At 37.1% G+C, this 72,089-nt stretch overlaps 3 protein-coding genes across 6 annotated transcripts; all 3 read left to right on the top strand.

The window, feature by feature from the left end:
* Positions 1 to 40,880: 40,880 nt before the first annotated feature.
* Positions 40,881 to 52,118, top strand: LOC132632063 (glutamate synthase 1 [NADH], chloroplastic). 3 transcript variants are annotated; one of them, XM_060347857.1, is made up of 22 exons: positions 40,881 to 41,706; positions 41,793 to 41,912; positions 42,415 to 42,528; positions 42,660 to 42,812; positions 42,914 to 43,014; positions 43,099 to 43,195; positions 43,676 to 43,785; positions 44,175 to 44,278; positions 44,401 to 44,580; positions 44,668 to 45,011; positions 45,152 to 45,222; positions 45,310 to 45,779; positions 45,900 to 46,769; positions 46,890 to 47,044; positions 47,337 to 47,498; positions 47,585 to 49,192; positions 49,494 to 49,709; positions 49,806 to 50,074; positions 50,246 to 50,551; positions 50,646 to 50,913; positions 51,139 to 51,396; positions 51,503 to 52,118. In XM_060347857.1, exons 1-22 carry the CDS (start codon positions 41,314 to 41,316, stop codon positions 51,758 to 51,760), a joined length of 6,627 nt encoding a protein of 2,208 aa, XP_060203840.1. In that variant the 5' UTR covers positions 40,881 to 41,313; the 3' UTR covers positions 51,761 to 52,118. The 3 variants fall into 3 exon arrangements, with proteins under 3 accessions (XP_060203840.1, XP_060203842.1, XP_060203843.1); XM_060347859.1 differs by lacking the exons at positions 40,881 to 41,706; positions 41,793 to 41,912; positions 42,415 to 42,528; ... (1 more) ...; positions 42,914 to 43,014; positions 43,099 to 43,195 and adding an exon at positions 43,262 to 43,401; XM_060347860.1 differs by lacking the exons at positions 40,881 to 41,706; positions 41,793 to 41,912; positions 42,415 to 42,528; ... (1 more) ...; positions 42,914 to 43,014; positions 43,099 to 43,195 and adding an exon at positions 43,369 to 43,393.
* Positions 52,119 to 53,998: 1,880 nt separating this feature from the next.
* On the top strand, positions 53,999 to 59,549 carry LOC132632062 (uncharacterized). 2 transcript variants are annotated; one of them, XM_060347855.1, is made up of 2 exons: positions 53,999 to 54,156; positions 58,902 to 59,549. In XM_060347855.1, exon 2 carries the CDS (start codon positions 58,942 to 58,944, stop codon positions 59,275 to 59,277), a length of 336 nt encoding a protein of 111 aa, XP_060203838.1. In that variant the 5' UTR covers positions 53,999 to 54,156; positions 58,902 to 58,941; the 3' UTR covers positions 59,278 to 59,549. The 2 variants fall into 2 exon arrangements, with proteins under 2 accessions (XP_060203838.1, XP_060203839.1); XM_060347856.1 differs by lacking the exon at positions 53,999 to 54,156 and adding an exon at positions 54,192 to 54,682.
* A 2,257-nt stretch (positions 59,550 to 61,806) lies between these two features.
* On the top strand, positions 61,807 to 69,544 carry LOC132632061 (putative RING-H2 finger protein ATL21A). The gene is made up of 2 exons (XM_060347854.1): positions 61,807 to 62,660; positions 68,790 to 69,544. Exons 1-2 carry the CDS (start codon positions 61,967 to 61,969, stop codon positions 69,206 to 69,208), a joined length of 1,113 nt encoding a protein of 370 aa, XP_060203837.1. The 5' UTR covers positions 61,807 to 61,966; the 3' UTR covers positions 69,209 to 69,544.
* Positions 69,545 to 72,089: the final 2,545 nt, after the last annotated feature.

Raw genomic sequence — 72,089 nt, 5'->3', positions numbered from 1 at the left:
TCTTTGTTGCTAACCGAACTCTCGGCATCGCTTCTAAATGTTAGACCTCGACTGTTCGACGGGCGCTCGGCCCGTTTATCACCTCGATCGGTCAATTGACTGGGACCAATCCTTGATTTCTCCGACTTGAAACCCGGCTTTTCTGAATGAGAGTATGGCCGGAATCTGTCCCTTGATGATCGGACCTCCGGGTCATAAGTTTTTCTCGACCTTTCAGAGTTTTTACTAATATTTACGGGTCCCGGGGGGAGCTCGAGCTGGTCATCCTCTACCCGAATCTTTGATTCGTACCTGTTATTAACATCTGCCCAGGTCACAGCCTCATATTCCAACAAGTTTTCTTTCAGCTTGAATGAGGCTGTCGAGCTTCGAGGATTAAGCCCTTTGGTAAAAGCATGTGCAGCCCGTTTCTCCGGAACTGGAGGGAGCTTCATCCATTTCCTTTGGAAACGGTTCACGAACTCTCGTAGTAATTCATCATCCCTTTGGGCTATGCGGAAGATGTCCGCCTTCTGGGCCTGCATCTTCTTAGCTCCGGCATGGGCCTTGATGAATGCATCTGCGAGCATTTCGAAGGAAGTGATTGAATGCTCGGGCAGATGGTCATACCAGGGTCAGCGCCTCCTTCGATAGTGTCTCCCCAAATTTTTTCAGCAAAACGGATTCAATTTCATCCTCTTCGACATCGTTGCCTTTTATGGCACACGTGCATGAAGTCACATGCTCCTGTGGGTCTATTGTTCCGTCGTATTTCTGGATATGAGGCATCTTGAACCTTTTCGGGATCAACTTCGGAGCCACACTTGGAGGGAAAGGCCTTTAGATGTACCTCTTCGAATCCGGCCCTTTTAGAATCGGAGGAGCCCCGAGGATCTAGTCCACCCGAGAGTTATATGTTTCCACCCTCTTCTCAGTTGAGTCTACCCGCTTTGCCAAGGTTTCGAACATTCTCAGAACTTCGGTGGATGAACCGGCTCCCGATCCATTACTCTCGACTATCCGTGTTTCGTCCCTTCTCGGTTCGGCGATGCCTTTCGACCTCTCCGGGGCTGCTTTATCATTTTTACTTTGCAGCTGGGCTATTGCGATTCCCTGTTCGGCGATGGCGGTTCTCTGTTCCTGCAACATTTCAAAAATTAAACATAAGTTAATCTCATCCTGGGTATCCGGTGCTTTCCGGCCTTGTGCTTGGGATAAAGTAATTGAATTATGAGTATTTAAAGGATCAGTGGCCGGTTGGGTGGCATTCTATGGTTCACGATATTCTGCCGGTTGAGGCCTTCCCTCGAATCAACAGAATTTGGGTCGATTGGATCTGCTGGTAGGTCCCGTAACCCACTGTTCTCGTTTTCGGCCACAATCTCGTTGTTGTTAACATGACCAAATTGTCCACTGCTTGCCATTTGGTTCGTTTTTGCAGAGATTAGCAAAAGATCTCTTAATCCAACGGGTAGGAGGTAGAAGCCAAGATTAAAAAACCACTATTATCCTGGCCCCACGGTGGGCGTCAAACTGTTTACCCCGAATTTAAGTAATCAATTGAATTTGTAAGTGAGGTATAGGATATGTGGATAATTTTAACTCTACTTTTAGTTGATATGAAGTATGTGTGGGTTCGTATGTTATAACGTGTATATGTGAATATGTATATATATATATATATATATATATATATATATATGTCAATGCCTTGAATAAATATGTTGTTAAAGATGATTAAGCCAATGATGTTGAATGAATAAGCAAAGCCACAAAATCCACTGATTCGGACTAGAGAGAGAGAGAGAGAGAGAGAGAGCTTCAATATATATTTTCTATTACAATGTTCTAGATCTCAAAAGCCAACCCCCTAAAAATAGGGTAATGTCCTCTATTTATAGTTTTGCCTCATGGGCCTTACATTCAATACAAAGCCTTTTAGAAGAAAAAAAACCCTAAAAGGATAAGGTAGGACCGTACGGTCTGACACCCGTACGGTTGACAGTACAAAATGTCAGAACGATCTTGACGCGTGGCTGTTCCGCAACTGAATAACCGGACCAACGGCCACGTTCAGTTCAGACATGAAGAAACCGGACTAACGGCCACGAGAACTTGTCTTGGAGAAACCGGACTAACGGCAACGCCGAGTTTGGTCCGGAGACACCGGACCCACAGATTTACTTATCTTTTCTCGGATCAGCCACATCTGGTGCAATCCCCCGGTTTGAAGAAAAGACTGATCATACTCGTGCTTATTTGATCTTACCCTCGGCCCCGGTGTCACCGGTCTTGCATATATCTAGTTTTTACCGTATACAAATAGATTTATGAAAGATACTTTCTTCCATCAATCATCCTACCCCTTTATTACTCTTCGATTTTAATGTTAAATTAGATTTATGTCAAGTTGATATATCATAAAAATTGTGTAGCTTTTGACCATGTATTTCTTTAGATTAATTGTTTAACATAATTTTACTCGTGAAAATCAGAATAAGGGGCGGCTACTCACGGGATGAATAAAGTTAGTAGTATTCTACAAATGAAGTCAAATGGCTCTCATTTTACACAAGGAATGGGACCCCCTTAGGCTTAAGTCTTTGGACTGCTATTTTCACATAATGCAGCCATGTGAGAGGGACGGTTTGAGTAATGAGTACTAATGGAGCGTGTCCTATATGCCCATACACTCTCTCTAACCAATATCTAAAGTCATTGATGGAACTTGAGGGTCTAATAGTCAAAGAATTAGAAAAAAATCATGGAAGATCAGACTTTAAGTATCAAATATAAAATAAAAGAGATATTTGGCAACCTTTTCTCATCTTTTTAAACTTCGGCAGCAAATTTACTCAGTATTTACGGTGAAAGATAATTGACGCCCGATGAAATACACGAAATAGGCGCAAGCAATCCAGATACCAGCATTTTAATAAAAAAGTTTGATCCCGAAATTGCCTAAGATATTATATTTTATGTAGTATAATTTAGGGGAAGAACTTAAATAACATTAGATGATTTTTTTCACTGAGGCTTTTGAACTGCAGTCCTATACTATTTGGATGATTGTTATTCGTGCGCAAGGATTTTTTATTTTTTTTTGGAAATTGGGGAAGGGTGATTGAGGGCTACGTCGCTTGGTGAGCTTGCTACATCTCACAATTGAGGTGGAGGGTTAGAACCATATCAGTACCAAAGTATTCCCTTTCCCCTCCCCCCCCCCCCCCCTCCCCCTCTCGATGTAATAAGATAGTTCAAGCTTCATTAATTTTTCCTGAAATTTGAACTGTATATTTTAATTTTTTGAAATATTTTTGAACTCTAGCACTTTGTGTTATCAATAAATTTTTTCGTATTTTAGCTAGAAATATATTTATTCAAATTTTATTTAGCGTTTAAAAGAGGCTAAACATTGTTGTTTCGGAACATTGATTAGATATTAATTAGAAGTCTGAAAGAGTTTCAATTTGCCCATTCTTCGGAAAAAGGTTACTATTTTTAATCCAAAATATGCGTTTCCATCATTGAAATAACATTTGAAAGTCCATTTGAAAAGTTTACTCCAAAAAGACATGTTTTTAGGCTACAATCCCATTTTTCTTTATCCATCCTAGAGCCCGTTTGGATTGGCTTACAGCTTAAAGCTGTTTGCAGCTTATAAGCTGAAAAAAATAAGTTGGGGTAGTCCAACTTATTTTTTTTGGCTTATAAGCTGTTTTCAGCTTATAAGCTGCTTTAGATAAACTAAGTCAAATGGGTTCAATTATTTTTTTGAGCTTATTTTAAGCATAAAATGACTTTAAGCTGGCCAGCCAAACACTCAAAAAAGCTGAAAACAGCTTATAAGCCAACTTATAAGCCAATCCAAACGGGCTCCTAGTTTCTTCATCAAAGAAAAAGCAGCAAGAGCCGACAAGCATTGGCCGCATGGACCATAAGGAGTTAAGGACCACAAAAGTGGCAAATTCAGCGGAGGTCAGGAAATATCACTCTTTTTTTTCTTCATCCGGTGTCAGATATTCGTATTAAAATTCCGATAAATCCGTTGTAACCATTAAAAGGAAATTGCTTTCTACCGGACTTATTTATATCCAGCTCCAGGTCTAAACCAAAATCTTTAATTAAAAATAAAAAAAAATTATTCATCCCACTGCAATTTTTAATGACTAAAAAGTTAAAGACAAATGTCACTACTAACTCTAGCTCGAACTTCACAATTTACATAGACTATTTTGTGACCAAAAAGTACACTGTCATTGGTGAACCCTTTAATTTTGTCCCTCACATCTCCGTCATTAACACTGAAACGCCAGGACCAGTACTTGTGGATTAGATACTTGATATCTTATGCCATACTTGTATTTTGTGCATCTCCAACTTCTGGCCTTCGGTAGCTTTGCTTTGCTAATTTGACTTTATAAAAAATAAAAAAAGGACTAGAGGAAGTAACATCTATCTTCTGAGTGAATATTTCAAAATTGTCGCATTACAACTTCTAAGGCCGTGAAGAAAATGGCTTCTGTGAACCTAAAATGACATTGATCCTGTTTGGATGGGCTTATGCCTATAAGCTGCAAACAGCTTATAAGTTAAAAAAAATAAGTTGGGATAGTCTAACTTATTTTTTTTTTGCTTATAAGCTGTTTTCAGCTTATAAGCTGATTTAGATAAGTTAAGTCAAATGGGCCCAATTATTTTTTTGAGCTTATTTTAAGCACAAAATGACTTTAAGCTGACCAGTCAAACACTCAAAAAAATAAAAAACAGCTTATAAGCAACTTATAAGTCAATCCAAACGGGCTCATTAACACTTCTCTTTAAAGCTTTAACTCTCATATATTATAATTCCACGTCATAATTTTGTTTGCAAATCTTGGTAAAGCGCCAGCAAATCAATTTTACTGTTTGTCCTCACCTAACCCAAGTTGGTTGGTGAGGGTGAGGGTGAGGGTGAGGGGCTAGGACAGATACTCGCACCCTTTTCTAGCGACCCCACTGCTTAGATTCCCAAACTCTATTCACTTTATCATTTCTTTAGAGTTGTTGTGGGATCCACTGACAACTTTGCTCCCAAACCTTTTCCCTCTTTCATAGTTCCTAATTTCCATTTCCAATTTATGTTTCCTCTCATCTCTCTTCCTCATAAAATTTATGGCATAGAGATAAAGCTTTTTCTCTCTATGGAAAATACCATTTACTCTAAAAATATCTCGTATAATTTCCTTTGATTTTTTTCATCAAAACATGAAAAAAAATTAATCGAATTTCACTAATGCATACTTCTAATGTCTTCATTTATATTGTACCCTTTCTATTTTAGTATGTTCAAACAAAAAAAAAGTTTCATTTCTATAATTAGAAATAATTTAACTTTAAAATTTTCTTTTTTTACCCTTATCGAAATAATTTATAGTCACATAAATGTCTAAAGTGTTTTAGACCGCAATTTAAAAAAATCTTCATTTATTTCTTGAACTTAATTTGTGTCAAGTCAAACGATACCACATAAATTGAGACGGAAGGAGTAATTTTTATTAAAATTCTGAACTATGCAAAATGCGACATACATGTATTTTAAGTTAATTGAGGTAATAAACCATTTGAAAGATGATGAAATATCACTGAAATATACTTAAGAATATAACTTTAATATGACCTCAAGTTATCGATTTAACTGTTAATGTAAATTTAAAAATAAAAAATCAAACCGGCAGTCAAAGAAAAAAATTACAAAATTGTTAAAAATCATTACTCAATAACTCGATATCGGTTATCCAATAATAATTTTTTTGGTTAAGTTTATCAGTTAAATCAACTTTTAATACTCCTAGATTTAGAATTTACTTTGATGACACTTAAAATTTTGGATTTCTAGGGTACATAATGTAGAAATTTTGATTTGAATATGTACCAACAAAAGTAAAAAAAAAAAATGGGAAGTCTAATAAATTTCAAGGTGTTTTACTTCAGAAGTATCCTAAGTTCATTTTTAGCTATCAATTTTTATATTTAATTTCTTTTTCAAGTGCCAATTATTTTCCTTTAAGCTTGTTTGGAGTTTAACTGAATTTTTAAGTAAAATTGAAAAACAAATAATGAAATCTAAGAATATCTTAATTTTGTTTTTGCTAATGAGTAAAATAGAAATAGTTTTGAAATTGATAATAACAAAAAATGAGAAAAAAATGAAAGAGCCGAGAGAAAGGAGAGTGAAGGAAAAAAAAAAAAAAAGAGGAAAGAGGGGAGAGAGGGAGCAAAAAGTGATGGACCCCATATTAAGATATTAATTAAAAATTTCCCACACACTATGTCATACTTGCTCCTCTACCATTGTAAAAATTTTCGAAAAGTACGGTAAGTAAACTTTCATTGTTTTGACTTTTCAACACAGCGCTTTCACTTCATACTGTTGAACGTGGAAAACAAGGCCACTAGGCCCTCCGTACTTCTCACTCTTGCCTGATAATCCTACAGTCTTATATATAAGGAGAAAATGACTAAAATAATCTTATGTGAGGTAGGTGTAAATTTGTAAAATATTCCCTCCGTCTCATAATAAATATTATCTTAATCAAAAATACGCATATTAAAAAATTAATAATGCAATGTGAAGTTTACTAAAAATAATTATTTTTTCCTCTTGATTAGAGCATGTATAAGTAGTAATACTTTTGACATTAGGAATCCAACAATACCAAGTTACTATATGCCTCTTCCAATCATTATTTAGATGTTATACTTTAACTTGTCAGTTTTTGCCTAAGGGTAGAGTTGGAAAAAACTAGTCAATTTATGTCTTGGTTTCCTAAGATAACACTTATTATGAGATAATTTTTTTTTTTTTGCTAAGGTGACACTTATTATGGGACAAATGGAGTAATCTTTTCAATAAATTTCGTTAAAATTTTATCAAATTATGACTATTAAACTTAAACGAAAATTGTTAAAAAAAAAAAATACCATAGTTAGAGGTACAATTCTTAATTTTTTTTAATCGATTTCTAATATCTAGTGTAATTTAGATTCTGTTTAATCTACTGTTGGGTTTAAGTTAAGGTGAATGAGAAATTTTTCTGAAAAGATACAACTTAACTGAAAAGTTTTCACTAAACTCTACCCAATTGCTACATAAATCTGGCTAGTCCATCAGATTTTCCTGACGAATTTTCTGATCTTCTCCTCTCTTCTTCTTCCTACACATCATTAAAATTCTCGTGTGATTTACTGTCACCGAATGAGTTCGCCGTCACCGGAGTTTGTTGTACCGCTACACCAGTGAGCAAATCATTCTATCATGGGAGGATATATTCCATAACCTCAGGTACATTGAGCGAAATAATTTCCTTAAGGACACACTGTGAATTCAGTGAACTCGATTTAATTCTTCCATATTGATTGATACTGTTTTCAGATTCCGATTTATGTTCATTTTTGAATACAGATTAACAACAACCTTAAGGAAATTAATAACTTCAAACATTTCGTATTCTGTTAATCTACTAGAACCTTACTCTTTTGACAAAGAAGAAAGTAATTTTTTTTAGAAATAAAAGTACTCTTTTTTGAGTTAAGAAAGTATTATTTTCAAATATAAAAAGTACTTATTTTGGAAACTAAAACTTTTGTGGTTTTCTACTCCACGGTTTGGAGATTAAAATCTGCGTGATTTTCTACTCTAAGTTACTGCTCGGTTTAAAGAATATAAAAACTTTACCGATTTAGTTAGTTCGTTGGTTTGAAGATATAAAATCATCGCCGCTTGTTTATTCGGTTTGAAGAAATAAAAACTTCACTGATTTGTGCCAGAAATTATTCGGTTTGAAGATATAAAAACTTCGTCGTTTATTAAGTCTGGTTAAGGAAACATGGAGATAACAATTTTAATTAATTTTTATTTGTGCGAGATGTGTTGCGCTCTTACTGTGTTGCAGTCTATGTTGTGCTCTAACGGGTGAAAGAAACTGGTGAGAACATGAGTTCGGCACTAACATCATGTTAATGACGAAAAAGGAGATTTATTAAGAAAGCAAGTCCAGATAAGTTTTAGATTCTTATGTTCTTATGTTTTGTGGATTCGCCACTATTGTCAGGGGCGGAGCTAATCCGAAAGTCCTTCGGATGTGGGTTCGGCCGAACCCAGTAGCTTTGGTCCGAACCATATATCTGTATAATTCTTTTTTACCAAATATGTACAAATTATTAATTTAGAACCCTGTAATTTAAAAGAATTAAAATTCCGAACCCATAAGTTTTAAATCCAGGCTCCGCTTCTGACTATTGTTTCATAAGTAAATGATTGGTGAGTTTTATGATAAAACTAAATTGGATCGGTATTTACTGAAGATCATTAAGATGAAGGTTACCGAAAGAAAATGTCAATTATTTTGTTTCATGGAAATTACTAAATTGGCATTGGCAAAACAAAATTAGATGGGTTATGCCATTAGTAGAAGACATGTGAAGATCTATTCACATTATCACATGAACTGCCGTTCATATAAGAAAATCACTAAAACAAAATATGTTTTTAGCGGCAATTAATTTATGGCAATAACTTAATTACCGCTAATTATATTCTAGAATCAATTATTACCGGTAATACCAAATTTTAGCCCTAACAATAAATGCCGCTAAAGGTTTTAGCGACCTTGGATCTAATGGCATTAACCAATTGCTGGTAAATGTTTTTATGGCAATAACTATTGCTTATAAGGAAAATATATTGCCACTAAAAACCTCTTTTGGTGTAGTGAGTATATGGCATATATCTTTTGAATCATGTCCAAAGCATTGGATAAATACATTATTATATTTGTCTAGCCCGTTGTTGCAAAGGAATTTGCCTTTGTGACGAAGCAAATATTTACAGCCGCCACGTTTGTGGACACAACATTTTTTTAAGTTTTGTGAAGCCAATATTGGTTGGCATCTTAACTCCAATGATTTTAATCTGCTCGTACTGAAGTATGAAAATTACTTCTAACATCTGGTGCCATAGTCAAAAACTTTGCTGGTGGAAATTTCATTTCACCAAATGAACGAGAGCCTATATGCGCGATGAAACAGAGGGAGTATCTATCAAAAGAAAAGAAACTTGGCACCGCTTCAAAATAAAATGGTTAGTGTGGCAACAGACACGATGAAATTTCTTATTTCAAATTTGAAGAAGTGTATCTGTTGGGCAACTAATTTGGTGTTATTGAAACATCTTTTTATCTAATGATTTTACCATTGTGGAATAACAGAAGTCCCAAGATTTATACCCCGCTAATCAAAGAAGCCTTGATGCGACTTGTTCTCATGCTAGTGTGACAAAAGACATCCAGAAATCAATTCGTCACATTTGACCACTTCGTTTGAGTGTGGAAGGTCCTTGGGAACAATTTCAAGGAGGAAGAAACAGCCATTAACTTTATTACAGTAGAAAGTGATCTGGTCGAAGTATTGGATCAAGAACGAAGTGGCAATATCGGGTTCTACTTTCTTAACTTTACTTATTAATTTATTTCTACCCTGTTTTGATTGTTATGAAGTTAGTTTTCATAAATGTTAGGGTAGATAATCCACTCTGTGGTGAACTTGAAATACCTGATAATAAATTTAAGAATGACTTATTTATGACATGCTTGCAGTAATTTATTGGTATTCCATGCCACTTTATACTAATTACGGAAAAGGCTCAAATATGCCATCGAACTATCAGAAATGGCTCATTTATGCCACTCGTTGAAAGTTTGGCTCAAATATGCCACTGCCGTTACCTTTTTGGCTCATCCATGCCATTATTCACTAACGGTGGTTTTAAAATACCAGATATGCCACGTGGCAAAAATTTATTGGTCCACGTCACTTAAATGAAAACCAGCCAAAATAAATCCTAATTAAACCAACGGAAAAGGCTCAAATATGCCATCGAACTATCAGAAATGGCTCATTTATGCCACTCGTTGAAAGTTTGGCTCAAATATGCCACTGCCGTTACCTTTTTGACACTCAAATAATAACAATAATAATAATAATAATAATAATAATAATAATAATAATAATACAAAATTCAGTTAGAATACTTTTTTTTTACAACCATGGTGTCCGGCCAGATGGAAAGAAATCACCTAGTATTTTTGCCTTTGCTAAAATTTGAACCTGAGATCTCATGCTTCATTGACCACTAGACTGACACGCTTGAGTACCACTTAGAATGCATTTTATCTTCAATCATTTCATCAGCCTTATTACTTCAAAATTGCTTTTTTGACAAATCAACATTGACGAGATTATAATTATGTTATATTGCTCAAATATATCTATGAACGATATATATAAGGTAATTAAAATTTTACTTGATTTTAAACTCCTAAATTTAGTACTTCATATATATAGTTAGGCCTCTCTATAATATCATCTTTATATAACAACTCACTATAAATATCAATTTATTATCGAATTCAAATTTTATGTTATATTTTTCACTCTATAATAACTTTTTACCTATGGAAAAAGGTTTAAAAAATGTTCTTAACACATTAGAAATGACTCAAAATGTCCTCCTTTTATTTATTGGATCAAATTTGCCCTATCTTCCACCAATCAAAAATGTCCTTATATGTATTCGAAATAACTCAAAAATGTCCTTCTTCGGTTATATGACATTCAAAAATGATTCAATCATATGATTTTTTTATTTTATTTTTTGAAAAAGTAAACAACCAGTATAACGTAATTTGAAAATAACAAGGCACAAAGTGGCTCTAAAAATTCGTCGTAACTGAAAAATGTAGAAGTTTGTCAACAATTATTTGTTTGAACGATTATTTTATAGTGCTTTAATTTGGACACGGTCAACAATGATGAAGGTGCAAACAGTTGAGCTATTTGAGCAGTGGCATAAATAAGCGGAGTGTCAAAAAGGTAACGGCAGTGGCATATTTGAGCCAAGCTTTCAACGAGTGGCATAAATGAGCCATTTCTGATAGTTCGATGGCATATTTGAGCCTTTTCCGTTGGTTTAATTAGGATTTATTTTGGCTGGTTTTCATTTAAGTGACGTGGACCAATAAATTTTTGCCACGTGGCATATCTGGTATTTTAAAACCACCGTTAGTGAATAATGGCATGGATGAGCCAAAAAGGTAACGGCAGTGGCATATTTGAGCCAAACTTTCAACGAGTGGCATAAATGAGCCATTTCTGATAGTTCGATGACATATTTGAGCCTTTTCCGTACTAATTATGTATGTATTGTTGGAATATCTATGTTGCATGATAATCTTAGTACGCTCTCAAGCTTGTAACATGATATGAGTTGTTTCATTTAGACGAATCATATTTATACTTGAAATTCGTTATACTAAATTGATGGTTAATCATGTGATTTGTCATGATATATTTCATTGACTCGTGAAAGAGTGGTACCTGAATTATTTAAAATGTGGGGGTTTTCTCATGTCGTGAAATTTTTAAAAATTCCATATTAGACTTAGTATCTAATTTAATATGGAAATACAGGAAATATGACTTCTAATTACATTTTTGTATTATGTCAACCTCACAAAACCTTGGTGGATATTTGATATTGTAGCTAATGGTTGTATAACTTGCCGTTCTTGGTGAAGATTATTATTATTAGCTAAATAAAAGTACCACTTGATGGTCAGTTCTATGCGTTTCCAAAGATAGTTGTATTGTTCAATGAATTGATGAATCTATTAAAAGACAACTATTTATATAGACATATCACTTATTCTATGAATAGGTGTACTAGTATGTTTGTCTATAAAATAAAATCTAGTAGTAAGTTGGATTGTAGATGCTCTATTTAAGCAATAAACTAGACTTGTCTTCCACAATAAATAAGATTATTTCACATATAGATGCTTGACTATGTCATCAAAGTGATGCAATCTAATATTACGGAAAGGAAGAACTGAACCTTATAGGAATAATTGAATTCTTTGATAGGTTTTGGATTACGCGAATATGTGGGGAGAGCTATTTTTTACGACTAACAAATACTCAAACGAGTAACCCATAGCAAAACACAATCCATTCCATATAAAATATGGAAAGAAAGAAAATCCAATTTCAAATACGGCGAAGTGTGGGGGTGTTTGGAAAAGGTGCAAGTTCCTAAACCCAAGAGGGTAAAAATAGGACCCAAAAAAAAAAAAAAAACTTTAACTGTGTTTTCATTTGATATGCCAATAAATGTAAAGCATATCAATTTTTGGTGTACAAATAAGAAAATTCCGACATTCATGTTAATACGGTAATTGAATCATATAATGTTGAAACTATTTATCCGTATAAAAAGGAACGTGTGTCGTCTAGCGAAAGATCTAAATGACCTCGGAAAGAAACAAAGGAAAGTACAGATAATAAGCAAAATCCAAGGCGTAGTAAACGACAAAGGATGTCTACATTCTTTGGACTAGATTTTATGATATTTTTGTTGGAAAATGAGCCTCAAACTTTTTAAAGAAGCTATGACTTCTTCAGAAGCTTAATATTGGAAAGAGGCAGTCAATAGTGAAAATTGAATTCATATTGAACAACCATATAAGCGAATTGGTTGATCTTCCTTCCAGGGACAAACCTTTGAGTTCCAAATGAATTTTAAAAGGAAAATGAAAGTTGACGGCAATATTGACAAATACAAGGAAAACTTGTTGTCAAATGTTATAGACAAAAAGAAGGCCTTGACTATTTTAACACATGCTTGCCAGTAACAAGGATTACATCCATACGAGTGTTAGCAACACTGACAGATGTGTATGGTCTTGAAATCCATCAAACGGATGTTAAGACAGCTTTCTTAAATGGAGATTTATGGAAGCAATTTACATGGAACAATCTGAGGGTTTTGTGGTTCCTGGTAACAAAAAGAAGGTGTGCAAACTTGTTAAGTCGTTATACGGACTAAAACAAGCACCCCAAACAATGTCATGCTAAATTTGACCAAACAATGTTGACAACTGGGTTTTAAGATTAATGAATGTGATAAATGTGTTTACATTAAGAACACTCTAAATCATATAGTCATTGTTTGTTTATTTGTTGATAATGAGTAAAGACATTAATGACATAAATGCTACCAAGTGTATGCTTGTTAGAAATTTCGATATGAAAGACTTAGAGGTTGTCGACTTAGACTTAGAATTAAAATCCACCGAAATTTTTAAAGTCTAGCATTGTCTCGGTCTCATCATGTGAAAATAGTACTTGAAACATGTCACGACCCAACTCCGGGGGCCACGACTGGTGCCCTATTTGGGCACCCCAAACAAACTCACATGCTAACTCGTCATATTCTAATTTAACTCAGATCTCGTGTCAATTATTTTAAACAGATTTGAAGTCAAATATTATCTTAAGCGGTCGCGCGTGCAAAGATATCATATCAAGCCAAAAGAGGCGGCGGAATACACATCGCCGAACATATGCATATATACAAACATATGGGCCACCATGGCCGCCATAACAGGTAGGACCGCATTAAGACACAAATCATAAACAGAACAAACACACGTAGGACCCTCGACCCACATATATGACTACAGGCCTCTACAAACCAAAACGGAAACATATGGCGGGACAAGGCCCCGCCGTACCCCAAATAGTCCAATTATATACAAAAACAGATACATGACAAAAGATATGTACCAAGATGTAGGCTCCGGATCAAGAGGAGCGCTCTGTAATAGCAGAAAGTATGGCCTACACTGGCGGGTCACGAACCTCAGCACCTGCGGGCATGAAACGCAGCCCCCGAAGAAAGGGGGTCAGTACGAAAGATGTACTGAGTATGGAAAGTATAGAGTACAGAAATCCAAACCATAACTGTAGTAAAGGTACAGAAAGAGAATACCGAATCAGTATATCAAACCGGTACGGAAATCATATGTACATAATGCAAATAAAAGAAATCATGCATAAGGCTCAGGAACGTGGTCGCCACAACACAGCATACTCCGGAAAGTTTCAAATCTCCGTACAACCCCGAACATAACATATCATCACACATATCACATCATCAAAGCATATCATAAGCCATATCACAACATAACTCCATAAATAGTACCCGGCCCTATGGCGAGGTCTCGGGAACCGTAACACATCATACTGCCGAATACGTCATAATGCGCACGATCACAAAACCGGCCCGGGAACCGGCGAACGATATCATAGTAATAGGCACGAGCAGAGTAGTGCGGAAAATAATGCAATTTACATATCAAACCATTTATGAAGTTGGATATAATCATATGACAACCCGTTAGGCAAACTAGTCCGGACAACTGACCAATACAGGGTTTATCTCACAAAAGTACTTCTGAAATCGTATTCATAGTTCAAAATGTAAATCAGAATATCATGGAGTAATCAAAACATTATTCTTTAATAGCTAGAGTCATAAGTAAAAGTCTCCTTCCGATATCGTACAAAGTTAAGTCAATTAGGGCAACGAAGGAGACTCGGGGCTAGTGGTCCCACCTCGGTTCAAGTCGAGGCGGCGTACGAATTTTACAGACATTTGACCCTATGGAATCATCCATGAAAGCTTAGGGGTAATTCGATCATGTTTACGAAAGTTACGAAAGTTTGAACATTTCTTTTCAACAAAGCATAAGTTTCTAATTTAATTTCGCTGAATGGGATAGTACTAAAAGTAAACTCGAATTTCTATGAATAGAATAATCCCCGAGGCTCAAACTCAAACCTAGTACATCTAGGACATGCCAAGAGAAGAAAAGGGATAGCTTTACATACCTTTTCCGCCTCCTATACGTCTCCAAAATCACGTCTCAAGTTCGCCAAAATCTACAATTTGGTCACATTTACCAATTGTGAGTTATAGCCTCTAAGAATTCAACTTAAATTCATATTTGTCTACCGAAATTTCGGTAGCACCTCCCCTATAAATTCAACATCCCCGAGAATTTGCTCGGCCAAAAATATCAACAACAACAACACCACAATACCAAGAGCATCAATAATCATCACAGAATATATTATAACACAACTATTCTTCCTTTCTACATAGTTCAACAACTTCCATCCCAACTTCACAATTTCGAGCTAATATCAACATTTCCATATCCATTTACTAATTCAAGATCATTCAAACATAATTCAATAACATTTCAAGCAATGCTCATGGATTCAAGCATCCCCGCCAATTCCATATTCTATCCAAAACCTCCACAATTGTAACAAAACTACCAAATCACATTGTCTTCTTCCAAAATTAATAATAATAACAATAATTCACATTCTAACATCTTACTTTCATAATTACATATAACTATATAAAAATCACATTAAAATGACATAATCTTCAACAATCAATTTCCATGCCAATTTAACTCATTTAACCTTCATTTACATCATAAGGGTCACAACTAACTTATTAAACAAAATTAATTCATTTTCATTCCCCCACTATATACCACACGGCCAACACCTTTTTTTTTTCTTCACTTCAACCAATTTCATTCAACTTTCATCTCCAATACAAAACCCACAACAACTACAACTAGGATATGACAAAAATTTAATTCATCTTTACCTACCCAACACACACATATACGGCCACATACATACACACACACACACACCAAGCAAACTTCCAATTTTCCATAAATTCTACCAATTTCTACATACTACAACATAAGTAAGCCTTCATAACATAACTTAAAGGGATCAATTCTTACCTTTTCTTCAAACTTCAACTTGCCGCAAACGTTGTTCTCTCGCTAAACCAAGTATATCACGTCGGAGAGCGTCTTGAACTTACTAAGAATTCAAGAAGAAGAAAACTTTAGGATCAAAGCTAAAGGAACTAGAATTTTTTATTTTTTTTTTGATTGGAAAGGGGTTCGACCGAATGGCCATGGAACTCTTCAACTTTTTCTTTTGTGTTTCTTGAATCTTCTACTAGAAGATGACTAAGGACCCCTTTATTTTAATTGTCACATGCTAATCACATGACCATTCTTGTGGGCTTGGGGCCAAGCCCATGGCCGGCCACCCCACATACAATTGGGCCTCATTTTTCTTTTATATTTTGAGCCCAATTAACTTATGGATCTTATTTTTGTAATTCCTGAACTAATTTTCCAAAATTCCAATTTTTGCCCCTAGCCTTCCTCAACACTTCCTCACTAATATTTTTCTTTCATGAACAACTCATATGTTGAATAAAATTAATTATGACCTCATTTCTTACAAGTCAACATTATTTCAAATTTTCCAAGCACGCAAAAACACGGGATATAACAAAACATTCCGTTCAAGTACCATTGGTTGGGGGGTGGGTGGGGTGGGGGGTGGGGGGGAGCTGCAACTTACCGTCGGTGAGAGATGTGAGGAGAGAGAACAGAATGTATGCAAGCAAATATTCCCAAGCCACCCCAAACGGCCACCGGCGACGACGACCACCACCACTCGTAATACGCTTCCGACCGGCCAGATATATCTCTCTCTCTCCTCTGTTCCCTCTTTTCTTTCCTTCTTCCTTTTTTTGTTTTTTTTCTCTTTTCCTTTCTCTTCTACCCTGCGACCGGAAACCCTCCACCAGTAGGTTTCCGGGCAGTTTTTGCACAGGTACTCGAGTTTTTCGGCAGTTCCTGGCGATGAACAGTGATTCCGGCCGGCGAACAGTGATTCCGGCCAGTGAACAGTATTTTCCAACAGAGAACAGTATTTCCGGCGGCAAACAGAGATTTCTCGGTGGTGAACAGATTTTATTTACTTGGAGTCGGTACCTCCAATAGCCCATTTCCTGTCTTTTAGCCTTATAAATTTTGCCTGCTCCGCCTAATTAAATACCTATTTCACTGCTTATAGACTATTGCTAACTTGTGCTTTAGTATTGATCCTCGTTTGTCTTAGATTAACCTTTCACTAGCGTATATTTGCTTTACTGGCTTTGGTGAGGGATGACAGACTAGGGTCATGTTCTCGATTAGGATCGGGGGCTAGGGTTGGGGGGCTAAGGGGGTTGAGGGAGCTTCTAGGTTGAGAGTAGGGTCTTGGAATATTAGGACTTTATCGGGAAAGTCCATAGAGTTAGTTAAGATTCTTAAGAAGAGGAGGATTAATATAGCTTGCGTCCAAGAGACTAAATGGGTAGGACCTAAAGCTAAGGAGGTGGACGGGTACAAGCTTTGGTTCTCGGGCAACTCGAGGTATAGGAATAGGGTAGGGATCTTAGTAGATAGTGAGCTTAGAGATCAGGTGGTAGAGGTTAGGAGGATCAATGACAGGATGATGGCGATTAAGTTAGTCGTTGGAGGGTTCACCTTGAACATTATTAGTGCCTACGCGCCACAAGTGGGTTTGGACGAGGAGGTAAAAAGGCGCTTTTGGGAGGACTTGGACGAAGTAGTGGTAAGTATACTGCCTACTGAGAAGTTATTCATAGGAGGAGATTTCAATTGGCACATTGGGTCTGTTTCGAGGGGTTATGACGAGGTGCATAGAGGATTTGGCTTCGGGGACAGAAATGGTGGAGGAGTCTCACTCCTGGATTTCGCAAAAGCTTTTGGATTGGTGGTAGCCAACTCGATTTTTCCGAAGAAGGAGGAGCACTTGGTAACCTTCCGTAGCTCGGTGGCTACGACACAAATAGACTTTTTGCTTCTTAGAAAAGATGATAAATGCCTCTGTAAGGACTGCAAGGTCATACCGAGTGAGAATATTACGACCCAACATAAACTATTGGTGATGGATTTGGAGATAAGAAGGAAGAAGAAGAAGAAGAAGAAGAAGAAGAAGAAGAAGAAGAAGAAGAAGAAGAAGAAGAAGAAGAAGAAGAAGAAGAAGAAGAAGAAGAAGAAGAAGAAGAAGAAGAAGAAGAAGAAGAAGAAGAAGAAGAAGAAGAAAAAGAAGAAGAGGGTCGTAGATGATCGAGCGAGGATTAGGTGGGGGAGTTTGACTCTGTCTAGTGCCCTAGAGATGGGGGAGAAGTTGATGGCTATGGGAGCGTGGGATAGTAGGGGGGATGCGAGCAGTATGTGGGATAGGACGGCCAGTTGCATTAGGGAAGCAGCTAGAGAGGTATTGGGGGTCTCACGAGGCCGCCGTGGTGGGCACCGAGGGGATTGGTGGTGGAATGGAGAAGTCCAAGGGAAGGTAGAAGCAAAGAAGCAGGCATATGTGAAGTTGGTAGATAGTAATAATGATGAAGAGAAGCGAACGAACAGGGAAAAGTATAAGATGGCGAGAAAGGAGGCGAAGTTGGCAGTTTCGGCGCCTAAAACGGCATCCTTTGAACGCCTTTATGCAGAACTAGAGGACAAAGGTGGGGATAAGAAGCTATTTAAGCTTGCCAAGGCGAGAGAGAGGAAGGCACGCGGCTTGGATCAAGTGAAGTGCATCAAGGACGAGGATGGACAAGTGTTGGTACAGGAAACCATTAGACAGAGATGGCAGTCATACTTTCATGAACTCTTGAACGAAGGAGGGGATAGAGACATTGTGTTGGGAGACTTGGAGCACTCTGATAGGCGTCGCGACTTTTGATATTGTAGGAGTATAACGATTAAGGAGGTTAAGGGAGTTGTTCGTAGGATGCGCAGGGGAAGAGCGACCGGACCTGACGAGATTCCTGGGGAATTTTGAAAGAATGCAGGCAGGGTAGGCTTGGAGTGGCTGACTGGTTGTTTAATGTCATTTTCAAGACAGCGAAGATGCCGGAAGAATGGAGGTGGAGTACAATGATTCCCGTGTACAAGAACAAGGGAGACATTCAAAACTGCAACAACTAAAGAGGTATCAAGCTGCTAAGTCACACTATGAAGGTGTCGAAGGGGTGGTGGAAATGAGGGTGAGGAGAGGTATGTCTATTTCAGAGAACCAGTTTGGATTCATGCTGGGGCGCGCGACTACAGAAGCCATTCATATTGTAAGGAGATTGGTGGAGCAGTATAGGGAGCGGAAGAGGGACTTGCACATGGTATTCATTGACCTAGAAAAGGCCTACGACAAAGTGCCAAAAGAGGTCCTATGGAGATGCTTGGAGGCTAAAGGTGTACATGTGGTGTACATTAGAGCGATAAAGGACATGTATGATGGATCTAAGACCAGGGTAAGGACGGTAGGAGGAGACTCGGAGCACTTCCATGTTCTGATGGGTTTGCATCAGGGATCAACTCTTAGCTCGTTTCTATTCGCCTTAGTGATGGATGAATTGACGCGACAAATACAAGGTGAGGTGCCTTGGTGTATGTTGTTCGCAGATGACATAGTCCTGATTGACGAGACTCGCAACGGAGTTAACGATAAGCTGGAGGGCTGGAGACAGACATTGGAGTCTAAAGGATTTAAATTGAGCGGGACCAAGAAAGAATACTTGGAGTGCAGGTTCAGTGCCTACCGCGTGAGGCTGATGAGGAAGTGAGGCTTGGTAACCAGACCATTCAAAAGAAAGGAAGTTTCAAGTATCTTGGGTCCATTATACAGGGAGATGGGGATATCGACGATGATGTTTCACATCGTATTGGTGCAGGGTGGATGAAATGGAGGCTCACCTCCGGAGTGCTATGTGACAAGGAAGTGCCACCAAAACTTAAGGGAAAGTTCTACAAAGTGGTGGTTAGACCGACTTTATTGTACTGGGCGGAGTGTTGTCCAGTCAAGAAATTTCATGTTCAGAAGATGAAAGTCGTGGAAATGCGATTGCTGCGGTGGATGTGTGGGCACACTAGGAGGGATAGAATTAGGAATGAAGATATTTGAGACAAGGTGGGAGTGACATCGGTGGAGGACAAGTTGCGGGAAGCGAGGCTAAGATGGTTTGGGTTTGTGAAGAGGAGAGACACAGATGCTCCAATGTGGAAGTGTGAGAGGTTGGCTATGGACGGTTTCAGGAGAGGTAAAGGGAGGCTGAAGAAGTATTGGGGAGAGGTGATTAGACAGGATATGGCACAGTTTCAGCTCACTGATTACATGACCTTCGATAGGAGGTTGTGGAGGACTCAGATTAGGATAGAAGGCTAGGTGGCTTATCCTTTCACCATAGTAGTTGTAGTTTTGCTCATTTGTTTATTGCCATTTGATTTCTGCATTTGATTGCTGCTTATATTTGTTGGGCCGTTGTACTTTGGTTATCTTATTTATCTATAGTAGTTAATGCTCTTTTCTTTCCGGACTGTTCTACCATGACTTTCTCGCTTTTGTTATTCCTTGTTTTCATATTGTTTTCGATATGCTTGGTCCTATCTGACCTTTTGTCTTGTTTTCCTCTCTTGTTTTCCTCTCTTGAGCCGAGGGTCTTTCGGAAACAACCGCCCTATCTTTCAAGGTGGGGGTTAAGTCTGCGTACACTCTACCCTCCCTAGACCCCACATGGTGGGATTATACTGGGCTTGTTGTTGTTGTTGGTGGTACTTGAAACATTCAAGTATTAAACGCCGATTAATGTAAATCTTGTTGTTGAAAAGAATATTGGTGACAACAAGTCTAAATTGGACTATATGCCTGGGTATTAAAGAAGCAGACTTGAGTGTCATAATGAAATCTGAATTATTGAATGTGCAGCTGCTGAATAGAAGTGGAATGGTTGAAAATAAAAGTTGTGGCCACAACTGTTACCAACTATCCACATGTATTGTTATAATGATGCTACATCAAGTGTAGCTAATAATCAGATATGTAAACTCAAGATGCATGAGTCTTCGACATACTTAAAATTTTATATTGCATTACAATAAATATCTTGCGGTTGTTGAAGGATATAGTGATGAAAATTGGATAATCATATGAACTGAATCTAAATCCCCAAATGAATATGTTTTCACCAATAGGGGAGGAGCAGTGTCTTGGAAATCATCCAAATAGACATGTATCTCCCGCTCTACAATGGAGTCTGAGTTTATAGCTCTAGACAAGGTCATGGCTCCGGAATTTCTTAGAGTATATTCTTTTTGGCCCAAATCGTTGGCACATATATGTATACATTGTAATAGCCAAGCAGTAATAAGAAGGTCAGAGAGCGTTATGTATAACGGTAAATCTCGTCACATACGACGAAGACATAATACCGTTAGACAACTACTTTCTAGTGGAGTTATCACTATTGACTATGTAAAGTCTAGGGATAACGTCGTGGATCCGCTTACAAAAGGCTTAACTAGAGAGGTAGTTGAAAGATCAACAAAGGGAATGAAATTATGGCCTAGAACATGTCATCATGGGGGTAACTCTACCTGGTAGACTGGAGATCCCAAGAGCTAGGTTCAACGAGAAAACAAAGTTATGAATGACGGTTCAACATTGTCAAATAACTCAACCCATTCTCGTGATCAGGCAATGTTCAGAAACAAGGATAAGGTATTAAGGATATTTAACGAGTTAATAAAGCTTAAGCTTTTTAATGGTTTCTAAGTTTGGCATATGACCAAATAGTGTATCTATGAGATGACACGTTTAGGAATCACCTATGTGAGTATGAAGTGTAAGCCGCTTCAAGGAGTATGTTAGGTAAAGGCCCATGCTCTATGCACTTATGAAACCAGGCGGTGTTCATGGCTGAAACGAACACAACCGTAAGAACCATAGACAGTTAAGGGTTAATTTTGTGACTTGTGTTGTCTAGGTATACAACAAAACTCGACGGTTCAAAGATATCATATCTACCGATTGACCGAGTATATCCGATATAAGTTCACTACGGAAAGTTCAAAGGGAAACCTACTTATCCAGATGCAATTAATCTTTACTTGTAAATCATACACTTGTCCGAGCATTCCTTTATAGCCATTCCTCATTCATGTGGGGGATTATTGGGTTTAAGTTAAGGTGAATGAGAAATTTTCTGAAAAAGATATAACTTAACTGAAAAGTTGCACCTTTTCACTTAACTCTACCCAATTGCTACATTAATCTAGCCAGTCCATCAGATTTTCCTGACGAATTTTGATCTTCTCCTCTCTTCTTCTTCCTGCACATCATGAAAATTCTCGTGTGATTTTCTGCCGTTAGTGAGTTCGCCGTCACCGGAGTTTGTTGTACCGCTACACCGGTAAGTAAACCATTCTATCCTTGGAGGATATATTCCATAACCTCGGATACATTGAGGGGAATAATCTCCTTAAGGACACATTGTGAATTCAGTGGGTTCGATTTAATTCTTACATATTGATTGATACTGTTTTCAAATTCTGGTTTATGTTCATTTTTTAATACAGATTAACAACATCTACTTCTCATGTATAATTATAATGCGTAGTTTACTGTATACTATTTTAAGATCATTTTTTCCATCCCCCCCCCCCCCCCAAAAAAAAATTGCTGAAACATTTTGATTTCTCAAGTGTTCCCAATGTTATTGTATTACTATTCGGTATTCGAGATGGATTAATTTAGATTCGTATAACGTAAAGCCCATTTAAGAGGATTACTCCAAATCAGGATTCTTTCCATTCAGAAGAATTGAATTCGAGATATCTAATTAAAGATAAAGAGATCACATTCATCTCATCACTTCTCTGGGTGATAGTGTTTCCATTTCTTTACACATAATTAAGGCTAACAAAATGTAATTCAATTCAAACATACTTCTTCCAACCAATATTTCAGCTCTATTTTATGTCTATTTTTGAAGATTTAACTTTAATTTTTTCCCTCTATTTCGATTCTATTTTCTGTCTATTGTTTGGCAGATTTCACTTTTTTTAGCATCATCATTTGAACCAGATAATCATATTATACATATTTTTTTGCCTCTTTGTAGATTTAGATAATTAGCAGTACTAAGAATACTTAAGATTTGTATCTGAATTAAGTGCTTAATATGATGATAAATAATTTCACTAAATTCCTTTGGTAAATAAAATAAGCTCATCAGTGTGTGCGTCTTAGAGCCCGTTTGGATTGACTTATAAGTTGGTCAAACCAGCTTATAAGCCATTTTTTAACTTATTTGGGTGTTTGGTAAAATAGAAAACAACTTAAATTAAGTTAAAAAGTGCTTAAAATAAGCCAAAACCAAGAAACTGCTCAACCCCAACTTATTTTTTTTTTTGGCTTAAAAGTCATTTTGGTTTGACCAGCAACTTTACCCTTTTATCCATTATTAATTTCAATACCACTCTTACTTCTAAAAACCCTTTAAGCACTTTTATCCATACACGTAACTGCTTATTTATAAAATAACTTTCGGCACTTAAAAAGTACTTTAAGCACTTATGCTTAAAAGCAACTTTTTTCAGCTAATCCAAACGGGCTCTTTGTTTGATGTATAGAATTTTTCTAATGTAGGCCAGACACGTAACTGATGTTCCGTGAATTTACGGCACATTTGATGTCTTTTTATTAGGAGTTTTACTTCTTTTTAAGTGTTTTTATATCGTTTCTTATGTTATTTTGATGTTTTGTAGGGTTGGTTGACTAAGGAACGAAAATGAAGAAAATCGCTGAAAAACGGACAACTTTTGGACTTAAAGGACGGTCCATAACTCGTGTTACGGAATGTAACGTGATCCGGAACATGAGATTGAAGTGCTGAAGGATTATTAACGTTACGGCTCAGAAGGACGGTCCGTAACTCGTGTTACGGACCGTAACGTGGACCGTACCCTGAGAGAAAATTCCAGTAACATGTTGAAGGATTGTCAACGTTACAACTCAGAAGGACGGTCTGTAACGCATCGTTACAGGGCGTAACGTGGGGCGTAATGATGTCGAGATTATATCAACAGAAGACTTTAGGGCTGAGATCCGCTGGGAGATACGGACCATAACCTGTGTTACGGTCCGTCGAAGGAAGCCGTAACGGTTGACATAATATCAAGCGGACAAAGGACGGACCGTAACACCGTCCTAACACGTGTTACGGTCCGTAACTCTGCCGCGAATGGTATTTTTGTCCAGAACTTTGGCGCGTTTTTGGGTCCTATAAATAGTTTCTTCTAGGTTTTTCAGCATTTATTCACTCATTGTAGAGCATTAACTCTTAGCCTTTGATATTTGTGAAGTTGTTGGAGTATTTAAGGCCTCAACTTCATCCTTAGTTCACATTTATTTCCATTGTAAGTTACATTATGTCATCCTTTAAGCTTTCCTTGTTAAACAAAAGTATGAGTAGCTAATTCTAATACTAAGGTTATGGACCCTATGATGGGTATTAAGTGAATGGATTTCTACTATTAATATATACATAATGGCTGTTAGTGTTTATTAAATCTTTGTGTTTTAGTGTTGGGTAATGATTGCAAGCATTAGCCTAAGCCATTATTCTAACTTTTCTTGGGAAAGTGAGTTAGCATTGGTAAGATTGAATAACAATAACTCGGGGCGTTAATCCTCGTTTAATAGACTAACTTAGGGATAAGAACAAGTCTAATTGGCATTATTAATCGTTCTTCGATATCAACTCTTTTGCATTTGAGAAAATCATAAAGAGGAAATACGACCTAACTGTTGGGAAATATTAGGGAGTCTTTAAGAGATCAAGTACAAATCCTTAGAACAATCATTAGAAGTATATCACATTGAAACCTGAAGCACAATATCTAATCAAAACGGGGAACACAACCTTAGTCTCTCGATCGCATTAATTACAATTCAAGTCATAGTGCTAGTTTATATAACAAAACAATTATTTCAAACTATTCGAAATAGAATTAAAGCCTTTAAAGACTAGTATCACATAGAATTAGTACCCTTTTATCTCCATATTCCCTGTGAGATTCGACCCCAACCTTGTTTGGATTGCTATATTTGATAACGTCCGCTTTATGCCACTAATAGGTGTAATTTGGGCGTATCAGTAACTTGGACTTTTGATCTAGTGGAGTTCTTACAAAAATAGGAGTTTTGTCTACATAGAAGTCTTTCTTGTAGTGTGAAATCAGCCTAGATTATGATTTTGCAGGATAACAGTTGCTTAAAAGCCTAAAATTATTCTAATTATTATTGACTACTTGTTATAAAATAATAAAGGAAGAAAAAAGAACATTTTAGAGAAAGAGAGAAGAGAGGGGAATTCTTTATTTCTCTTGAGGGATGAAAATACAATGAAGGGAACATCTCTATTTATAGTAGAAAATTGACTTGGTCCTAAAGCTACTAACCCTAATTTCTCTCTTAAAGATCGACATCCATAATAAATGATATTTATTATAACATGACAGAGATCCATAATAAATAATATTTATCTATAACACTCCCCCTTGAATGTCTATTTGATAGATAACGTGTCTCATTAAAACCTTACTAGAAAAAACCCAGTGGCAAAAAAATTTAGTGAAGAAAAAAGAGTACACATTTCTAATAATACGCGTTTTGGATGCCTCATTAAAAACCTTACCAGGAAAACCCAACTAGGACAAAACCTTGGTTAAGGGAAAAAGAGTATAGCGCGCATTAACTCCCCCTGGTGAGAACATCAATCCAAAGCTTGAATCTTTGCATTCCAATCTTGAGCACCATCTTCTCGAAAGTTGCAGTTGGTAGAGACTTGGCGAACAAATCAACCATATTATCACTTGAACCAATCTGTTGCACGTTGATATCACCATTATTTTGGAGATCGTGTGTGAAGAACAACTTTGGTGAAACATGCCTTGTCCTTTTATGAATCCTCTCTTCAATTGGGCTATGTATGCTGCTACATCTTCAGTTTTTGGATAGAGTTGCATCGGCATATAATATTGTTGAAATCACTCCAAGTGCTTTCTTGGCTTCCTTTATAAACATATGTTATCTTTATATGATTTGACTGTCATGTAGAACAACATCGTATGACCGTAATCCCTCGTAGAAATAGATAACATGTTTGGATAGAATATTTTTGTCGACAAATGAATGTTCTGTATATTCAAAAGCTTGACAATATTTGTTAGGATAAACTAAGTCATATCAAGGCTTGCAATTGATCTTATTTCAATATCTCCATGTAGAAGTAAAACTATATCATGCTCATAGTTATAGCAAGATATCTAAATACATCAATTCAATAAAGATGTGGTACTTCAGGACCAAAGAATTCTGCAAGTTTCTCATTTCAACTTCTTTCAACAGATAATCTATTGCTTTTGGAAACTCTTCAAGAGTTCCAGTAATATTCAAGTCATCAACTTGCACAACAAATTGACAGATTGATTTCATAAAGATGTAAGGATAACCGAGTTATTTGTAGCCTTAGTCAATGAAATATTCATTAAGGTGATTAAATCGCATTCACCTTGTTTTATTTAATCCATATAATAATTATGGATAAATTTATACAACCTGTATAAGCTTCAAGCATTTAAAATACTTCAATAATATAAAGATTATCAAGTAAGTCGTATAGGTTGTGAATACATTCATTTGTATTTAAATGGCGGGACATCTTCTATTGTCTAGACTGCAAGTTAAGTAATCTTTACGCTTATCAAGATGCATCATCTCACTTGGCAATTATTTCTACGTCAGTATGCTTTAAGAGACGTAGAGTTAAGATCTTCACAATCTACTAAATATTCCGCGCTATATTGTATTAAAGATATTGTCGACGATATATCATTTGTATCGGTTCGCAATGCGACATAACTTATTGAGATCTCATCACTTCCATTATTTTTAGGTACCTAAACCTCTCATAAGATTTTATGAAGTGTTATGTCGTAAGCTCTTCAAGAGCACATTGCCTCATTATTATGAACATTTTGATCAGTTGCTCCTCTTTCTTTTCAAGGATTATTTTATTTGGAACTGATTGGTCTATCACGCTTCATGCATCTTCTAGACTCTGTCCTTTAGTGACATTAATTTTAAATAGGAGCACTTTGCAGCTGAAATATGAAATTAGTTTTAGGTCAGCAAATACTTCTGGCATTTGACTTGAATTACCTTTGAATGAGGATCAATACTAATGATAATTCATAGCATATTTCTTAGCTGCTTATTCTCTCCCCCTTATGTTAGAAAAACTAACATAAATTTCATCCTTTTTTGAGGAATCCATCTTTGTGCATCATGGTAGATTAATTAATCATATACTGCACATATAAAAATTTGTTAAATGAAAATATCTAGTTCCGGACCTGAACCAATTGTGATGAGAGAATTTATCATAATTTATTGGTTTGAAGCATACAACTGACGTTGTATGCATTCAATATATCATATCTCAGAGTAGCTCATGAAGCTTTGTTCTCATAAGCAATCGTTTAGCTATTTATTAGAGGCAATCAATACTAAACCAACTTGGATATGAATCGACATTATCAAGATGAACTGTTTTGATTACATAATCTAAAAATTATGCTCTTTAAACTCAATTATTTTGAGCAAGCAATTATGTGTATGTCAAACTGCATGTTGACAATAAGTGCACATGTAACCATCTCATAGATGCATCTATTTAATATCACATAACATGTGAATGGTTCCATGTTCACCTTTTATACATATTTTCAGAATTAGAGAATTCAATCCCAATATTAGCTAGTATAATCAACTTATAATGAGAACAAGCAACATAAATAAATTCTTGAAGAATCTTCTAATTCTTCAATATATATTAACTACTCAATCTTCATATCATATTTGAATCGGGATAGCCAAATTGCTCATGCCAACTGACGAACTTATTTATAATAGCAAACAGCAAGTTTACCATGCCATGTGCTATTTGTTTTAGTAAACTTCTAACTTACTATGATATGAATTTTTTTTTGTATCAATAAACTTCTGGTTTACCGTGACATGTGATTTCATCATGCTTATATTTGTGTAGTACAATTTGGAGAATAAAGAGGGTAACCTTTCACATGCATATTTCTTACTCATTATGATTTTGAAGATATTTAATCCTTCAATCATGTATAGCTTCAATATGATAGCCATTACTTTAGTAAACTTCGGGTTTAATACAACTTGTGTTTCGATCATAACAACTTCATTTATTACAATCTAGAACGAATGACATAATACAATAAAAGCTCTTCAAGAGCCTTTAATTTACTTTTCATAATCACATATTGTTTGGACACTACTAGTGCCATGATCTTCTAGATAAATGTTAGCTCTTCGGGAGCCCTTAATTGATTTTGTACTATCAAATATTACCCTAACATCGCAGGTGTCATGACAAAACAAATTGCAACCGAATGAATATTATAAAGACATTCTTAAATTCATAAATGACAAAAAATAAACATTAAGTTATACAATCTTTGATATTTCGATCATCAACTTCTTGTAAATATCTCCTCCAGGGAGAATGTTCATTAACATCTGAATATGTTGTACGTATCAAATTGGCAACCACATAATTATTTCTTTCTTCAGGAAATTTATGTATGAATTGTTATTTCCTTTTGGAAAATCAGCAAGTACACATAGTATATTAATGTGGTTATATTAGAAAGCATTCGACAATATTTGTATCATTTTGCCTTAGAATGATACATAATAAAAGTATCCAAGATGATTTGACCAGCAATGACCATCATACCACAAAATAACATTTATATCCTTTGTTATTTTATCTCTTCGGGAGGTGTGTTGTGGTATATTTTCATTCACTTCGGGGAATGAAACTTGATCATTTAGATGAGCTTTATACATAATTTTCAATAGCTCTTTATTTCTCTCAACCACTAGGAAACACCACCACCAACAACAACAACATACCCAGTGAAATCCCATAATGTGGGGTCTGGGGAGGGTAAAGTGTACGCAGACCTTACCCCTACCTCGGAAGATAGGGAGGTTGTTTTCGAAAGACCCTCGGATCAAGAGAGAACACAACGAGAATGGTTAGATAAGCACAAGCAGTTCAAAGCAAAATGCAAATGAAACTAAATAAAGCGAATAAGTCAAAATGGAGCAGTCTGAAAAAAAGGGAGCAGTAGCTATCACAGATAAATAAGGTAATCGAAGTACAAGAAACAACATATAGTAGCAAGAAACAAAGGACAATAGACTATAGATTGAAACAACGATTACCTACTAGCCTTCTACCCTAATCTGAGTCCTCCAAAACCTCCTATCTAAGGTCATGTCCTCGGTAAGCTGAACCTGCGCCATGTCCAGTCTCAGCACCTCTCCCCAATACTTTTTCGGCCTACCCCAACCTCTTTTGAAATCATCCATAGCTAACCTCTCACACCTCCGCACTGGGGCATCCGTGCCTCTCCTCCTCACATGCCCAAACCATCTCAGCCTCGCTTCCCTCATCTTGTCCTCTACTGATGCTACTCCAACCTTATCCCGGATATCTTCATTCCTAATCCTATCTCGCCAGGTGTGCCCACACATCCATCGCAACATTCTCATTTACGCAACTTTCATCTTTTGGACGTGAGACCTCTTGACTACTCAACACTCTGCCCCGTACAACAAAGTCAGTCTCACAACCACTTTGTAGAACCTGCCTTTAAGTTTTGGTGGGACCTTCTTATCACACAGCACTCCTGAAGCAAGCCTCCATTTCATCCACCCTGCACCAATACGATGTGAGACATCATCGTCAATATCCCCATTTTCTTGTATAATAGACCCAAGATATTCGAAACTTCCTTTCTTTAGGATGGCCTGGGTACCAAGCCTCACTTCCACTCCAGGCTCATATGTCACGTTACTGAACTTGCACTCCATGTACTCTGTCTTGGTCCTACTCAACTTGAACCCTTTAGACTCCAGAGTTTGTCTCCAATCCTCCAGCTTAGCATTCACTCCGCTGCGTGTTTTGTCAATCAAGACTATGTCATCCGCAAATAACATACACCATGGCACCTCACCTTGAATTCGCCGCGTCAGACAATCCATCACTAAGACAAATAAAAATGGGCTAAGAGCTGATCCCTGGTGCAATCCCATCTCCACTGGGAAGTGCTCCGAGTCTCCTCCCGCTGTCCTTACCCTGGTCTTGGCTCCCTCATACATGTCCTTGATCGCCCTAATGTACCTACAGGTACACCTCTGGCCTCCAAGCATCTCCATAAAACCTCTCTTGGCACTTTGTCGTAAGCCTTTTCTAGGTCGACAAAAACTATGTGCAGGTCTTTCTTCCTCTCTCTATACTGCTCCACCAGTCTCCTCACAAGATGGATGGCTTCTGTAGTCAAGCGCCCCGACATGAATCCGAGCTGGTTCTCTGAAATGGACACGCCTCTTCTCACCCTCATCTCCATCACCCTTTCCCACACTTTCATAGTGTGGCTTAGCAGCTTGATCACTCTATAGTTGTTGCAACTTTGAATATCACCCTTGTTCTTATACAAAGGAACCATCATACTCCACCTCCATTCCTCAGGCATCTTCGCCGTCTTAAAAATAACATTAAACAATCCAGTCAACCACTCTAAACCTGCCCTGCCCGCACTCTTCCGAAACTCCACTGGGATCTCATCAGTACCGGTAGCTCTTCTCCTATACATCCTGCGAACAACACCCTTAACCTCCTCCACATTTATACTCCCACCCTCGTCGCCCACCACGACGACCTCTCGAGACTCCCAGAACATCTCTAGCTGCTTCCCTAATGCAGCTCGCCGTCCTATCCCACATACTGCTCGCGTCCCCCCGACTCTCCTAAGCCCCCATAGCCATCAACTTCTCCCCCATCTCCTGGGCACTCGACAAAGTCAGACTCCTCCACCTGATCCTTAGCCGGTCATCCCCAACCCTCTTCTTCTTCTTCTTCCTTGTAATCCCCAAATCCATCACCAAAAGCTTATGCTGGGTCGTAAGGTTCTCACTCGGAATAACCTTACAGTCTTTACAAAGACCTTTATCCTCTTTTCTGAGGAGCAAAAAGTCTATCTGCGTCGCAACCGACAAACTATGAAAGGTTACCAAGTGCTGCTCCCTCTTCGGAAAACTCGAGTTGGCTACCATCAATCCAAAAGCTTTAGCGAAATCCAGAAGTGAGACTCCTCCTCTATTCCTGACTCCGAGGCCGAAACCTCCATGCTCATCATCATAACCCCCCAAGGTTGAGCTGATGTGTCCATTGAAATCTCCTTCCTATGAATAACTTCTCGGTGGGCGGTATACCTCCCACCACTTCGTCCAAATCCTCCCAAAAGCACCTCTTCTCCTCTTCGTCCAAGCCTGCTTGTGGCGCGTAAGCACTAATTATGCTCAAGGTAAACCCTTCCACAACTAACTTAACCGCCATCATCCGGTCATTGACCCTCCTAACCTTTACGACCTGGTTCTTTATCTCACTATCTACTAAAATGCCTACCCCATTCCTATACATTGACTTACCTGAGAACCATAACTTATACCCGTCCACATCCTTAGATTTAGATCCTACCCATTTGATCTCTTAGACGCAAGTTATATTAATCCTGCTCTCCTTAAGAATCTTAACTAGCTCTATGGACTTCCCCGTCAAAGTCCCAATGTTCCAAGACCCTACTCTCAACCTAAACGCTCCCTGACCCAACTTACCCCCTCTAACCCTAGCCCCCATCCCCGACCAAGAACATGACTCTAGTCTACCATCGCTCACTAAAGCCACTAAGGGAAATAAAAGCAAATCAAAGATTTATCTAAAACAAACAAGAATCAATACTAAAGCACAGTTATCAAAAGACTATATGCAAGTCAGGTTACTACGACAAGAAAGATAGCACTATAAGCTAAAGGAATAAAGGAATAAAGGCAAGAATGTAACGTCAAGAGTAAAGAATGTGCAGCAGGAAAGATTTAATAAGGTTAAAAAACACATGAATTAATATGAGCCACCAGAGGTACCAAATCCAGGTGAAAAAAATTTAAAAATATATATATAAAAAAAACCTGTTCACTGCCGGAGTTACTGTTCACCGCCGGAGTTACTGTTTTGGATGGAAACCTACTGGCGGGGGTTTTTAGGTGCAGAAACGAGAAGACAAGAGGCAAAAAAGCAAAGAAAAGAGAAGAGAAGAGAAAAGGGGAGGAGAGAAAAGAAGGAGATCTGGCCGGAAAAATGCCCTATACCCGCCGGCGCTAGAAGGGGGAGAGGGTTGAGTACCTGAAGAGGGGGTTCGCTGCCAGGAAGGAGGGGGGTGGGGTGGGGTGGGGTGGGGTGGGGAGTTGTAAACTTACCGTTGAGAGAAAGGGGGAGAGAGAGAGAGAGAGGGAGAGAGAGGGGAGAGAGAGGGGAGAGAGAGACGCTTCAATATATTTCTCAAAACCTTTTTCTGCTTGTTAAAAGTCATACCAATATTTCTAGCCCACCAAAATACATATAGAACCATTTCTTAGTAGTACATCCCAACACTTTAAGAAAATTACAGCAAATTAAATTAAACATTTCCTTCGTTATTTTGCCACCTTAAATAACTAAAATCGAAGCTTGCAGAAAAACAAGAAAAACCTTTACATGCATTATAAAGTCACAACATATTTTGGGGAGAAAACTACATTATTTACTACTTTAGAAGTAAATTTCAAAGTTGAATTTTTTCGAGAGTAAAGTTCAAAGTCTAATTACTTCAAGAATAAATTTTTAAAGTTTTACTAAAACAGGAGTAAATTTAAAGCTCTACTATTTCGGGAGTAAATTTTAGTATTTTACTACTTCATGAGTAAATTTTTCAAAAGTTTACTTGTTACACCTCGGAAATTTTTCCGTACTTGTGTGATGAGTAGAACAATGAAGGGCTTGAGTGTATGATGTTTTACTAAGTCGGGAATGGCTAATTATGAATTTTTGGGAATAAGAAGGTTGCGGAAAATTTTCAGCTCAGTGGTCGTAAAGGGCACTATACGGCCCGTAAAGTGATTTACGAACCATATAGTGCAATCGTCCTCCAGCCTTCTAAAATCTCAAAGTTTCTGCCAAGTGATGAAATGGCTAAACACGACTTGGAGGACGGCCCGTAAACCTCGGTCGTAAACCGCCATGTCCCTCAGCCAAACTTTCTGTTTCTGGGATGATTAAAAACGATCATGGAGGACGGACCGTAAACCTCGGTCGTAAACTGCCATGTCCCTCAGCCAAACTTTCTGTTTCTGGGATGATTAAAAACGATCATGGAGGACGGACCGTAAACCACAATACGGTCCGTAAACTGTGGTTTACGACCACTGTTCATCCCGACAATTTTTCATTAAAGATCAGTTTTGTGATTATTAAAAGGAACTTAGGCTTCATTTCATTTCATTATTCTTCCATACAACTCAAGAATGCTCTAGAACTCTCCAAATATTTCCTCCATAAGAATTCAAGAGAATCAAAGGGAACATCAAGATCAACACCACTAAATTCATGAAAACAAGTGTAAGAACACATCAAAGGATCATCCAAGTCAAGAAATCCTTAAAAGGGTGGAACTAGGGTTTTGGCTAAGTGAAGTATTTCAACTCAAGGCCTGTTCAATCATCAATTAAGGTATGTTTCATGACTATACCACGTGATTCAAGGTGTTGGAAGGCTTAGATACTTAAAATGTAGAAGAACATAGGAATGGGTCATTATTGAGTGAATAGTGACATAAATGAATGATAGTGGAATTGAATCATGAATGTTAAAGTGTGTGAGTACAAATACGATATAAATGATGTTTATAACGTGAAACAAGTAGTAAATGCACGAAAGCACTAAGGTGAGCTATAGGGAGAAATATGGGAAAATTGGAGGAAAATGGTAGATTTTGCTAATGGTGCATAAATGATGATTTTGATTGCGATATTGCGAATAGCATTGTGAATGTTGGGGGTAGATATAGAACATGGGAAAAGTAGTATAAACGAAGGAAGTACTGCCCAAATTTTCCTAGAACTAGCGATCCGTTCTTGTAGTTAATTAACTAATGTAATACGAATTCTCTCATGAAGGTGACGACGTGGTATCGAAGGAGAATAAGTGGGCAACAACTTAGCTAAACGGCAAGGTATATGAGGCTAGTCCTTTCTTTCCAATGGCATGAATCTTATAGTCCGAATTACCATCTTTCCATGAGCTCCTACATTCTAAAAAGTTAAATGCCTATATGAGATAAGTTATACGATATGATGATGCTAGGATGATGATGATGTTAGTCCTTGCCTACACTCACCTTATGTACTAGTCCTTTCAAGGTGAGGCAGAATGTCCGTAATTGCTCCATAAAGTAATCGGGGGGTCACGACCTTACGTCACCCCGATAGAGTAAAGTTGTTCTCAAACCTTACGCATGTGCTATGATAAGATAAGTATTTTACAATGAGTACATTTTTACGATTATTTTATGATAAGCATGGCATGAGCATTGCATACCGGGCCTAGTTGGCCAGGTAGACACCGCTTCGGCGGGCGGCGATACGGATACACCACGACCTTAGGGCGCAGGCAGACACCACTAGTGGGCGGCATGAGATGGTACCCCGGACGCAGGCTTATATTATTGATTATCACACCGTTCCGACATGGGCGGGCAGCTTGCATATGATGCATACATGTTACAATGATAAGTATGAGTAAGACAACATGCATTATTCCATTTATGATTATCGGTCAGATCCATATGCTTTATATTGATGCTCTCATTATATTATTGATGCCTTTCTTCATTGTTCATGCCTCTCATACTCAGTACAATATTCGTACTGACGTCCCTTCTTTGGACGCTGTGTTCATGCCCACAGGTAGACAAGGAGGCGAGCTTGATCCAGATACTTAGGAGTTGTCAGCTGTTGAGAGCACTCCATTGTTCGGAGGTGCTTATAATTTCTCTTTGGTATACATGTATATATATATATTGGGCACGACGGAGTCTTGTTCCGTCTATGTATTCATTATGACAGTAGAGGCTCGTAGATACGTAGTGTGGTCAGGTGGTCTCAAAAGATGCTATTATTATGTATATATTATTTTGATGGCCGAGAGACATATGTATATAAAGTACTTATGTTTTGATACAAATTATGTTTCCTATACTTTCATGCGTAAAACTGGCAAAAGATCATTAAACGAGTAAAATAAGTAGTAGAGTGAGCGGTGCTCGGTATCTAGCTCCGGGTACCCGTCGCGGCCCCTAGTTGGGTCGTGACATTACTATTTCACGATTTAAGAATAAAATATTCAGAATATTTCTACTCAATTATTCTACCTCTTCTGGAGGTGAGGCGTGATATTTTCACAACCAAGAATATGTCTGTATTTATAATCATTACTAAAGATCATCACATTCACTTCAGGGAATGAATCTGTATTTATAACATTTATCAAAAGTTCTCATTCTTCAACAATGGAACATAATTATCTGAACGTGCCTTAACCACATTAAATTATGATAGCTTAGAATCTCTTTAAGATGTTGCTACTTCAGGAGTAAATCGAGGCATGCATATTATATAGAGAATTTATTTTCTATCATATTTTGAATTGTAACCACAACATGAAGCGTATAAGATTATGTTGGGCATTAATGTGTAATGGCATTAATGTGTTATGAATGGGAAATGGAGGAGAAAATGAAAATTTTGAATTAATCCCTTTGTTTTATGGATGAAGCATTTCTCCCACATTGGTAGTGGAAAGGGAAGTTCTTGTGCTTATATGTAAAAGCATTCCTTCTAGTTGCTAAATGGTTAAAAAGAGGTTCTCCCCTCACGCCGTCGTCATCACTCGGCTCGACTTTGGATTTGGATTTGGTCAAATGATCAGATTGATTGATAATCTTTTTGGACCAGATTTTCTTAATTTTAATTATTAATCATTATTTAATTATTAATTAATTATCCAAATCATGACCCGGTTTATGACCCGGATCCGCGCACCTGACCCGTTCTCTTTCCCGGATTAAATTTAATCCATCGTTTTTAACAGGACTGTTCCAAACATTTTAAGAAACAGTGCCTCAATAGCTATAAATTCCTACTGATACTCAGATTTTTCCTTACGAATTTTCTGACTTTCTAATCTTCTTGTACTCTCTTAAACTTTCTGTGTGCTTTACTGCCGTCGAGTGGTTCGCAGTTCGCCGAAGTTTTTTGTACCGATACACTGGTGAGTAAATCGTTCTATCCTGGGAGGATATATTCCACAACCTCGGGTATATTGAGGGGAATAATTTCCTTAAGGACACATTGTGCATTTAGTGTGCTCGATTTGATTCTTAAATATATTTTCAAATCATGGTTTGAAACCATGGTGTCAAACCATGACTGAAAACGCACGTCCAAACACTGGTTTGAAACCATGGTTTCAAACCATGATTTGAAAATTGATGGCCAAACGCCTACTGAAATGGTCATTCATAATACTTTATAAATCTAGATAAGATTTTAAAAAAAATCATAAAAATAAATAGTTTTTGCGAAAAACAGTTTGTGTTTGATCAATTAATTTGGAAAACATTTTTGAGCAGCAATTAGTGCTTGACCAAGTTTTTAAAAAACACTTCTAAATGTTTTTTTCTCAAAAAAAAAAAAAAACTTTTGGGCAAAAAATATTTTTTTAGCTTCAGATACTTCTTAAAATCACTTATTTTATCTTAAAAACTTGACCAAATATATATATATTTTTTTTAAATAAGCACTTATTAAGAAAAAAAAAAAATGGCCAAACTGGCTATTAGCCTTCCTACTGCGGCCGCCGAGAAACAAAACGTATAATAAAGAGACGACAAATGCGAAATGAGATGTGGAAAGCTAATTTAGAAGGAAAGTCACGCGTATCGTCAATGTTATGACTTTTTCCTGTCTTGATACTTGTACTGAAATCACCTTGAGTCTAATGAATCTTCGAGAATGCGTGTAATAGAAGGACCATTATCGTTTCTTTCCCAACTGTTGGACAAGAAAAAAAGTTTCATTTTAACTATTGGCTGCATAAAACTAACGGCAGTTTGTCACTCGCGCAAACCATTGGCCGCGTCTTTTTCATTTTTTTTTAACTGTTTTTATTCATTTCGTCATCGAGCTCGTCACCTTTTGTCAATTACGTGTTTCTTTAAATTGTGAATGTGAAGATATTTATAATAATTATCTCATCACTAACGCGAATTAATTAGCAATTGCGAAATCAAATTTAATATGTACACACACATATATGGTTATATGATTTTTTTGATGAATTGAGTGTAATTAGCGATTTAGCATTAAAGTTTTAAAAACAATAATACAGTCAAACCTCTCTATAATAGCAGCGTTTGTCCGAAAATTTTTTGGCTACTATAGTGAGGTGCTGTTATGTATGTATAATAGCATTTGATGTTTAGATCTCATTTAGTTGTTATAAACAAAAGTACGCAAAAGATTATTTTTCTATACTTTTATGTTACGTATAAACGAAAACAATATACTTGTTAATTTTAAAATCCCAACTGATTTTCATAGCTAATTAATTAAAAATTGAAAAGACTAATAAATCCATAACTAGTTGTACCATACCGATAACGAATCTAAGGGATATACGCATTTAATATTAATTGAGAATTTGAATATTTCAAGTTTCTCGTAAGAATTTTATAATTATAGGTTATTTCGTAAATTTCAGTCTCTTAGTGATAATATAACGCTTGAATTGGCGAACAATTTTGGCCAAACTTTTAGCAAAAGAGAATTCAACGGGAGAAATAGATATTTGGCCCTTTACAATTTTTTTTTTTTTTTTTTAACTTTTATGACCTTTTTTACAAGAGATCTTCATTTTTTACACATCAAAAGATCTGTCTGGGAGCTTAACAGTTGACTTTTCTATCACCCCAAGTAATAGTTGGCTCTTAACAATAACTTTTATTTTTACACATAATATATTTCTGACAAAATATTGCTGCTATAGAGAGGTAATGTTACAAAAAGTGTACTATTATAATGAATGCCACTGCTGTGATAGGTAGATAGCTGTTATAGAGAAGTAAAATATAACATCAAAAATCGGTTTCGGAGAAATCAAGTCGTTATAGTGAAACGTTGTTATAACGAATGACAATTATAGAGATGTTTGACTGTACTAATGACTTCTAAGTTTTATGTCACACCTTACCCACTATTAACGTGAGACAATCGGCTGTTTCATTTACTACTATCCAAACCCTTGATTGGCTCAAACGTATAATCAGGGGCGGATCCAGTGTAATGAATGTGGGTTCCCGGGAACCCACACCCGATAGCCCGAACCTTGTATTTATATTGGGAGTCTGTTAATTATATAACAAATTGCTAGTTCGGAACCCATTACTAAAAGAAGTTGGTGGCTCAACGACAACGAACGAACCTTGATTCAACGCTCATGTTCTTGATGTAGGATCAATTCCCCTTGGAGTCTTTTTGTCCGAATTTGCATATTAGTTCATTTTACTAGGAACCCACAAGCTTAAAATCCTGAATTCGCCTCTGTGTATAATACCCAATAATCCTACCCAGTAGATAACTTCTTTGTTTGCTCATCTGTTATTAAGGAAATTGACAGCATCACAATACACTGACTATAAATTATGTTTTATCTCTTATGTATATCAATATCACAATTCAGAAGTGCTTAGAGATTTCTACACTTTTGTTTTGTTTTGTTTTTACTATTATATATGTGGAAGTTGCATATTCTTATATACTCTTTCATAATTTTAGGTTTGTTTAAAACAGATTAACTAAGTTAAGTCAACAAAGTCAATAATAAAAGTATAATTCCAATTGAGTGTTGTTAATTGGAATGACCGGAACCGTCGATGTTCGGTCTGTATAAAACTGATGAAAGTCTATTCCTGTTGTTCAAGCATAAGATTGACTGATTATTAATTCTAAGTAAAAGAATATATAATTATTCAATATTATTACTAAGAAATAGATTGTTAATAGTTACGAGTACTATGAAAATTGAATTCTGTGCAATTTAATGTTCTAGGAATACAACAGGGTATAATAATTTAATTTTAATAATCTGATCGAAAAAAAAAATGGTAGTAGTTAATTTTTACAACTTTATCTACCAATAAAAAATCCAAAAAGAAAAAAAAATGATGCAGTATTCCGTAAATGTAATTAAACTAGATTAATAAATTCAGAAAACAATACAAACTTCTTTTGTGGTAAGAATTTAATTGACCTAAAACCTTCTCAACAGTCCGTTGGTCAAGTCGGACGTAGACGGTTTCAGTCATTTTCAGCTGAGAAAAAACATCGGGTCCCACAAAGAGAAAATAAAGAAGCTGAAAACATGTTGATAATCAAAAAAAATTACCGTGCCGAGCCGCGGAGGCTTGGGACCGAGCCTAGAGGCGGCTATAAATAGCATTCTATTTTAACCCAACACCGCAAACCTCTACGGCAAATCGCGGCCGACGGTGCGGCCTCACCATGAGCTGTTGTCGCGTGCCACATAGGAGGCTCCTCTTTGCACACGTGGCAAGAAGAAGTTTGAGTAGGCGTTTGGCTGAAACTAATATACAGTCTTTTTATAATGAAAATATTTTGTAAATCAATAGTAGTATTTGTTTCTACAATTTTGTTCATTTTTCTAAGTTTCAAATTGAAATTAAAAGTTTGAAGTTGAAAATCTAATTTTAAGGAGTATTTCAAGTAAATAAGATTGACTAATAAAATTATAGAAACTGATACTGTAGATAAACAAAAAACTTATCTCACCAAATATCAATTTATATTCAAGTGAGATTGTTTATTTCCGAATATAAAATACTTAAAGTACTAGCTTTTTATTTTAATATAAGATATTATCCAGACAGCCCCTACTTTTATTAAGGTAAGGATCGACAAAAATATTTTTACATTCCATCTACATCAAATCATACATTAGTATCCGTAATATATTTTGAACCGTAAAAAATGAATTGATGGATACATAGTAAGTTATAAAGTTTATGGATCAAAATAATTTATATATCTCAATTTCACTTTTAAAAATCAAAATGTTTCTACGAATAATAGACATTCTCTTTTATATCTCAACCGACTTTTTTAAATGACTATTTATATTTTATGTTATTAACCTTTATCTTTTTCTTATTTTAACATATGTTATGAACTTACCTATAGAGCAAATAAATATTATTTTTAGTTTAAGAAAAGGTAAGAAATACTAATCAAACGTATAAAGTTAATAACGTTCGACAATGAAAAAACAACGGAATAAAAATAACTTGCTGGTATCAAAGATTTTTATGAACAACGATCAAACCTCAAAACTATATTTATTTAATAGAGAAAAAAAATGCTTAAGAACTTTGTAAACATATAGTCAACGTGAGTAATACAAATAATTATTATAAATAAAGTTAAATTTCATAGTAAATTTCAAAAAGACTCTCTCTCTACACACACATACACACACTTTAAATGAATTTTTAATTACACTTTAATTTTTTTCATTAATAACAATCAGAATTTAAAATTCTATATACATGATAAAGAATATGAAAGAATGAATTTTAACACACACATATGCACAGAGAAAAGAAAGTGAAATACATATATACATACATTTTTTTGCATGTAATATTAAAATAACACCCGTAAGCTAATACTTATTATAATACTTTTTTCTCTTTGTAATGTTAATAAAGTGAAATTATAATAAAAATATAAAATTATTTGAAATATACCTAGGTAATGTATGATATAACAAAGACATTACTAACTAGGGATTAAAATTGTAAAAGGTATATGAGAGAAAAATATGTATTATTCAGTGATGGAGGAAGAGTTCAATTTTTTTCAAAAATGGAAGGTTGTAAACGATTTTCATCCCAAAATTTGCAGATAAGATATATATCATTCATTACTCCGCATTTCACGAGTTAAATTATAAAGGTTAAGAAGATAGAAACACAACACAGTCCTCGTTTATCATCAGTGGTAGATTTGGTTTAAAACACGCATAAACGTTTTTCTTCATATCTTCGAGAAAAAAAAAAAAAAAGGACAACACAGTCAAGTGGGACCCATTTCAACCCACCCCCTACTGGCAACTTGTACCTCCTATCTCTCATCTATCTATCTATAAATACAAACACAAAGCCAACTCGCCCATTCCCCAATACGTAGAAGAGTGCAGAGCTCCGCCACCTACCCTGTGACGCTGTAGTCTCTCTCTCTTTTCCCCCATTTTCGTCTGTGTGTAAAACAATCCCTTTTCCGGCTACTTCTTGAAAAGTTCTCTTGGATAAGGATTACCCTTTTTTATGCTATATATATATCCACCGCCAACTTGCCATATATACGCCGCCTCTTCCTTCAAACCCTTTTTATTTATTCGTGATCTGCTAAAAAATCGGCTGATTTGATCTTCCTAAACAACGAATCTGAGATTTTCCTTCACGCTTTAAGAATCTTGGTTCCATCAAAACGCTTTGTTTATTCATACAGATCTCAACTTTTTCGTTTTTTTTTTGGGTAAAAAAGTGTCTGTACCTCTATATATAAAAAATCTATCTTAAAAGACTGGTAAAACTTGGTGTTTTAAACATGTCGATTGCTTCAAGTTCTGTACTTCAGACCAAAAACAATGGCTTGGTTATACCATCACCGGTTAAGAGTCTTGTGGGCCATCAATTGAATGCTATGCCTTTGGGACGGGTCGGTGTTGGTATGGGCCGAACCCTGGCCGCTAGAAGCTCGCTGATTACCGGTTTCGAGAACAAGTTTTACGGAGCCAAACTTCGGGCTTCGGGCTCTGAAAGGTTGCACCTCTGGCAATCAGACGGGCCGGGCCGGGCTCCTAAGCTAAGGGTCGTGGTGCGTTCTGCATTGTCTCAGGTTCCGGAAAAGCCTCTCGGGCTTTACGATCCGTCGTTCGATAAGGACTCTTGTGGGGTCGGGTTTGTTGCTGAACTTTCCGGTGAAAGTAGCCGTAAAACGGTAAAAAAAAAAACTTTAAAGTCTCCTTTTTTGATGTTTCTGTTTAGGTCTGTAATAATGTTTATGTTTTTTGGTGATATGTGTAGGTTACTGATGCTGTTGAGATGTTAGTGAGGATGTCTCATAGAGGCGCGTGTGGATGTGAGACTAATACAGGAGATGGTGCTGGTATTCTTGTGGCTTTGCCTCATGACTTCTACAAGGAGGTAATTTAATTTTACTGCTTTTGTTTAAGATCATTTTTACTCAATTGATGTTCTTGAAACCTATTATGACTTATTTATTTGATGCTTGCTTCTTTGTTTTTGTACTGTTTATGGGTGTGAGGGGAATTGTTATGTTGGTATGCTAATTATCATTTTTGGTGGTATTCTAAATATTTATCAAAAAATAAATATTGCATCCTTTTTCTTAATATGTGGAATTTATTTTAATCTTCCGGATTTTGTGAAATTAATACTAGGAAAATAACCAGAGAGAGATTGTTAATTTCTGAGAGACAAGGAAAGAGATTGGTAATTGAAGAAGTAATAATAAAGAGGATATTCTTTTCATTTATGTGTTCTTTTTGAAATTGTTGTTGATACATACATATTTATTTGACAACAAAAAATAGACTATTAATGAGAATTGAATACTGAAAGCATTTGTAGCTTGAAATCCGAACTAACCCTTTGTTGTTGTGTGTATCTTTTGTACTTTCATCAGGTAGCTAGTGAGGCGGGATTTGAGCTACCACCAGCTGGGCAATATGCAGTTGGTATGTTCTTCCTGCCTACCTCTGACAGCAGAAGGGAGCAAAGCAAAATTGTATTTACTAAGGTGAACTCCGGCTCTATCGATGATTTAGTGAAGGACTTAGTATTTAGTTAGGTCAATTACGTTATTATGTTTTCTGATTATCTTTTTTGATTTTTTCTGATTATCTTTTTTGATTCTTTGTTCTTCGACAGGTGGCTGAGTCGCTTGGACATACAGTTCTTGGATGGCGTCCAGTCCCTACAGATAATTCAGGACTGGGTAAGTCTGCTTTGCAGACGGAGCCCATCATTGAGCAAGTATTTCTGACACCGACTCCTCGGTCAAAGGTTGATTTTGAGCGTCAGGTAGTTGTCTGTTACTGAAGTAGTATATTTGTTAGTACTTAATATTTATTTAACCTATCAACTATCATCCACCGTCCGTTCTGAACACGTTCCTTCTACAGATGTATATTTTGAGGAGGGTCTCAATGGTAGCTATCCGAGCTGCTTTAAACCTCCAACATGGTGGCGTGAAAGATTTCTATATATGCTCTCTTTCATCAAGGTTTGTTTCGGAGAGTCAGAATACATTACTCTTTGCTGTGAAGTGCTGTGGCTAATTTTTGAAATTGTATGTGCTTTAATGCAGGACTGTTGTTTACAAAGGTCAGTTGAAGCCTAATCAGTTGAAGGAATACTACTATGCAGATTTGGGCAATGAAAGGTTTACGAGCTACATGGCCCTGGTAAATATTTTATCCATTCTCTTTTAATTTGTACACTGACTCCATACTTCAACAACGAACAGCATTGGATCAACCAGTAAACTGAAGAGATGCAAGGTTGAGGAATGACTTCTGAGGCATTGAAGTTTGTAATGATCTCTTAAGTTCTTCCACTCCCTTGATCACAATTTGAATTTGGATGCCCGTTTGGACTCTTTGGTGAGTTGGTAAGGAAACTCATTATGAAGTAAATAATGTGCCCTGCTCTCTGCCATCTGTTCTTAACGATAAAACCTCCACTTAAATCATGTGGAGGAATTTGTGTGTGTGCTCAAGGTTAGACTAGGGTTCAATGTGATGTGTCCTGTCACTGCCACAATCTTCAAAGTGTCTGAGCTCAATTATGTCTGCGTTCAGAAGACATATCTCAGCATCTTGTTTTTTTCTTTTCTGGAAATTGGATCTTCCAAATTTAAATTCTTTTGGGTGTTTCTGGTGTAGGTGCATTCTAGGTTCTCTACAAATACCTTCCCTAGTTGGGATCGTGCTCAGCCTATGCGTGTCTTGGGCCATAATGGTGAAATTAACACACTTCGAGGCAATGTGAACTGGTAAGTTCCCTTCAGAATTGCATTTTGTAGTACAGTATATGCAGAGCTTAATGTAACTCATTTAAGATTGATATGCAGAGCTTAATGCAACTCATTTAAGATTGATATTCTGAACTGCAGAGATAGTTTAGATAATTTGGTTTCACTGAAAGATGCACATGATTGATTCCTCCCTTTTGCATCAAATATCTTCTGTTGTTCCCTTTGTATTCTGGAGTATCATATTGACTGTATATTGGCTCGCATGCCTTCCCAGGAGCTGAGGAAGAATCTTACATAAAATTCCGTTATTTTACTTTTATTGCTTTGTTTCCTGTTAATTTGTCATCTGCATTGATTTGTTCTGGGCTTTGGCTATTTTGTTTGACTCGTTACTTTTGTCTATTCAGGATGAGGGCTCGCGAGGGTCTTCTTAAATGCAAAGAGCTTGGCCTTTCAAAGACGGAAATGAAAAAGCTCTTGCCCATTGTTGATGCCAGTTCATCTGACTCAGGTTCATATACTACCTCTCTGCACCTCAGAACAGTCAACATCTGAACCTGCTGTAGTTAATTTTCCTCCTAGCAGATATTTGTCTTGATTGTCCAATATCTGATTTTGATCTCCATTTATCAGGAGCTTTTGACGGTGTACTTGAGCTACTGCTTAGAGCTGGTAGAAGCCTCCCAGAAGCTGTAATGATGATGATTCCTGAAGCCTGGCAAAATGACAAGAACATGGATTCATCCCGGAAGGCATTGTATGAATATTTTTCAGCCCTCATGGAACCATGGGATGGACCTGCTCTTATATCATGTATGTAATAGACTTCAAGGAATTAGCAGATCCCTTACACGTATGAGGTATTATAGTGTTTGCTTAATGTGGAAATCTGCCTTGCAGTTACTGATGGGCGCTATCTTGGAGCTACGTTAGATCGGAATGGTCTGCGTCCAGGTCGCTTTTATGTCACATACAGTGGCAGGGTTATTATGGCAAGTGAAGTTGGAGTAGTTGATATCCCACCTGAAGATGTATCCAGAAAAGGTAGACTAAACCCTGGAATGATGCTTCTGGTGGACTTTGAGAACCATGTTGTTGTAGATGATGATGCTTTGAAGCAGCAGTACTCTCTTGCTAGACCTTATGGACAGTGGCTTAAAAAGCAAAAGATAGAGCTGAAAGACATTGTTGACTCTGTAAATTATTCCTACAGGGTCCCTCCACCCATTGCTGGAGTTTTGCCTGTGAGTGTTGTGTCTCATACTAATTTAGTTCCTCTAGATCTCTTGTTATTGCCCCTTTCTCTGCTGTTAATTGTGCTTGTTGTTATTAGTTGTTCTTTAAGTGCCTTTTTATTTATCAATCTGTTCTTCTAAAATTTTAGGCGGCAGGTGATGATGACAGTATGGAAAATATGGGTCTTCACGGTTTATTGGCTCCATTAAAGGCCTTCGGGTATGTCTCTTTTGCCAAAGACTGAAAATACCTCAGAATTTTTTTTAATGTGGAGAAAGTAGTTTAATCACTGACCTATTTATGCAGTTACACTATAGAGGCCTTAGAAATGCTGCTACTCCCAATGGCAAAAGATGGCGTTGAAGCTCTTGGTTCAATGGGGAATGATGCTCCATTGGCAGTGATGTCTAATAGAGAGAAACTTACATTTGAGTATTTCAAGCAGATGTTTGCTCAAGTCACAAACCCTCCTATTGATCCTATCAGGGAAAAAATTGTTACCTCTATGCAATGTATGGTTGGTCCTGAAGGAGATCTTTCAGAGACCACTGAAGAACAATGTCACCGCCTCTCACTCAAGGGGCCTCTTTTGTCCATTGAAGAAATGGAAGCTGTGAAGAAGATGAACTACAGAGGGTGGCGCAGTAAGGTTCTTGATATTACCTTCTCCAGAGACCGTGGTACAAAAGGTCTAGAGGAGACCTTAGACAAGATCTGCTCTGAAGCGCACAATGCAATTCAGGAGGGTTATACAGCAATCGTACTTTCTGACAGAGGTACCAATCTTTTCAGAAAGCTACTCTTATTCTTGGTTTCTTAAATCTGTCATTCCGCTGTACGTAGGTTCTTATCTCTTTTATCACATAGCATTAACATTTACTTCTTAACCTTCGTAGCCTTCTCGCCGAAGCGTGTTGCTGTGAGCTCGTTATTGGCTGTTGGTGCTGTCCATCATCATTTAGTTAAAAAGCTTGAGCGAACTCGTGTTGCATTGATTGTTGAATCTGCTGAGCCACGAGAAGTACACCATTTCTGTACATTGGTAGGATTTGGTGCTGATGCTATCTGCCCTTATCTGGCCGTAGAAGCTATATGGAGACTACAGGTTGATGGAAAAATCCCACCCAAGTCGACTGGCGAGTTTCATTCCAAGGACGAGCTTGTCAAGAAATACTTCAAAGCAAGTAATTATGGCATGCAGAAGGTTCTTGCAAAAATGGGCATATCAACATTGGCATCGTACAAGGGTGCTCAGATTTTTGAGGCAGTTGGCCTTTCAACAGAAGTGATGGAGCGGTGTTTCAGTGGAACTCCTAGCAGAGTGGAGGGTGCAACTTTTGACGCACTTGCCAAAGATGCACTCAAGCTGCATGAACTTGCATTTCCATCACGAGCCTTGGCTCCAGGGAGTGCAGAAGCTGTGGCACTCCCTAATCCTGGTGATTATCATTGGAGAAAAGGTGGTGAGATTCACCTTAATGATCCACTTGCCATTGCAAAATTGCAGGAGGCTGCACGATCTAATAGTGTAGCTGCCTACAAAGAATATTCTAAGCGTGTACAGGAACTAAATAGACAATGTAATTTGAGGGGACTTTTGAAATTCAAGGAGGGAGAGGTGAAAGTTCCTTTAGAAGAAGTTGAACCAGCAAGTGAGATCGTAAAACGTTTTGTCACTGGAGCCATGAGTTATGGATCAATCTCCTTGGAGGCACACACTACTCTTGCTGTGGCAATGAACAAACTTGGGGGCAAATCTAACACAGGTATGTTGGGCTTATATGGAATGTTGACAATGATCTTTCATTTGTGAGGGTACCATTTCTTACCCTTGGGTAGTGGAATTTCTTTACTGTAAGATGAAAGCTGTACCTACTTTTGAACAGGTGAGGGTGGTGAGCAGCCTTCTCGGATGGAGCCTCTTCCCGATGGTTCCAGGAACCCAAAAAGAAGTGCAATTAAGCAGGTTGCAAGTGGTAGATTTGGAGTCTCAAGTTATTACCTCACAAATGCTGACGAGCTACAAATAAAAATGGCTCAGGTACACTTTACATGCGCACTGCAATATATTTCATTTATGGTTATTTTCCTTCATCGTCACGTTTGTATTATGTGTTGGTCCATTCCTATCAGATCCTGTATTCCAATTGGAATAGAGGTTTCTCTTGTTTATGAATTTATGTTCATGGACAGATGATGCTGCATCTGCAATGCACCTATAGGTGTCTTTGCCTCTTTAACTGAAACCTGCATTTGGCATTTGGTGAGATAAATATGAACAGTAAAGTTTTCCGTGTATGTGTCAAACACATCTATTCACTTATATTTTGCAGGGAGCCAAGCCTGGAGAAGGGGGTGAACTTCCTGGACACAAGGTCATTGGTGACATAGCTGTCACTAGGAACTCCACAGCTGGAGTTGGACTTATTAGTCCTCCTCCTCATCATGATATCTACTCGATTGAGGATCTTGCGCAGTTGATTCATGATCTTAAGGTATTAAAATCTCGTCTTTGTACGATGAAAGTACTTCCTGATTTATTATTCAATGATCCTGAGATATTGCCCTATTATGCCTACAGAATGCAAATCCAGGGGCACGTGTTAGTGTCAAGTTGGTTTCTGAAGCTGGTGTTGGGGTTATTGCCAGCGGCGTTGTCAAGGGACATGCTGATCATGTCTTGATCTCAGGTCATGATGGAGGGACTGGTGCCTCAAGATGGACTGGCATCAAGAGTGCCGGGCTTCCGTGGGAACTTGGTCTTGCAGAGACACATCAAACTTTAGTGGCTAATGACCTCCGTGGCCGAACAGTGCTTCAAACGGATGGCCAATTGAAAACTGGAAGAGATGTAGCTGTTGCTGCTCTTCTTGGTGCAGAGGAGTTTGGTTTCAGCACTGCTCCTCTCATAACACTTGGCTGCATAATGATGCGAAAATGCCACAAAAACACTTGCCCTGTGGGGATTGCCACTCAAGATCCAATTCTTCGGGAGAAGTTCGCTGGAGAACCAGAACATGTCATAAATTTCTTCTTCATGCTGGCAGAGGAAGTGAGAGAAATCATGTCTCAACTTGGTTTTAGAACACTTACTGAAATGGTTGGCCGTTCAGACATGCTTGAAATGGATAAAGATTTAGTCAAGGACAATGACAAACTGAAGAACATTGATCTATCCCTACTGCTTCGACCTGCTGCTGATATCCGGCCTGAAGCTGCCCAATATTGTATACAGAAACAGGATCATGGTTTGGACATGGCTTTAGATAACAACTTAATTGCCCTTTCGAAAGCTGCTTTGGAGAGAAGTCTTCCTGTTTATATTGAAAGTCCAGTCTGTAATGTAAATCGTGCTGTTGGAACTATGCTAAGTCATGAGGTGACCAAGCGTTATCACCTCGAAGGACTTCCTGCAGACACCATTCACATCAAGCTTAATGGAAGTGCAGGACAGAGTCTGGGGGCTTTTCTTTGCCCTGGCATCACGTTAGAGCTTGAAGGAGACAGCAATGATTATGTTGGTAAAGGTTTATCGGGGGGCAAAGTCATTGTTTATCCTCCAAAAGGAAGCAAGTTTGACCCCCAGGAAAATATTGTGATTGGAAATGTAGCTCTTTATGGGGCAACAAGTGGGGAGGCATACTTTAATGGGATGGCGGCAGAAAGATTTTGTGTTCGTAACTCGGGGGCCAAAGCTGTTGTAGAAGGTGTTGGTGATCATGGCTGTGAGTATATGACTGGCGGTACAGTTGTTGTGCTTGGAAAAACTGGAAGAAACTTTGCTGCTGGTATGAGTGGTGGCGTTGCCTATGTTCTTGACTTGGATTCCAAGTTCCACTCTCGTTGTAATTCAGAGCTGGTTGATCTGGATAAAGTTGAAGAAGAAGATGATATCATGACTTTGAAGATGATGATACAACAACACCAGCGTCACACAAACAGCCAACTGGCGAAAGAAGTTCTTGCTGACTTTGATAATCTTTTGCCTAGATTCATCAAGGTCTTCCCTAGAGATTATAAACGTGTTCTTGCAAGCATGAAAAGGGAGGAAGCTACTGAAGCAGCAAAAGAACGTAAAGAACGTGCCATCAAGGAAGTGGAGGAGCAAGAAGAGGCAGAGTTGAAGGAGAAAGATGCATTTGAAGAGCTGAAGAAGTTAGCAGCTGCATCTAAGGATGGATCCAGTCAGGTTAGTTCATCTATGGAGTATTGGAGTTTCTAATAGAGCTGCCTTGGAATTCCCGTTGTATTATTTCATCATATTTCAGAAAGATTCTATATTTTCTATAGATAGCTTATGAATGCAGATATATATTATATATATTAAAGCATCTTTGCACTTTTTATTTGGGAAGAAAGCTTCTGTGTATCGGAAACCTGACTTGTCCATTGATTTACTTTATTGTCTTTGGCATCACATGTGGATATCTAGATGCTGTGAGATGCTTTACAATATGTACTGCAGTCTTATATATGTATTGTCTTTGCAGGTTGAAGAGGAGAAAACATTGAAGAGGCCCACCCAAGTTGCTGATGCTGTCAAGCATAGAGGTTTTGTCGCTTATGAGCGAGAGGGCGTGTCATACAGGGATCCAAATGTTCGGATGAAGGACTGGAAAGAGGTTATGGAAGAGTCAAAACCCAGTCCACTCCTTACGACACAGTCTGCTCGCTGCATGGACTGTGGAACTCCTTTTTGTCATCAGGTAATTTTAATGATGGAATATGTGGTGATTGTTACACATAATGAAATACAAACGGCCAAAATCTGAGTCGACTATGTTATGTAAAATATTTTGCAGGAGAACTCGGGATGTCCTCTTGGAAACAAAATACCAGAATTCAATGAGTTAGTGTATCAGAATAGATGGCGTGAAGCACTGGATAGGCTTCTTGAGACAAACAACTTCCCTGAGTTCACTGGTCGGGTGTGCCCCGCACCTTGTGAAGGGTCTTGTGTGCTTGGTATCATTGAGAATCCAGTTTCTATTAAAAGCATTGAATGTGCCATTATTGACAAAGCTTTTGATGAAGGGTGGATGGTGCCACGACCTCCTTCTGAGAGAACTGGGTATGGGTTCATCACTTGCTTGCACTGTACCACACAAACACACCCCCATCCTACTTTATGCCTGAAAAAAGTTGTGCTTGTACTGACCGATTTTTATAGTAGTTAGCTTTGATGGTTAGCTCACATACATAACTTTGATAGCTCACATTCTAATTGTTCTCATTCTGACAGGAAAAGAGTCGCCATTGTTGGAAGTGGACCCTCAGGCCTGGCTGCTGCTGATCAGTTAAATAGATTGGGTCATACTGTCACCGTGTTTGAACGTGCTGATAGGATTGGTGGTCTGATGATGTATGGAGTGCCCAACATGAAAACTGACAAAATTGATGTCGTTCAGAGGCGGGTTGACCTTATGGAGAAGGAAGGGGTGAAATTTGTGGTCAATGCAAATGTTGGAAATGATACTGTGTACTCCTTGGATCGCCTTCGTGAAGATCACGATGCACTTGTTTTGGCTGTTGGAGCCACAAAGCCAAGGTGAGTACCATGGATAGTATCGTATCAATTTTAGTTCAGTGTCCTTTCTGAATTAGTAATTGCTCACTCAAACTACTTGTTGACTTATTGGTAGGGACCTTCCTGTTCCTGGACGAGAGCTCTCAGGAGTCCATTTCGCCATGGAGTTCCTTCATGCAAACACAAAAAGTTTGCTTGATAGCAATCTGCAGGATGGAAAATACATTTCAGCCATGGGCAAGAAGGTGGTTGTTATTGGTGGAGGCGACACTGGAACAGATTGCATAGGAACATCTATTCGCCATGGCTGCACCAGTGTAGTTAATCTAGAGCTTCTCCCTCAGCCACCAAACACTAGGGCTCCTGGAAATCCTTGGCCACAGGTTTAATCTAGAGCTTCTTATTCAATTAGATGCTTGCTTTATGATTATCATGAATAAATTTTGGGGGAACTGCGCTTTTATACTAAATCAGGAAAGTTTCTAGAATTGGCTTTATAGTCCCGAGTTAGAATTATAAAGTGTGATCATGGAACTTTTCGTTCACAATTTTTTCATCAACTTCCTGAATTTCCTTGTGACCCGTCCTTTGCTTTTCTTTGTTGGCAGTGGCCTCGTATCTTCCGTGTAGATTATGGGCATCAGGAAGCTGCTGCTAAGTTTGGTAAGGATCCGAGATCCTACGAGGTTTTGACCAAGCGCTTCATTGGAGATGAGAACGGAAATGTGAAAGGATTGGAGGTGATACGTGTACAATGGGAGAAAGATGCCAGTGGAAGATTCCAATTCAAGGAAGTAGAAGGCTCTGAAGAAATTATCGGGGCTGATCTGGTTCTGCTAGCCATGGGGTTCCTGGGTCCTGAATTGGTTAGTATTTAATGTGACTTCCATTTAATTTCCTCTTTCTTCGTGGTGCTCCGAGGATAGTTAAGTAAATATTAACTGGTTGTTCTCGTGTTTGATTTTTGTTCAGACAATAGCAGACAAACTGGGACTAGACAAGGACAACAGGTCTAACTTCAAGGCTGATTATGGACGCTTCTCGACAAGTGTGGATGGAGTGTTTGCAGCAGGAGACTGTCGCAGGGGACAGTCTTTGGTGGTGTGGGCCATCTCCGAAGGGCGGCAAGCAGCTACTCAGGTTGACAAGTTTCTCATGAAGGATGACGAGGACGTTGATGTGGCCAGCCAACAAGAATTTGTCAAGAAGCAGCAAACAGTCGTGACATAAGACACTTGCAAAAAACAAATGAATAACGACATTATGGGGTAGAGGGTCTTTTGGGATTTTCCTTAAAATGGTATCCCAGGAAAAGAAGCACATAGTTAAATCAAAAGCTGAGGCAATTCAGCTGTGGAATATAGGATAGGGATTAGTTGAGAATTTCTAATTCTTTTTTTTTGGGGGGGGGGGGGGTTGTTGGGGGATAGTATTTTGTTTTTTTTTTTGCTGCATCTTGGTTGTTGATAAACTATATTATTGCCGTGTTGGTGTTTGGAGGGTAGCTCCAGCTCAGGCTAGAGGAAAAATAATATGTACAGTTCGTTTGTGCAAAATTTCCTTCTAAATTAATATGGGTTTCTAGTTATTTCGCAAGTTTTTCTGTTTAGTCATTGAGCATTTCACATCTAGAAGAATCTGTTTGGATTCATTCACTATGTTAGAGTTGTGTTATCTTATATTTATTGGATTTGGGACATAAAACAAGTGAAATTGCAAAATGAAGCATACACTAGGATCTGAACTAGAATAAATTGGACAGATGTCCTCCAAAACATACTTTTAAATATGTTATCCTCAATGCTCATCATACCGGTGCTGAATGGACCCTATGAGATTTATCTTTTTTTTTTTTTTTCATTTTGACAGTTATATTAACAAAAAAAAAAAACAAAAAAAACAAATCATCTAGTCTTTTCAATTCTCAATTATTATTCTCTTTGAAAATTTACTTCGTTTTAAGGAAAATTAGAGCTTAGATACCCCAATAGGAGCCTCCTACACAATAGACGTGGACTTAATTTTCACTATCCTAAGCCCTTTCCTTTTCCTAATCCCCAATGTAATAAGAGAAAAAACATATTACGGCAAAGCTTTTGGAGTTCTGCTTCAGTTTATAAGGTGGGATTTTAGTGAAAACAAGAAGAGGAAAATTTAACTAATTCAAATTCCTGTCACTAGTTTTTTCTTTCTTTTTAACACGACACTACATATATTTAGAAGGTGACTTCTTGCCAACCAAAGTTAATTTCTAGTCACTTCAAACCGTCAATCATTTTTTTTTTTGTTTTGATAAGGATAAGAGAACAATCAATCATGAAGTCTCAAATTTAAATCTTAACGATGCAAAAAAAAATAAAAAAAAATTAGATAATTTCTTTCCATTTGCTTAAACTTGAATAAATAAAATTATTTATATTTATACAGATTATATACATGTGCTGGCGAAAGGTTGTAAACCACCGTCGTGGAAAAAAAAAAAAAACTTTGTAACTTCTTGGACAATAAACCTTTACTTCACTACACAAACTAAAGAAAGAGGCTATATGGGCTCAAAATTATTTAGTGTAAGCACATTCGTTGAAATTAGGCTAAACAGCACAAGTACGAGGGCAATTCGCCCTTCTTTTGGGGTGGTCTTTAAATTTTGCCTCTCATATTTGAAATCTTTAAATTTTGCCCTTCGGTTAAACCTCATGGGTTCTAGGTTCGAACCCCCACACAGTCAAAATTTTTAAAAAAATTCACAAGGCAGAGTTTAAATTTCGCTATGCCCCCATCGGCATACACTTGTGAAGGAATTACCAAAGTTATGTCGGACCCGGCATACTTATGCCTTATGGGCAGACTTGGCATAAGTATGCCGGGTCCGGCATAACTTTGGTAATTCTTTCACAAGTTTATGCCGGGTCCAGCATAAAAGTTTGCCCATTAAAAGTATGCCCCCATTGGCATAAACTTGTTAAGGAATTACCAAACTTATGCCGGACCCGCTTATGCCGATGGGGCATACTTTTAATGGGCAAACTTTTATAGTATGCCACATAAGGCGGAAATTTTCCTTAAGGCATAACTAAAAGTTTGCCTATAAGGCAAAGTCTATACCTTAAGAAAAAGTTTTGCCTTATGAGGCATACTTTTGGTTATGCCTTAATTAAAAGTCTGCCCCATAAGGCATAGTTCCTTAAGGAAAATTTTTGCCCCATAAGACATAACTAATCTATGTCTTGAGGAAAAGTTATGCCCCCTCCGGCATAACTTTAGTTTTTCCTTAAAGATTTTATGCCGAATCCGGCATACACTCCCCCCAGCCCTACCTTGTGAAATTATTTTTTTATTTTATACCTGAGCGGGGGTTCGAACCCAGAACCTCAAATATCCAAGCGAAAGGCAAAATTTAAAAACCACAAATATAAAGGGCAAAATTTAAAGACCACCCAAAAGAAAGGCGATCCGTGCAAAAAAAATGCAAGTACGAAGTGTGGCTATTTGTGAGACACGCGGTCATCAGTATTGCAGTTAGGCGGTTAAAAGCCATCACCATTTGTGTTTCCATTTCCACAAAAAGACAAGGCGACGAATAAAGGGAAGGCGCAGCAGCATATTCAAAATCAATCGTCCAATTGGTATTTCTAAGCTTTTTCTCTGAGATCTTCCCCAAAATCCCCCTAGTTTTTTATTCGTCCAATTTCTTACAATTAAGCTTAATTACGCACCTTCTCAGATGGAGATTGCTTATTGTCAGCTCTTGGGTTTTGCCTAATTATTGTTATATCTGATAGTTTACAAAATTCAAAACCATTTCCTTCTTTGTGATTTTAGGTCAAATAAACCTAAATAATATGACGGCTGGTCTTGTGTCTTTATGTTCTTGTTGTTGATCCAATAAACATATCACCTTGTAAATATCTTTCGTCAAATGGTGGTCGAGATGTACTGCAGTATCTCTATTTTAGATGAGGAGCTTTTAAGTATTGGTAGTATCGTAGAATGCATAAGGTCCCGTTATACAATGTACTTAAAACCGTTAGCCAACTTTGTCTTGGACCAAGTAATTCCGTAAACAAGGAGATTCATTGCTCTGTGACTCTTGACATCTAATCTTCGCATTTTTCATCACTTTTAGATGGCCACTGTAAAAACTTCAAAGCGGTGAGTCAATAATTTGCCCAATTGACACTATCTTCAAATGATGCAGCACGTATTAAAAATGAGCTTTACTTTCTTCAAGCCTACTTGTTTATCTTTAATTTATGTACTTCCCTCTGTGATTTTTCTATAATTCATTTCTTTTTTTTGATAATGTGCTATAATTCATTTTTTTTTTTAAAAAATATAATATACTTCAGCATTTATCATTGCTCTCGTGTTGCATTTGAGCTTAGGAAAAGCATATTTGCTATGATTACAATTTGCTACTTCAATGCCAAAAGAATATTGCATTAGTTGGCACTACTATGTCGCATGCATGGGACTGTGAAATTCACTTTCTAAGATTGTGGAATAAAATATATGATTCTAATGACTAGGCTCGTAATTATATCTTGATTCTTGAAGGTTTTCATATCATTATTCATCACAGTTTAAGATTCATGGAAAAATGATTGAATTTTTACCTTGCTGGAATTTTTCTACTAAATCTAGTGCTTTCTGTAAGGAACATACTTCCATGGATATGGTTGATTCATTACTTTTGTACACAAACTTATGATGTAATTATGGGATGAACTATTCTTGATGTTTGTTATGTCCAAAATAGGTGTCTGAAAATGAAGGGTTACGGGTTATGGATGAAAAGAAACTGAAATTTTGAAATACTTCAAAATGCATGGTGTTTGGCCTTCTATAGGGCCATTAATTTACGAATTATATAATTAGAGCGAAAAGATATACGGCGTATTTTGCAGAATATGCTCAAAATCCTAATATTATATTACCTGTATAATTGATGAAACAAGAAATGCAACACTATTGATCACTACTTTAGACAATCCTTAGCTGGATGAGTATGATTCTACTGAGAGTAGTTAAACAATTGCTAAAATTCAGACTCGAGTGGAGAAAGATGGCTAGGTCCCCGGAGGGCTTTCAGGGACAGTTGTTAAACGGAAAAACCAAAGGATGAAAATAGAAAAGAACCTAGGTCCAACTTTATTTCCTCATGAATCATGATCTATAATATTCTTTTCGAATAATTAGGAGATCCTCATGGCTCTTGGTGACTTTTGAAGACATAATTTTTCTTGGAAAAAATAGTTTTGCTGGGATGACTAGATGATGTAGTCAAGGTGCCAGTTGTAGAACCTAAGCACCAGAGTTTGTCCGAACACCTTTCTGGTAGCACCTTTGTGCATCCATGTACTTCTAATTGTGCTTAAGCGCCAACTGATGGTGCCTAACTGGTAGTGTCTCTGAAGTTTTTGTTTCAGATTCATCTGTTAGCGCTCAAGCACTGTTATGTGGAGCCTAGACACTATACACCTAGGATGTACTAGTTTAAGGGCAACAACTACGCCTTAGTCCCAAACAAGGTTGGGCTGGCTATGTGAATCCTCGCTGACCATATTCCCCATGTAAATTCATCTCAGACCAACATTATACAAAATAAAAGTGAAAAAGCATCTCTATATTTCCTGCTAGCATAAGAACCTCTAATAAGGTTAAAGGATTTCGAGAAAGTATAAGACCTAAAGTAAACATGCTAACATGACTGAAATATATTCCCAACTAATTGGTATCATCTATATAAATTTTTTTCTAACATTGTGCCCGATCTTTCACTAACATTGAGATTGTAGGTCTTTTTGGAACAAATTCCTTCCATGTGATTTTAGGCCTGTCTCATTCCATTTTTACACCTTCACTCACCGTGGTTTCACATCCACGAACCGGTGCATTTGGAGGTCGATGCAAGACATGACCAAATTATCTCAAGCGATCTTCCCTTATTTTATTCTCATTGTGTATTACTTGCACCTTCTAGCGAATGTGACCATTTTTTAATCTTGTCTAATCTTCTATGATCACACATCCATCTTAGCTTCTGCATATCTACAACACTTTTAACTTTGGTAAGCATCGTCTGATCACGTAATACTTCGGTAGCAGTTTTCCATTTCGACCATTCAATTTGTTTCTATGTGATAGATCTTCATCTATTCTTTAGGAATAACGAACCTAGATATCGGAATTGTTTGCATTTAGGCATCACAATTCCATCCAATCTCACCTCACCTTTACTCTTCAGAACTTTTAATTTGTATATTCGGTCTTATAGCTACTTATCCTAACCTCGCTCTCTAAGGTACTTCTCCATAGTTCAAGCTTTTGGTTGACACCCTTGTTGGTTCCGTCAGTTGGCACAATATCGTCAAGTAATAACATACATCATGAGACCTCATCTTGTATTGTGTTGGTTAGCTTGTCTATAACTAGGGTAAACAAGTATGGCTCAATGTCGAATCCTGGTATAAACTCATGGTTATGGAAAGCTCCTTTTTATCTCTTATTACTGTTTTCACGTTCCAGTGATGGCTCCTTTCTACATGTCTGTTATGACATTCATATATTTAACATAAATTTCTTTTTTCTCTAACACCCACCAAAGGACTTTTCTTGGTACTCTTGCCATATGTTTTTTAAACACCATATGTAGATCTTTCTTCCTCTAGATGTAAATTTTCATCTATCTTCTTAGCAAGAGTACAGATTTTGTTGTAGATATATTGGGTACAAATCCAAATTGATTCTCAGCCACTCTTGTAGTGTCCTTAAGTCTACATTCTCTCACTCTTTCCTAGAGTTTTATTGAATGACTCATAAGTTTAATTCCACGATAATTTGCACAACTTTGAATATCTCCTTTGTTCTTATAAATTGGAGTTAGACTACTCCTCCTCCATTTGCCAGGCATCCTACCATTTCTTAGTATCACATTAAATAGCTTGGTGAACCATACTACTCTCAAGACACTTCCAAACCTCTCCTGAGATACCATCTGGACCACATGCTATTCTGATCTTCACATTTTTCATGGCATCCTTTACCTCTGTTGGCCTAATTCTATGCGTATAGCTAAAGTTTCTATCGTGCATAGATGTATGTAGATCCAAATTGTTATTCTAATGGTTCGAGTTGAACAATCGATCAAAATAGCCTCTCCATCTCTCCTTGATCCTGTTATCTCCACATTTTCCCAACAATTATGTCATGCAGTTGGCCTTTACGGAAATGTGAACAGATATTGCTTTTTATGATTTAGGGGATGATGGAAGAGTCTGGCAGTGCGGTTCTGAATTGCACCTTCTCTATGTGAATATTGGATACATGTGTTAACTTCTCTTTTCATTTTCTTTTCTTAATTAAAGAAAACGAAATCTTTGCCATAAGTATATATAATGTTCAACTATTTGCTTATTTTTTGCTAGTTGACCTTCTATTAACTCTTTTTTTTTTTTTTTTTTGACATTTTTTTCTTCAATCACAAATCTTATCCAGATTAACAGTCTTTAAAAGTTAAAACGCACTTGAGAGAGGGGGGAGAGAGAAAAACATTTCAAGCTTCCAAGTTTTACAAGAGAAAAACATTTCAAGCTTCTAAGTTTTACTTTCCACTGTGCTCTCCCTGTCTATCTCTGCCTCTGTTTCTCTTAGTTGTGCCATGTTAGGGTTACTGTATTTTGCTGTCGTCATATCTGTATGTGCTTTCTTCCCAACAAATTCCTTTTTAAATTTACTTGAACTGTTTTATTTAGGTGGCAGACAAGGTCTAATGACACAGTTAAACGATGATTTTCATATGCTTTCTTTCTTTATACAAGTTTTGTCATGATTGCCTTTTTCTCTTGTTGCTATTTATCTCATGATTTATGCTGAGAAAATTATGGAAGCAAGAGCAATGATAAGAATCATTTATTGACCAACTAAATGTTGCATCTTCTTGTTGAATGTTGTTGTCATGAAGGAACTTATACTTGAAAGTTTCACTATAAACTTTCTCAAACTTTCAAATGTGAGGATAGAAATTTCTCATCCTAAGATATTTGTCTTAAAATTATTGCTATCAATGATCATGGAGCATCTTCTCTGCATGATAGGATAAGTCTTGCGTTCAGATGAATACAGTGTGTATTCATTTGTTTCCTTTTTGGAAGGAACTGTTGTCCTGTGAGAAGTTGTTGTGGTATGAATCTCTATTGAATTGCGACTTTGAATGTCAAAAGCATATGCTCGTGACATTTTAAGTTGGCAACATTTTCAAAATGATTTTTGGTGATAGTCAAGGAGAGAAGATGGAATTGCTCTTGTAAGGAGCCAGTTCACATGTTAACTGCAATCTGATCAGGCACATTTTTTTTTACTGTTTCCGAAGGTTTCTGGTCTCGGTCAAGACTCGGCAAAGCAAATAGGAAATGGCAAGAAATATGGGTCATCTCTTGAGATTGATGATTGAGCTTCCAGCATCCAGAGTTGGTTTTTCTAAGCACTTAGCTAGTCGACTCATCTGCTCTTCAACTCAAGGAGTGCAAGTCAAACAGGATCGTCCTGGAGAGCATGATGCTCATACCTCGGATGAGAAGGAGAAGGTTGATAACAAAAATGAAGGGAGTACTGAAGTTGAGAGCGACAATGATGAAGGGGACAATGGTTACATTAATAAAAAGACTGGTGAGATTGGAGGCCCGAGAGGTCCTGAGCCCACCCGCTATGGCGACTGGGAGAAGGGTGGCCGCTGCTCTGATTTCTGATCTTCGTTTCTGCTTTTGATTCAACTGCCCTCTTATAGGTAATGGCTTACTTATTGGGTATGGGGGAGACGAATAAATAGTAATGTAGGTGTCAGTCAAAATAGTCATGTTATTTTTTCGAAGTTTTTTTTTCTTTTCTTTTCTTTTCTTTTCTGATAGGTTACCCCTCTAATGCTTGAATGCTGCAATGAGCATTGAATAAGAGCAGCTGTTACATGATTGTACAATGCGAAGTTTCTGATAATATGGGTACCTAATAGTCTTCTTAATTACGAATTGTTGTCTCTATGATTATAGGACTTGCTATCTGATGCAAGAATATGCATTGTCTCAATTAATGATAGCAGCTTTTAGAGGATTAGGGGTGTGTTCGGTATGGAAGAAAACATTTTCCGGAAAATGTTTTCTAATTTTTTCATGTTCATTTGGTCAAAATTTTTGGAAAACATTTTCTTTAGGAAAATAAGCTTCTAAAAATGGGGAAAATGACTTCCCTAATTAAAGCAGGAAAAACAAGTCCACAAATGGCATTTCACCAACCACCAAACCCCAACCACTCCTACACCCCCCCCCCTCCCTTCCCCCTTATTATTATTATTATTATTATTATTTTAATAGGTTTTTTTTTTTTTTTGGATTTTCTACACCACCCCATCCCTCCTGGGACCCCCAACGCCCTTCAAAAAATATGTTTTTCTTAAATAAAGTTTTAAAAAGTTCTATTTTTTTGGCTTTGTATTCCGGCCCCTCCAATTTTTATTTATTTATTTATTTTATTTTTTTGAAAAGTTTGCGTGGTTAAATTCGGTGTGGGGTGGGTGGTGGGTGGTGGGGGTGGGTTGTGGTGAGAGATAGCGGGTAGTGGGTAAGAAAAAATTTCCCATTTTCTGTAAATTTTTTATAAAAGTAAAATAAAATATATGAAATAGAAATTTGGGAGGGGGTGGGTAGGTGGGAGGGTTGGATGGAACGGTGGGGTTGGGTGGTAGTGTGGGGTGGATGAAGATGAAATGCGTTCGAGGGTGGTGGTGGGTGGGTGCTTGGGGTGGGCGGTGGGTGTGTGGTATGATGTGGTGGGGTTGGGGTTGGTGGGCTTGGGTGGATATTTTTCGAAAAATATTTTCTACCAACTAACCGAACATGAGAAAATAAGTAAGAAATTCACTTATTTTTCACTACTCAATCGAACATGAGAAAATAAATAGAAATTTATTTATTTTCCAAAAACACATTTTTAGGAAAATATTTTCCTCCATACCGAACGCACCCTAGATGATTCTAAGTTTTCTGATATTTGGGATATGTTTAAGATGACTTATTCGTCTATTAGTCCAAGTAAAGGAGTTGATAACTCTCCTGCACTTAAAAATAACTGTGCCTATCGTCTTTGATGGTGACTTGAATCATTCTGTGTAATGAAACATTCAATTAACCTAGTTACAGAGGCATTGACCTACTCTATGTCTACAAAGTCAAGATTCTATACAACAATATCTATTTCTAATTCGGACTTGGTAAATGGTGGTCATTTTCTTTATATGAATGATTTTTCTCCTTCCCTCTTCCCCTCACCCCCCACCACCCAATTCACAATCTTAGAAAGGAGAATTTGACTCTACTAGAATAATTTCCTCCATTTTTTTTTCTACTGGCCAGTTTTGAGTAAATACGAGCTTTTCTTTTCTCCCTTCTACCCTAGCTCTCTACCTGAAGTATTAGTTGTAAGGTTACAAGTAACTCCCCAAACCTGACTACCAAATGGAATCAGTAACGTTAGTTGTGCTTTGGCCTTTACCGTGAATTATTTTTTTAGTGGGACATAAAAGTAAAATTACTTTTCCTCCGTTCCATTTTATGCCATATATTTTCGCTTTTACTTTGTTTAAAAAAGAATGACATAGTTTTCTTTTATGAAGCTATTTAGTTTGTAGCCTTATTTTACCTTTAATAACATAATTAGGATCCACTTATATAAAAGTTCAAGAAAAATAGAAATGAAAAGACACATGAACTTTTACCGACAATCATTTGGAAGGAGTGCATATATTTGACCTTCATGTAAGAAAAATTGGAAGTTCTAAAATTAAGTGCTCAGTTAATCACCTTCAAATAAAATGTGACTAGGAGTTGTAGTTATATACAATATTCATTATTTTACAAGTTGATACATAGTCCCATCCCAGATGGACGAAATTAGATTAGATGGAACCAAGAAAGAATTGACGAGGAATAAACTTAATTAATAAATTCGTTTACTACTTCTAATACTTACCGAACATGAAACAAAGTAGTAGCAATATTTATGATTAGGTAAAGAGTAGGAACTCATTCTCTTTCTGCCTTACTGTAAACCACACTAGGAGAAAAATGATCCATAAATTATTATATTTGAATAGAAAATTAACTCATATGAGCGACAAGCAACGCTATTAATAACTCTCTCATAAGCCATAACCTTGAGAAATTTCCAAGTATATTGTTGTTGTAATACTAGTTGTAATAAACTACTATTGTTTCTTACCAAACAAAATAAATCAACTCTTGGTCCGTTGACATACGATATTGACTCCCTTTATCATGACAAATAATAATGATGGTTATTTACTCCTACTATGTTTTTAAAAGTAGTATCCTTTTAACAATACTATAGTACTTTTTACAAACCAACACTCTGTTTCAGTTTTATCCCATGGAATTGCAGAAAACCATTGCTCTGTTTCTTCTCTTCTGTTATTTAATCAGTAGCACAGTCGCAAACACAGAATTTTGCTTCACATCTGCATGTAGCAAAAATGAACCACTTATCCGATTCCCTTTTCGTTTACGAAATTTCCAATCCGTAGATTGTGGCTATCCAGGTTTCAACCTGTTGTGCGATGCATCAAATGAAACAATTCTTCGACTACCAAATAAATCAGGAGAATTCACAGTCCAAGCCATAAATTATTCGACACAAGAAATATGGCTTAACGACCCCAAAGACTGCCTTCCTCAGCTACTCCTTAAGTTAAATCTCTCTGCTTCTCCTTTTTCTGGTATTTATTATCAAGATTACACATTATTCAATTGCTCCGTTTTTTATACGATGATCAAGCTAAATCCAATAGCTTGTTTAAGTGGTTTGAATTATACGGTATATGCTACATCGTCTATGAGAGGAGTTAGCTTGTTGGAAAGACCAGAGTGTAAATTGATAGGAACTATAGCTGTACCAGTACAATGGCCTTTTTATGAACAGGTGATGTCGTCGGATCTTAGTGGTGATATTCTTCTAACATGGGCTAATCCATATTGTAAAATGTGTGAGTCAAGGGGTGGACGATGTGGTTTGAAGAGGACCATGTATACTCGAGAAATCATTTGTGAGAATGTTCGTGGAAGTGGTAAGATCCCTAAACATCAATCTTTTTCCTTCTCTTTGAAATTTCCTCTTATTTTCGCTTTCCTAATCAAACGATAAGCGAGCACCCCTTCCCCCTAAGTTATAAGGGCTTGTTAGCTATTGAATTCCAACTAAAAACTCCTTCAACTCTAAACTGTGCGTTTCTTAAGATTTTTTCACAGTCAAATTTAAAGGTTTGTCGATGACAAGATCGACATGCCTTCTAATTGTAGTTGACATAAAGCACACCTAAACTACCTATAGTTGTTTATTTGCGAGTTCACACTTAGTACAATTGATTGTTTTCGTGCTTTCTATTGCACACAGTTTCTGTTATTTTAATGTGACAAAATAATTTTGCGACTAAAAATAGTTCCAAGTTTTTACTAGTATAGTATTCCCTCCGTCCCACTTTATGTGAGACGATTCAGAATACGAGGGTCAAGATATTCAATTGTGTTACATAAATCGGGACAAAAGGAGTGGTAAATTTGAGTTACCTTAATGTGATGAAAAATAATTTTGTGACTTTATTATTACAATGAATAAATCTGTACAACCATACATGAAATTTATGCTTTCTTTCCTTTGAAACTTCTTTCTTTCTTACTCTTTTATATAGATTGCACTTCTTCTTACACAAAAATCTGATAACTGAATTCTGAGGGCTTTCCCCGTTTTACTATTCAGAAGAAGAGTCTTTCTTCTCCCTTTCTTGCATTGACCAAACAAGGTTTCAAATATTAAACATTCCATAGGATAAAAGTTTCATGTTTCATGCCATTTAATAGGGTATTAGGCTTAAAATTCTGATTTGAAGTCTCCCATCCCTGTTGAAGACTTTGTCCATTTCACGTCGTTGATAGATAGTCCAATTAAAAAGTTGCTAACAATATAATGTTAAAATTATTGAATTTTAGAGAAACTAATTGGTATACTTACTGTTTCTAGTATCTGAGTATACTCACCCTAGCTAGGTGTTACTATAATGTGAGAAAATTTAGTTTTAGTTTAAAACACTTGGTAGACGTTTGGACATGACTTGGTTGAGATTCTAAAATATATTAGTAGAATTTGAAGTCGAAGTTGTATTTAGACATGAAATAACAGTTGAAACTTTGTGAGTGAAAAGTTGAAAAACTTCTAAAATTTGTTTTTCAAACTTCACATTCTGTATTTCAAGTTTGGAAATGAAATAATGTGCCAATTTAATAAAGAAACACTTATTTGAAATAGTCTCCAAATATTATTTTAAATATGTGAAAATTGCTACAAGAAAAGGAAAAGGGAAAATTGACTTAAGATTGGACATTTGGTGTTATTAGCTGCAACCTGGAATTTATGGTAAGCGTGCTGAAGTAGAATTTGATGCTACCAACGATTAACACTACTAAATCGAATACTATAAAAGACAAGTAAAGAGAAGAAGATGCAAGAAATGATTATTTGGATCAACTTCATCCGACTTTTAAAGCCATTTTCATTATTTTAGTGGCTTTTATTTTTGTGGTTTTGTATCTTTTTGTTTCCTTGCACTTTATCTCTGTGCCCTGTCACTCAATAGTTGTATGGGACACTCTTTTCTTCCCTCTACACTCAAATATTCTAAGTTTGACTTAGAAATTGGAGCATTAAAGCTTTGAGTGAGTCAATAGTCCCCACATACGCAAGCACACACTCTTTCTTCTACGCTATAAGGACATGCATAGAATGTTGCCCTACTTTTCTCTTTCCAGCAATATTTTAATAGAAAAAGTGACGAAGGAAAGATGCTGAACCAAAAAGGAAAAAGAAAAGAGTGAAATCAAAGCAAAGTGTGATGACCCGCCACATCATCATGCCACCTAGCCGCCACGTGGAACTATTTTTGCCATGTAGGAAGCTTATGTGGATGCTTACATGGAAAGGAGGCTAACTTATCTGTGAAGGTTCTAGAGAAATATGGAGATTTCTCGTGAAGACCTTAGAACCTTATGGAATTGCATGGAAAGTCCTTAGAATAATCTAGTTGTGTAGAGATTTCTAGAATAGGGGCTTATTTGTAAATATGTAGGGACTTGTATAATAATTATTATTTACTTACTAGTCCCTAGGTAAGTAGTATAAATAGAAGGGTCATTCATTTGTAAACCATCAAGCAAAAATCAATCAAGTCTTCTATAATAAAAACCTTCCTTCTAGCAAATTTCTCTTGTCTTATTCACCTACTATTCCCTTAGCGATCTTGAGTGTAGTAATCTAGGCTGACTTGGCATAGCAAGATCGTGAGCAAGTTGTGCAAGAACGTGAACGAGTTGTCAAGTGTCGCACGTGCGCTTAGTTAAAGACTAAGGACGTGACAACGTGGTATCAAAGCGAAGGTTGCGACTAAGGGAATGGCAAATGACGGAGAAATCAGCGCTGCTAAAACCCAAGCCAATGTCATCCAGGATGCCATTGGCAAAAAGGGCCATAACAAAAAGAGGGTTGTCGCCAACAAGAGCCAGAAGGTGCTGCCAGAGGTTGTGCCAAATGAAGGGCTTACATCCCAAGAACCATCTACCATTGAGGCGAGCGAGGATGACGTGGAGGTCCTATCCGAGGACGTCTCGCTCGGTAAAGAGTGAGTTATGAAGGTTAATATGGGGATGGACGCCATCGACACATTTGGCCAACGTTTGGGCAAGATGGAGGACACTCTTAGCGTTCTTGAGGGGCATACTCTTGAAGAGATTGAAAGCATCCGAAACGATTTGGAGGGGCGTATGCAGGCTGAGATTAAGGTAAAGCAAATTATCATTGCCTTAGAATGCAGATTCATGGAAGCATTGAGTACTATCGATGCCATGAAGGAAAAGATAGTGGCACTCGAAGAGCAGGTCAGCGTTGGCATGACTGAGGCAGCCAACAACGTTGTTGTGATGAGGGAGGCTAAGATCGAGGCTCCCAAGCCACTAGTGTTCAAAGGGGTTCGTGATGCACAAGAGGTGGAGAACTTTCTTTGGCACTTGGAGAACTACTTCAGGCATGGCAAAGTGAGGGACGATGAGGCCAAGATCAACACCGCTGTGTTGTACCTATCAGAGACTGCCATGTTATGGTGGAGAAGAAAGGTCGCCGATGCTGAGAGAGGTCTATGCACAATTAGCACGTGGGATCAGTTCAAGAATGGCTTCAAGCGACAGTTCTTACCAAGTAATGTCTTGTACGTGGCAAGGCGCAAACTAAGAGAGTTGAAGCAAACAGGGAGCATACGAGACTATGTCAAAGAGTTCACCACCCTTACGCTTCAAATTCCCAACTTCACCAATGATGACTCATTGTTCTACTTTATAGACGGGTTGCAAAATTAGGCTAAGCAGGAGTTGCAACGCCGTCAAGTCGCAGACATAGACCAAGCCATAGTGGAGGCCGAGTCTTTGATGGACTTTAGGCATGACAAGCACGACAAAGGCCAAGGCAATGAGTCAAGGGAAAGTGATGCCAAAGGTAGGGGAGACCGTGACAAGAGCAAGGAGTCACAACAACCATACTCCAAGACCCAAAATGCAAACAAGTTCGACGGCAAGAAGTCAAGTCGTCAGGGCTATGCCGAAAAGAAGGCGCAGAACGAGAAGAAGGGATGCTACTTATGTGGAGGGCCGCATAGCTTCAAAAATTGCCCTGACCTGAAGAGCCTTAGCGCTATGGTGCGTGAAAGTCATGAGCAGACGCAAGCACCGAGTAAGGGAATTGCACAGTTGGGGACGATTAGACTATGTGGCGCTATCACGAAGCAAGATAGTCAAACCAATGATAATAAAAACCAGTACGTGGATCTCACCATCAATAACAAGCCCGCTCGTGCACTGGTAGATACTGGGGCGACTCATAATTTTATGACCGAGGCCGCAGCGAAGAGACTAGAGTTGAAGCTCGCTCCAATTAACGCACTCGTCAAGACCGTGAATGCTAAGCCGAAAAATGCTCATGGTGTAGCCAATGGAGTTGGTGTCAAATTGGGAGATTGGAAAGGTATGACAAACTTTACCGCCACTACTATGGATATCTTTGACATTGTTTTGGGGCAAGAATTATTTACACATTGCCACGCGATGATCGATCCCTACCTGCAACGTCTCTTGGTCATGGAACGAGAAGGCGCTTGCATGGTGCCTACAGTGACTATGTCGCATGGACAGGGCCATGCACAACGTTCAGCTATGCAGCTTGTCAAGGGACTCAAGAAAGAAAAGTCAACATTTATGGCAACCATTACAAGTTTGAAGGAAGATAATGGTACCCAAGAGACACCGCCGCCTTGGATAGATAATTTGCTCGAAGAGAATAAAGATGGTATTTCCGAAGAGCTACCTAAGAGCTTGCCTCTTAGGCGTGAGCAGGATCACAAGATTGAGTTGGAGCATGAACCGGAAAAGGGTCAAGTCATGCACCGATTACCATCACCGTCTCTCATGATCGGGAAATTGAGGCTATCATTGACTACTAGGCCAGGCGGAAACAAGGGCAAAAAGGCACTGCTATGTTCCTCATATATTGGAAGTGGAAATCACCGGAGGAGGCCGCATGGGGGTGGTATGAAGACTTGTGGCAATTTAAAGACAAGATTCGAGAGTTTATACAGCAGCATTGCGTCGCGGTAGTCGCAACATCGTGTGGGGGAGGGTGTGATGACCCGCCACATCATCATGCCACCTAGGCGCCACATGGAACTATTTTTGCCACGTAGGAAGCTTATGTGGATGCTTACATGGAAAGGAGGCTAGCTTATGTGAGAAGGCTCTAGAGAAATATGGAGATTTCTCATGAAGACCTTAGAACCTTATGGAATTGCATGGAAAGTCCTTAGAATAATCTAGTTGTGTAGAGATTTCTAGAATAGGGGCTCATTTGTAAATATGTAGGGACTTGTATAATAATTATTATTTACATACTAGTCCCTAGGTGAGTAGTATAAATAGGAGGGCCATTCATTTGTAAACCATCAAGCAAAAATCAATCAAGTCTTCTATAATAAAAACCTTCCTTCTAGCAAATTTCTCTTGTCTTATTCACCTGCTATTCCCTTAGCGATCTTGAGTGTAGTAATCTAGGCTGACTTGGCATAGCAAGATCGTGAGCAAGTTGTGCAAGAACGTGAGCGAGTTGTCAAGTGCCGCACGTGCGCTTAGTTGAAGACTAAGGACGTGATAAAAGGCCCCCATTATTCATACTATAATCATTTTTTGAGTCAGAGATTAAAGTTGCAACAACTCAAATCGGGCGCAAATTGAATTGAACCTTCATATATGTCAAGAGTTTTTGGCTCTTTAGAAGTGAGCACCATGTCGTATCCGGAGAGTGTGTCGTTATTAGTTACTTTCTTCGTCCCAATTTATATGACACCTTTTTATTTTTAATCGGTCCAAAAAAGAATGACACCTTTTATATTTAGTAATAATTCATTTTTTTGCGCGGATTATTCTTCTTTTGGGGTGGCCTTTAATTTTTGCCCCTCAAATTGGTGGTCTTTAATTTTTGCCCTTCGCCTAATAGCCCGAGGTTCTGGGTTCGAACCCTAGCTCAGTAAAAAAAAAAAAAAAAAGGAATTTCGCAAGGCAGAAGTCAAATTCTGCCTTGCAATTTTTTTTTTTTTAATTTTTTACTGAATGGAGGTTCAAACCCGAAACCAGGGGGTTCTAACGAAGGACAAAAATTAAAGACCACCCCAAAATAAGGGTATTCTTGCAAATTGCCCATAATAATTTAACTTTAAAATATACATTTTACCCTTAGTGAAATAATTTACAACCACAAAAATTCTATGACTCATTTTAGACCACAAGTTTCAAAAGTCTTCATTTTTTTCTTAAACTCCGTGTCAAGTCAAACACCCTCACATAAATTAGGACGGAGGGAGTACGTTACTACCAAAGTGATATAATTTTTTTTTTTTTGTGGAAAAATTACTTGTTATAACGGTTTAAAATATATTGATATGATTAAAAAAAAAATACATTATCAGTATATATAGTTAAATCTTTTAAAGTAACCATTTTTTCCCGTTATACTACCCTTTCTTTAATAGACTCCTATAAGGTAGTTTTAGCTGCTCTTGCAATTTAAAATTATACCAATTATTAACTGAAAAATGATTTGAAATTTTTCGCAGGGTTTCCTAAAGGCGCACAATACGCTATAATTGTGGGAGCTGGGGTGCCAGCAATGTTATTCTTTGTTGGGCTTTTATGTTTCGTATGTGGAAGGATAAGGTCTTATAGGAGGAGAGCCGAACCAGTACTAGAATTCAGTTCAACCGTAGCACCACAACCCATTGAATTGGTTGGTTTGGATGAGCCCACAATAGAATCCTATCCCAAAACTATATTGGGAGAGAGTCGACGTTTGCCCAAGCCAGATGATAATATCTGCCCAATATGCTTGTCTGAATATCAGCCCAAAGAGACCTTAAGGACCATACCTGAATGTCAACACTGTTTCCATGCAGACTGCATAGATGAATGGCTTCGATTAAATGCTTCTTGTCCAGTTTGCCGCAATTCCCCTAAGTGTGTTCATGGTACCGTATAATATGCTTTTCAAAATTTTGGTTCGGTATGGCTCCATTTTGGTTTGTGATGTATAGTACTGAAAGACTTTAGGTTGAATCGATACTTCTTGTCGATGATCATTCACAGTGATACACCATATATTATAAATATGCAGATGGGAGAGGACTTAGAGTCCTAAGAGAATTTGAAGAGTAATCTAAACTCTATCTACATAACTATATTTAGACAATGGTGGAAACTCTTTCATGCTTGAAATGAATGAAAACTGTCTCTAGTATATATTGGATGGAAGCGATACACATATTTATTGAGAGATTAATTTGTATTTACTTTACTAGTGTCATTTGGCCCGGGCTTACCGATCTCACAAAATTCAATTTGTAGACATTTTGTAAATTTTTTCTGCTATTGTTTCTTTGTTTTTCTAACATCAATTTGATACTTTCAATAGACTTCTATCTGAAAGTTAAGGGAAAACATTTTTTAGTTTATATATTAGATTTTAAAAAATAAATAAACCAAACATTGGCTTTTCTAATTGCTACTTTACTTAAATATTTTTAGACTAAAATCTCCGATGATCCAAATTCGGCTTGTCATATGTTAAATTAATTTCATTTATTTTTTGAATTAAACTTACTTATTTTTTTTACCAAAAAACATTATAATATTCAATTAATATCAAGAATATTTACTGCGAAAAAATATTGTTGTATGATGAAATCATTAAAGTTAACTTATAAATAATTAAGACCCTTGATATTATAAGATATTTTTGTTGATGTTTTCTCAAATTGAACACAAGAAAAAATATTGAAATGTCCATAAAATTAAATTGTTCTCACTTTAAGCTTTCATTTTCCTTCCAAAAGATGGATGTCAAAAAATAACATCTATTTCTTTTTCTTAATTTAATAAATCATTTTATGAAATTCACACTGTAATAACGTTTTTATGTTGAATTTAACTATTTTGTCTTTGATTATGCGGTATTTTGCAAAATATTTTAATATTAAAAGGTAAAAATTATTCTCCACATTTTGCAATTTTTTAGTATTACTACTGTTTGGTTTCTTTAACTACAGTGTTTTTATAACTATAATATTTTATAGTTCCTCTTTTAATATAGTAATTTATTAGATAAGTTTTATGTTGAAAGCGTGCGCACGTAAAATTTGCATAATTAACAAACATACTTCGGAGGATAATTTACAATTTCAATTCATTTTTAAGTATATTTAACCATGATAGTCTATTTGTATTTATTCTTTTGATTTTAAACCTAATCTTACTTTAAGTGAAATCTTTGTTAATTAATTATTTTTGCCAGCATGTATGATACATAATTACAGGAGAAAATAAAAAACTTTATCTATCACCAGACGAAGAAATTTTTAAATAGCAAATGATAATTGGTAATTAACATAAAAAATAATAAATAGTACTATAAAGATAATATTTTAATTCAATAATTAAGCTATATTATAGAATTTGATTGACATGATAATTATATTCTTTAAGTGTCTATAATAAATTCTTAAGGAAATATATAATTTTAAGCAAATTTAATATATTTCTCATAAAAGACTCAAATATTTATAAACATGTTTTGTAGGACCATTAATCTTTTCCATGACATCATCATCTTTAGTGGCATAAAAAAAGCCCTTAAGATTCTCAAAATTTACCAAAATTTGTAAGAGTTTACAAAGTAATAAATTTTTTAATTAGGGGTAAAAAGAGACAAAAAATTGGTATTCTCCTTTATATATAGTAGTAATATTTAACCGCAAGAAGATTTCTGTCTAAAGGATTTTAGGCCTTTTATTAGTTTATATTTAGATTAATTAAAGGAAAGGGGCAAATATACCCTTCAACTTTGTGATATAGAGCGGATTTATCCCCCCGTTAAAAAAGTGGTGTATATTTACCCTTACCGTTACACAAATGGTGCATATTTTCCCTTTTGAACGGATGGAGCTCATTTACTCAATTTAAAAATACTTTTCCTGATTTTTAATTAAGAGAAAAGACATCATTTGACCCCTGAACTTAACACGAAAACTTAGTTTAGCAACTAAACTTAAGTTGTATATATTTACCTCCCTTAACAACTTTCAAGTTAATTAAATACCCCCTTAGCGGGTGACATGGCAAGAAAGTGTGATGACTTTCTCAAAAGCGCGTGGAAGGGGGAAAAAACACTAAAAATGATTCCAGCTGTACATATGTCCTCTTCTAATTGGATGACAATTTATTATACTTCTTTTTTAATATTTTTTTTCTTTTCTCTTTCTTCTTCTTTCTCTCTTTTCTCTTTCTTATCCTCCACCACCACTACCATACCTTCCGCATCATAGCTGCTCTCATATTCTATTCTTCTTTTTCTAATTTTTTTTTCCTTTCTTTTTCTAGGGTTCAAATGATTTGGGTTGCCTGAAACTTTAATTTAACAGTGTTAAATTCTTCAACCCAGTAAATGTCACCGGAAAACATCTGGTCCGACAAATCAACCCAACTGAAAAATCCCATATTTGTCATCTTCATCTTCCTCCTTATCCTTGTCATTCAAACCTCACTCAGCACCACATTCCTTCATCACAAATTCTATACCCTTCTTCCTCACCCACAAATTCCAACCCAGGTATCATCACTACCGCCACCGCCACCGGAGCTGCGGTCAAACGCCATCCAAGTTCTTCACCCCATCCCCGTCTTCTTTCTTCGCTCCATCCTGTCACGACCCAACCCCGTGGGCCGCGACTGGTACCCTAGCTGGGTACCCGTACATACCTACTTAACCGAATTTCGTATCATACAGATTTTTTTTTCTTTCCAAACAGATGTTACAGAAGTAGGCTGATACAGATACGACAGGCGCGCAACATATATATATGTAT

The sequence above is a fragment of the Lycium barbarum genome, chromosome 3 (assembly GCF_019175385.1).
Source record: "Lycium barbarum isolate Lr01 chromosome 3, ASM1917538v2, whole genome shotgun sequence".
NCBI lineage: Eukaryota > Viridiplantae > Streptophyta > Magnoliopsida > Solanales > Solanaceae > Lycium > Lycium barbarum.
This window is presented reverse-complemented; position numbering and strand designations above follow the sequence as displayed.

Bases quoted from the DNA above. Each gene is read 5' to 3' on its own strand.
- LOC132632063 (XM_060347857.1), top strand. From the start codon at position 41,314: ATGTCGATTGCTTCAAGTTCTGTACTTCAGACCAAAAACAATGGCTTG. The intron at 47,499-47,584 runs GTATTAAAATCT...TTATGCCTACAG, and splicing joins AGTTGATTCATGATCTTAAG to AATGCAAATCCAGGGGCACG. The intron at 49,710-49,805 runs GTAATTTTAATG...AATATTTTGCAG, and splicing joins GAACTCCTTTTTGTCATCAG to GAGAACTCGGGATGTCCTCT.
- LOC132632062 (XM_060347855.1), top strand. From the start codon at position 58,942: ATGGCAAGAAATATGGGTCATCTCTTGAGATTGATGATTGAGCTTCCA.
- LOC132632061 (XM_060347854.1), top strand. From the start codon at position 61,967: ATGGAATTGCAGAAAACCATTGCTCTGTTTCTTCTCTTCTGTTATTTA. The intron at 62,661-68,789 runs GTAAGATCCCTA...AATTTTTCGCAG, and splicing joins TGAGAATGTTCGTGGAAGTG to GGTTTCCTAAAGGCGCACAA.